Below are 61,113 nucleotides of genomic sequence, written 5' to 3'. Positions count from 1 at the left end.
GGTCTCATTACGGAGAAATAGGTTACTTTTATATATGAAATATAACTTAAGGAGGTCTCATTACGGAGAAATAGGTTACTTTTATATATGAAATATAACTCAAGGACGTCTCATTACGGAGAAATAGGTTACTTTTATATTGAAATATAACTCAAGGAGGTCTCATTACGGAAAAATGGGTTACTTTTATATATGAAATATAGCTCGAGGAGGTCACATTACGGAGAAATAGGGTATTTATGAAATATAACTAAAGGAGGTCGGAGGTCTCAGTATGGAGAAATAGGGTTATATTTCAATAGCGTATATATGAAATATAACTCAAGGAGGTTTCATTACGGAGAAATAGGAATATTATAAAACTCTTAAACAGATTTTCCAGCTTTATGCTCAGATATGGTTTCTATGACTCGGATCAATTTACATCACAATTACTTGGCTCATTTAAAACACGAACACAAGGGCATTCACATCAATGAGGGCCTTTTTTTCTTTCTGTATTATATAAAATTCATTAAACTACCTATACTACGATAATGTATATTTTATGTTATGATAGTGTATATTTTGATGGGTATTCTAAAATTAAATTGAAAGAAGAAATTTTAAAAGTTAATAGCTTATAATTATTTAGATAAATCTCTCATATAAAGGGAAAGTGCAATCTTACTGCGACTATTGTTTGGGTTGATGAGACATGACATCCACCGTCCAATCTTATCAACGGACGGTAGTGGTGACCCATTGTCCCCCCTGTCCCACTCTGAAATATAACTCGACATCTTTTCATAATATTATTAAGGGGGAAATATACAATACCCACACTACTAGAATTGTTTGGGGTGCTGAGAAGGAAAATGGATTGCATGGGATGCTAGGATACGTTATCACTTGATCTTGTCCAGGGATGGTAGTGGATTGTCACCTTGTCAAGGGATGGTAGTGGATTGTCACCTCGTATATCTTTGTTGGATGGTCAGATCTCTGATTCGGATCGGTTTGAAGCGGCGATCAATAATAAAAAAATAAACTAGAGGTTTATGGGTCGGGGGAATTTAAGAGATGATATAAAAAAATATTAAATAAGCTTAAAAAACAAAATATAAAAAAAAATAAAAAAAGTTTTAGGGGACTTGACCGGTACCAATACCTTCTTGGAAGTGGTTTGGTCTTGGCTTATTCCCGATCTAGAACACCATATTTCGAAATACTAGTTAAATCTTATGAGGGAACAACAAATTCGATCCTCGAAAGGATAGAGAGTAGATGGCTAGTTAGGCTCGACATCCTACACAACAATATTAAGTCATGATCAATTATATGAGTTTTTGGGTAGGCTGGACACGACAGTATTACGTCTCTTGAGCCTTTGGTAACCACCTTGTTCGAGATTGCGAAATCCAGAATGGTTCCGAGCGGCGAGATAAGGAGGTGGGATGTGAACTATTAAAGGGAGGATCAGCCTGGGTCAAGTGTCTATAAAATGAACAGCAGATGCCCCTCATTTGAGACCATCCTTCAGAAGTCTGAACACGTTATAAGAGTGTGCATTGACAATAGAATAAGCACAGAGGATTTTCTTGCACCGTCTTCACACCACCCAAGCAGTCAGATGTCAATGAGTTTAAGCCGGGCTTGAGCTTGCAAATGGACCGGTCAGGTATGTTCTCCATTCAAGGCTTCCAAAGCTGGGCTTGGGCCCAGCTATCCGTCCAATAGGCCAGGTCATTCTCTAGAGGCTAGGTACTTTTTATGTGGACCTGGCTCATTCCCAACATTTTTTACCTATGTCAAGCTCAGGCCCAAGCCCAGATCGATACCACGCAGGCTGGGCTTGGGCAGGCCCATCCAGCCTGCTTGCCCTCCGAAAGGGGTTGCAGCCTGTGCTCAATTTTTTTTGCTATTTAAAAGGGCATGTTCAGAGCTGACTAGGTATGGCTGGCAATAATTATTTGTTGCATAACAATTACATCTTATTGTGAGTAAACGTATTCGGGGTTTACTAGTAGTGTTTTTAAAACAAGTGTCCATAAATTTCTTTATTTTGGGTAAATTAGTAGGGAAAATGCATTTTACATGTTATTCATGAATAGAAATAAAACATATTACAAATCATTATTTTACAACCCTATAATAACGCATTTGTGCCATATCATGAAGTAAAGGAAGAAAAATAAAATCAAGAAGCCTAGATTGCCAAATTGTGGCATCTGAAAATTTAGGCGCCTCTTTAATAAGTAAAAAGTGTTCATAATTAACATAGGTTAATGCGTTAAATAATAATTGCAAATAGAATTTAATGCATTGAGTCCATCCAAACTGCCCTTAATGTGGGTTTTTTTTTAAAAAAATTAATCCACAAATTCTTCCAAGTTTTTAAATTTTAGTTTTCCATGTAGTTTTGGAAAGTACTATGCTCTCCACAAACTGCGAAAAAAAAGACAAGACTTAACATCAAACTGGATTCTTTATGAGAGAGACTCCAAGCAACACCTTAGATCTTGAAGATGACAAAAATGGGAAGAAAGATGAAAAGCATTTGATGGGTCATGGGGACGCAGTTGATGGATTGCATCTCCCAACGCATCAAATATTCACCAGAGTGCACTTGCAACAAAAACATGGTGCCTTGGACAGTTAAACATATTCAAAACAACAAGAATGGTGCTTTATAAAGTTAAAATGGCAATGCAAAAAAGATTGAAAAAATACTTTTCTAAATCTCAATTATTTTTTTTAGATTCATGATCACCATGGTCCAAATTACCGACCCCTTAAATGTTTGAACCTAACATACATCTCTAAGATAGATTTTAGAGAGGTGACATACATAAATAGATGAGTCAACTGAACTGGCTTCTCTCTGTCAAATGATAGATAACACCCCAAGTAACATCTCAGATGAGACAGCAACATGAAGAAAAAAAGTCCCAACTCATTGGATAGAGTGGCCAGAACAATGCTGGGGTTATAAAAATTCTTCAACTTGACCCACCATATTTTTGTGGTTTCTATGACGCCTAGGGTTTATAATAACAAAATAAAGCCTCACCTCAAATATTCATGGAAACCACTTTTGATAATGGAAATCTCCATGATGGATCTAAATCAATTTCCAACAATTACAACAAAATTTAAAACTAAAAAAATGGTACAGATCTTGTGGATCTATGAATACTCATTTTTAGGGTGAAATGGACGGTCTAGGTACTTTGTTACATTATATACTATTTTTAGAACTTAAAATCGCAATTTCTCTAAACAACCATAATGTTCAAGCCAAGTTTATTATCAATGCAAAGGTTTTTCAATGCCTGAATGTAATTACGATGAGTTATGAGGTGAGGCTTTTCTTATTTTGATAGGGCTGCAGTCCTACCAAACCATTTTCCTCTGTAAAATTCACCTTCCCATAAAGCATACGTCAAAACCAAGTGCTAGAAACAAATTGAATGTTCAAGCAAAACACAAGACACCCAACATAAAAAACCAATAAAACCAATTAAAATGGCAAAAAATAAAAAACTTTCTCACAAGAGGACTAATTTTATCCTAGCGACTCACGCCCTGCCCCGTTTTATCCCACGTTATCCCACGTACAAATCTATGCCTTCATTCTTATATTTGTTTGTTTTGAAAAATATTTCTTCTTCACAGGAATCCCATCTTATGAATCTTTTGTTGTCATCCATATATAGCTCACACTATGGGAGTGTGCTCCCCCACGGCAAGCCACACTCCTCATTCTCTCTTTGTTTCTTTATGGTGCAGTGTGGCCATTACGCACACAGCCACAGTTGCTAGCCTAAGACACCAAGCCACCAATCATAAGATTGGGGGCTCAAGACTAGGAGGTCAGGGTGACGAAGGTGCCACAACATGACATCTTGCGATTTCTACTGTAGATAAAAAAACACTCCATCTCCACTAAACTTCTCAAAAGAAGAAAAAAAAGATTCTAGTCTTTGAAATCGAAACATGCAGTCTCTACTTCCACTAGTCCTTTGCTAATTTGATAGGTTTTTGCTTGAGAGGCTCCGAGGCTATATGGCTCAAAGTCCGGCTCCTTGTGCTGACCATGCGACGCTCGATGTTGTCCAAGACGAGGGCCCTGACATGGGCCAAAGGTCTCAATGGCTTCGAGCAATGATCCTCGGAGCCAGTGATGGTCTAGTCTCAACAGCTTCACTCATGATCGGTATTGGAGCGGCGGTCGAGGAACACCGAGCCATGTTGCTCTCAGGCCTCGCAGGAGCTGTCGCGGGAGCATGTAGCATGGCGGTTGGAGAATTTGTGTCTGTGTCGACCCAACGAGATATAGAAATGGTGGCCTCCACATCCAAGCTCAAAGTAGTTAACCTCCAAACAGTCCACAACCTTCTTCAGGTCTTGAAATCGATCCCTGAGGACCAAGAGAAACACACAATTGACTTGGAGTCGCCAACAACTAGTGTTTTGGGGTGCTCCACTGACTCATTAAAGGGCACCGCAAAATTGGGGCCTTTAGCAGACAAGTCCCCGATACGAGAAGTTCCCAACGGAAAAATTCGTGTATCAGGGATGTCACCAATGAGATCTCCGATGATGAGGGCAATTGCCGAAAGCTCGATAAAAAGAATAGTTACTAGGGATTCACCCGAGAGAGAAGATCGAGTGAGGGCATTGCCTAACCCTTTTCAAGCTGCCAGTGCCTCCGCATTGGCCTTTCTGTGCGGATCAATTGCACCATTGGTCTCAAGTGTGTTCGTAGTTGGCTATGAGGCCAGGATCATGGTGCTTGCAGTGGTGAGCTCCATGGCACTAGTAGTGTTGGGAGGCGTTGGAGCTAGGCTTGGGGGCTCAAATGTGAGAGTTTCTGCCTTCAGGGCTCTTTTGGGTGGATGGCTGGCGATGCTTGTGACCTTTGGTATACTCAAGCCTTTTGAAAGAAAAGATAGGGAATAAGGTCTTAGTTTTATTATTTTTATTTTTTGCATTAAAAAATCTCTCTCCTCTTTCGCCATTTTCCTTCCCCTCTGCCTTCCCATGCGTTTTGACTAGAGAAAATGCAAGCCTAAGAGGAGCGGCTGATTGTTCAAAAGGGAGATGTGTAATAAGTACCACCCACTTTTTAATTTTCCACTCATTAGACGTCAAATTGGATGACTTAAAATGAATCATGAAGTTCAAGATTTTTTTTTTTTCGAACTTTGAGTCTATTCTATAACACTCTTACAATCACCCATTTGAAAATTTAAAGGACAAGAATGATTGTAACCTCCATATACAAAAAATAAATAATCTCTTTGTAGACAATCTCTATCTATATCTCTATGTTTTGATCCTTACATGTTTTTCATTCATCATTTCAAATTTGATGTAGACAATCTCTATCTATATTCCTATGTTTTGATCCTGGCATGTTTTTTATTCATCAATTCAAATTTGATGTGCATATATGTTTCGAACTTATGTAGGCATACTTTCCTTTTTTACAATAAGGATGCTTTCCTTCCATCAAGGGGGAGAGAGAGACCATACTTGACGTTAAAGGGCAAAAGAGCCAAGGCAAAATATTGCCTACTATGTCAGTCAGGTCCAAAATGTACAACACCAGCATATATTGCTGAGATAAAAGGTCTAGAGTTTTTTCTTACTTATAATCAGTACAAAGAAAGGCTCACCACATCCACCTTCAACATCATTTCACATTCACTTGTGCATGGTTTTCCAAGATGTAGCCTCTCTCATCCAGTTAGGATCAGGGCAGCCTACCAGACAACAAACAATCCTTAGCTGAAGTTATGGGAAAAATGAACTGGCAATTCATCCGGGACAAGCATTGATGCTATAGTGTGTGGGCACGTGCGTGAGAAAAAAGAGAGAGCGAGAGAGAGAGAGAGAGAGACTTTCTTAGTAGCAGTGACGGTGACGGTGACGGTGACGGTGACGGTGACGGTGGAGGTAGTGTGTGTGTGTAAGAGAGACTTGGCAGTAACATGAAACAGGGAACCAATTAAAGGATCATGGTCCACCAACACAACCAAACCAGAAACACAAAGAAAAGCTCACAACACGTTGATGTTTCTCCTAGGCAAGAAGGGCATTTAAATGTGCTCCCTAGGAAGAAAGTGAGCAAGAAAAGAAAGCAGAGACCAAAAAAACAAAATCCTAGTGTAGACCAAAAAAAAAACAGGAAGTGAACATAAAAGAAAGAAGCGATCTTTTATCTAATAAGCGTCAATGAAACAGGAAGTGAACATAAAAGAAAATTACCCGAAAAATGCCACCCTACTTTAAACAAAGCATCCACCCTGCACCCATGATCAGAGGATCAAGAGGCCCACCCTACTTTAAACAAAGCATCCACCCTGCACCCATGAACACATAATATCAAGAGGCCAGTCACTCATTTCCACCTCCATCCCCTTCCATTGCTTCCTTCACATCGATGGTAAAGTTATACTCTTGGTCACATCCAAGATAAGAGTCGCACATAAAATACAGTGTATACTCCTTCTTCCCCACCTCAGAAGGCGCCGGGAACTCAAGCTTCACCTTGGATTTCCTCTGCAAAGAAACCCTCTTAATGGCAAGCAACTGATTGAGCTTAAAATCCCCAACCACCAACCACCAACCTTCCTCCTTGGCCTTCGGGTATCTTGGGGCATCAACGGGCCCCACCTCCGACCTCCCCTCAAGGTCTCTCTCTAAAGTAACTTGAAGAATAACATTCTCTCCTGCTCCAGCAACCTCTCCTTCCAAAACTTCATAGGACATGTCTATGTTAGGAAACCGATTGCAATACTTGGCGATGTCTAAGAGTTGGGAATCCGACATTTGCAAGAGATCACGCCTCTCATCATCCTCCATTTCAAGGAGGTCAAATATGGTCTCGATGCTCTTGCCTGGGTTTTCTTTGCACTTTTTAGCAAGCTCCCTTGTGAAGTGGGGGAGTTGCAAGAGCACTGAGTCCTTGTCCCACATGCTTTGGGTCACCATTTGACTAAGCTCCATGGCCGAAAGAGCTAGTACCAGCCACCCATTGCTCGATATGACATCGACCATGGCTTGGAGGAGCCTGTTGGCTGATAGTAAAACCTCACGCTGGTCCGCTGCCAAGTTCCCTACCACCGTGTGCCTTGAAAAGTGGGCCTGTCATTAATAATTCAGTAAGGTTATTTATGATATTTTACTGTGCCTAATGAAATGATGGGTAGAGATGGAGAGAGTGGGAATGAAATGATGGGTAGAGATGAAGAGAGTGCAGTATGGTTATTTATGATATTTTACTGTGCCTAATGAAATGATGGGTAGAGATGAAGAGAGTGGGAGAGAAAGTGGGACCCAAGAGTACAAGACATGTGCCCCATGTCCATCACCCTCCATTTCATGCGATGGCCATGAGTGAATCGTCAAACCCAATGTGCCAGGACTTGCCTTGGCCAGGGGACCCACCCTAGACCAGCACAGGGCCAAAAAGCCCTTGAAAAAAAAAGTTTTTTAAAAAAATTAAGAAAAAACAACAAAAATATAAGCTAAATTCAAACCTGAAACAACTTCAAAAAGTTAAAACAAGTTTTAAAAAGTACAGAAAATTTGTATTTAAAGAACCCGATTTCCAGCTAGGGACAATTTAAAAAAATCTAAATAACAGACAAATATAAAATAGTGATTATGGCAAATTATACTCACCAATCTTTGCCAAATTTCCAAATCATGTAAGTAAAATTTCTACAACATATGTTGATTTCATACTGTTTTTTTTGGTTTTATGACAAGTTTTAAATGCTCCGAGTTGTACACAATCTTGGGGTACTAGGCCAAGTCCAAGTCGACTCGGCCGAGTCCTAGCACACTGGTCAAACAAATAGTACACCATTCCTTTAGCCATTTAAGTTGGAAGCCACCCATGATTTTCATAATCCACTCATTCAGTTGAAAACAGTGGATGGCCATATTGAAAATTCCAAAGGTTAGCATCATCACCATATTTTGAGACAAAAAACAGGTGACTTACTAAAAATGTCAGTGCTCAAAGTAAACCCCCTCATATCCCAAGGGCATTTAAGAGGGGCATTTTAGTTGCTGCATACCTGTAACAAAGCATTTGCCTTCAAATGAGGGTCAGTGTACCGTGGCTTCTCAACTGAGAACCTTTGATGGTTGATGAGCTTCCTTATCATTTCCTCCTCGCCTGGTCGTATTGGAAGATCAGCATACTCAGAAGCTGAAGCCAATATTTCAATAAGCCCCTTAAGCTTCGTCTTCGCTGTGAGCAAAGAACTGAATCTCTCTATGGTGGTGTAGCTTATATAGTAGTAAGAAGCTATCATGCCGAGGTTCAATGGGGAGAGGTCCATGTCCTCCTCTATTGCCACACACTTGCTCGCTTCCAAGTTTGAAAGAGTATTCTCTACAAGTTCTGAAAGGTGGTCTGAGAGGTGCCTGTGGCTCACCCCTTGAAGGTTATAATAATTTGGGTTCTGAGAGAGCCTCCTATACATGAAGGTCCAAGTGAGATAATCAACTGCATCTTGCTTGCTCTCGATGATCCCAACCACCACCTCGGCATTAAGATTATCGTGCAGAAAGTGCTGCAAATGGCTCTCCACAGGAAACGACTCATAAACAAACTTCTTATAATATTCCTTTCGTGGAGCATGGCATAAGATCACGCACTTGCCGGAGTTATCTTGGAGTGGCCTACTGGCATGACCCATCATTTGTAAGAGGTCAGTGATGGGGTAATCAGTGTGCGCATTTTCTCGGCCATCATAGTATTGGGTTCCCATAACCACAACCAAATGGGCCAATAATGGGGTCCCCCAACACATGGAGCTGCTTGATACACAAACTTGGATGCAACCTGCACTGAAGAGGTGCGATACCACGTCTTGGTCTATGCTACTCAACCCCTCATGTATATAACCTACCCCATGTCTGAGGGCAGCACTTAAGGCCGGCTCGCTAACCCTAGAAATGAAGGGCTCCAAGACTTCTTCAGGTTGGAGCAAGAAGGATGACTTCTCTCCACTCTCTGCATTAGCATACGTGACCAAGTCAAGGGCGGTTAGCCTGGCATGCTTCCTTGTGGGAACGTAAACAAGAGCGGGCTTCCCCACCTTTGCATGTTGAACTACGGCAGTGTATGTGGGCTTTGTCATGGCTTGCATTCGAGCTTCAAAATTGGCTATGTCTATCCCTTGAATGTGGATCTCAAGGGGCACAGGGCGAACACCAGGTGGGAAGTTAAAAAGGCCATGAGAGGTGGCTCCAATCCATTCTCCAAGATCCTTCGCATTTGCTAGAGAGGTAGAGAGAGCTACTATTCGAATCTTATTCTCAACTTGGCTCGAAATATACCTCATTCTTGAGACGATAACCTCCAAAACTGGTCCCCCTTGACCACCGATCAGGTGGAGCTCGTCAACTATAAAGAGGCTCACCTGTTGAACATGCTTCCGCTGTTTCCATCTACGAGAAAGGGCATCCCATTTCTCAGGTGTGCCGATAATTACTTGGGCTTTTTCCAAGAGCTTGAGATCGGTTGCCGTCTCCCCAGTGAGCTCGACCACTCTCAATCCCAAGCCTTTTCCAAACTTTTGCTCCCAATCCCTATATCTTTCCTTGGCAAGAGCTTCAATTGGGGCTATATAAACAACTCTCATAATGCTATCAGGGCCTTTCTGATGGTTCCTCAACAGAGCAAATTCTGCACATATGGTCTTCCCACTACCTGTGGGTGCTGCAACCAAAACATTGTCATCTGAGTTGTAAAGAACAGTGAACACTTGAGTTTGGATGGGGTTAAAATGCTTGAAATCTTGATAAAGAGCTTCACAAGAGGGGTTTCTCAATGCAGTCACAGGAAGAGGTTGCAGGTCCAAAAGCTCGGTTGGTGGGGGGTATTTTTCCGGTAAAATAAGGTGCCTGAAAGAAACAGGCAATACAGTCTGAGAACCCAACCACTTATCTGAGACAACACGAATAAAGTACTGCGGAGGAAGGGGCTCATAGATTGGGACTGTGAAATTCAACGTGTGGTCTTCATCAATGTATTGCATCTTTTGCATGAAGTACTCATGGTGGAGTATGTATTCTCCATCATTGTCCTCAACAATTACCCAAAAGGGTTCGACATAGCCATGGACCTTCTCGTCCCATTGGAAATCAGGGGTTATTGTGAGTTCAACCCTCAGAACAGTGCGTGTAATGGGCTGGACATTGGCTGCTAAGTTTAGCTTTGGGAACTGATGTATGAATTTGTGAAGAGTTTTGCCCATCTTTGGAAATCGAATAAGCTCCCCAATCTCTTGAGAAGAGAGGTCATAGTACCGCTCCCAGGCTAGATCCTTCTTCTCAATCTTCATCAGGATGTCATTTGGTATACCCTTAAACTGCCTTAGGGGTGTCTGGACACTCCACATGCGCTTTCCAACCATCTTGCACAAGTTCAGAGCCTTCTCAGCCAGTTGGGCCCATCCCCTTTTTAGCACAATCTCAAAAAGTGCACGTAATAGCCGCCCTGCGCTCTGCATGAGACAACAATCCACAATCAGAAAAGCTGAATTATTTCAATCTCTTCATCTTATTACAAATAAAAATAAAGACCAAAGCAATGGAAAACCATGAAAGTGCCATGTTCTAAATATATCACTAAAACTGCAACGAATTCTGAAATGGAAAAAAGCCCTTGCTAGTTTGGATGAACTCAAAACATTTTCTGATCCTCCAAAGCTCAATACCACAAACTTCAAAATAATGACTCAGATTTACAGCATAGATGGAATGCTTTTAACACTCTTGAAATTTTATTACATTAGCATTGAGTTTTGCGAGGCACACTCACCATTTTTCTTCAAGTCAAATATAGAAAAGAAAATTCCATTATACAGAGATTTCCATTATTCAGCAGCAGGCTGGGGATCATTTCTTTCTATGAAGTGCAAGGCCCTTGGGTCTATCAGCCATCCTAGATCTTGGATTTGGTATTATAAAAAATTTTAGACTTTCCAAGAACTGGAGGCAGTTTTCTATTTTCTAAGAATCAAAACCATTTATAGTTAACTTCCCTTCAAAAAAAAAGAATCAAAAGCATTTTTGTGTTTACATTTTGAAACTGGATGCGGTTGCATAGTTCACACATGAATCCAAATTCATAGTCTAATTGTTATATAGAAACGAACTAAACGGAATCCATAATCTAAAGCCTTCCCAAAATACCTGAGTAATATACACCATATCAGAAGCCAGAGAAAGTCCTTCGAGCTTTAGCTGCGAAATATATGCCTGGAGCAGAACATTGATCTTTGCACAGGGTTCTTCCAAACTCTCCTTTACAGGTATAGGCACACGATCCAGGAGCTTTGCAAGCTCCATCTTCTCATCTTGCCTCACAGTAACATATTTAAATTCTTCACTTAGGGAAAACAACCGACAGAGTTCAATGTCACCCATTGTTGGCTTCAAATGTTCATTATATGTAGATATTGTTCCATGAGATATATAATAGTAACTAGCAATACGACCCAAATCTGTCACCTGAAAGTACCCACTCTTCCTATCATATTTGACCAAATTATTTTTGTCAAGGATAGTTGCAGCAGAATGAACCTGGAGAAACAAGATAAAGAAGTCAATAAATTAAGTAAGACATGATACTGACCTTCATCACATTCTATAAGTTCTACAAAAATGTCAAAACCTAATAAGGATGCTAACAAGATCCAAGACAGAGCAGCCCACAGGTAAAAGGCCCAGCAAAAGAGAAAGGAACATTATACTGAAGAGCCAAAATATTGTAATCAAACAAACAAACCATAGGAAAAATCCCGAAGCATACAAGAGATAAAAGAAATATTCAATTAACTGCCAACACTTACAACAACTTTAGATGTACTCTTGCCAACAATAATAGCCACCCACATCAGGAAAGAACATGAATGCTATATCTCACTTCTTGCATAGTAGGCACATGATTCTAAGCTTCTAACAAACAAGAGATGAGTCAAATATCTTTTTCTATAGCCGATCTGTCAGACTTATCTTTTGATGGACCAAAATAAATAAAACCCGGTTACTACAAATTACCATAAATAAAATATAATTAATGTAAGGTCGCAAATTCTTCAATTTCATGCTTTCTTATACAAAAAGGACACCTGAACTAACATAATATTGCCAAACAAGGTGGTGCTTTGGCTAGACTCACAATACTTTTAAAAGAGGGTAAGAAAAACTTGCCAAGGAAGAGCAAATTTGAATCAATACACTTCAGTGAAATTTTCTAGTTGATGATTAAAAAAGGAAGAAAAGGAAAAACTTTATCTCTAACATCTTTCCAACGGTAAGGACAACTCCTCAGCTCCACCACCATTATAGTAGCTCCACCACCATTATAGTTCTAACTCGTGCTGTTTACCTCTCTTCAGCTTTTCTATCTGTGTTACTACGCCATGCATGGTTCTAGATAAGTCTACCTGGATGCGAATATCAAATTTGATTTCAAGAGTCATAAATGGACTAAAATGCTTCTTGTCCGCACAATTCATTGAGATGTTATACAACAGTGCTTGTCTACCAGTGTTATGTACAGCCAACACACACCAGCCTACAATATATTTTAGGGAAAATTTCGTATAGAATGCTAATTTCCTTGTATTATTTCACGGTAGACCCTTCTTCTATTTTTCTCTCAAGTGACATAAGCAAACCCCTAAAGATTTCACCATACCCCCCTCATCACTTATCTCCCTCTTTTATTAACTTTTGATCATAAAAATTAGCCCCACCAAATCTTTTTATACCATTTTAACCCAAAAACTCTTTTAATAGGTGGAAAGGAAAAATGAGGGTTACAAAAAATTTGGGATGAAATAGTATAAAAAGATTTGTTGGGGCTAATTTTTATTGTCAAAAGTCAATAAAAGAGGGAGATAAGAGATGAGGGGGTACGGTGAAATCCATAGAGATTTTCCTTATGCCGTTTGAAAGAAAAACTGAAAGAAGATCTACCATGACATAATACGAAGAATTAGGGTTCTATACAAAATTTTCCCTATATTTTATTGCTTATACAAAAATAGTGAAGTATTGCAATGGAATTTGACCCCAAATGACAGGACTAGAAAGAGCTCCACATTTTGGGCTATACAGGCTTGAGTTCAAGTGTTCAACTCAACATCCCCTTACATTATCACTTGCATTCCACCAGTAGTTTTTATGCAGCACAGTAAGTTTCAAACTTTAGCATAAGAATGAATATTAAATAGCAAGAATTGCCCAGAAGTCAACATCAAGAAAAAGGAATGCAACAACGTGATGGCACAAGAAACGTAATCAATATAACAATAAAAACATAAATTAGGAAAAAAAAATATTGCATTGGTTTTAACAGAAAGAAGATATGAACACACAGATGTTAGTAAATAGATGAAAATGATCAAACTTCAAAAGAATAAACAAGGATTAGTTGTTACCAAGTCAGCCCGTCGCTCCTCCAAGGTTTTATCTTTTTCTATTGCATCAGTCGTCAAGCCATAAAGAACTGGATTCCGAAGCATACGGATATACAAATATGTATACCCAAGCCAAGTGCACGCCTCCCTTGCATTCTGAACAGTCCCAAGAACAATCTCAGCATTCAGCTGATCAGCCAGCTTGGACACAAACTGACTCTCAATGGGCAATTGCTCGTTCATTAGAGAGAGATAATATTGCAGCTCACTGTGCCCAGTCAAGATTATCCCCTCTCCATAAGTATCATACTGGGGCCTTCCAGCTCGACCAAGCATTTGCATAACATCCAATGGGCTCAGCTCAGTCCATATTCCTTTCTCAGGGTTATAAATTTGGGTACCCTTTATAATCACTGTATGAGCAGGCAAATTCACCCCCCATGCAAGAGTAGCAGTTGAAACCAAAACTTGAATATGGCTATCAGAGAATAGTTCCTCAACAAGTGTACGATCAGCCCTGGTCATACCGGCATGATGAATGGCAAACCCATAGGGCAAAAGGTCTTTGAGTTCAGTGCTCTTAACATTTTCAGCTTCACTCTGAAGAATCTCACGACTTACACTATCTTCCTTTAGGAAACGACCCAATGTGTCGTTCGCTAATGCTGTATCTCTTATGGCTCGAGCAGTTTTCGCTGTTTCTTTCCTTGAATGGACAAAAACCAGAACCTGGTGCTTCCCAGCAATAGCCTCAACCTTCTTGTAACATATATCATTCATCAACTGGAACCTTTGGAGGGGCTTCTTCACTGTAATACCAATATATTGTTGGGCAAGGGGGCAAGGCCTATAGCTATTGTCAAAGTGAAATAGCCCTTTATCCTTATCAACCCGTAAAAACAAAGCTACATCCTGGTAATTAGGAAGAGTTGCAGAGAGACCCACAAGCCGTATGTGCTCCTTTGTGGTCTCGATTTGTCTAACAGTTCTGGAAACAATGCTTTCGAGCACAGGCCCCCTGTTATCATGGAGAAGGTGAATCTCATCAACTATAAGCAGTTTAACGAGTTGGGTGTACGTACGGTCGCCTGATTTCCTTGTTATAATATCCCACTTCTCTGGGGTCGTAACAATTATTTGTGTCTCTTCGATTTGTTGGCGAGAGAGTGTCTGGTCACCTGTAAGCTCCTTAACTGAGACCCCATAGGCCTGTAACCTTTTCGACAAGTTTCCAACCACCTCTGCAACCAAAGCTTTCATTGGAGCCACATAGACAATCTTGTAACTGCTGTTGTCAAAAGACCCATCAGCATTGCGGTGCAAACCAAGTTGTTGAAGTATAGTGAGCATGGCGACATTGGTCTTTCCAGCCCCTGTAGGGGCACACAAGAGGATATTCTCAGGGGTAAAAAGGGCAGTTTCATAGACCCGGCTTTGCACCCGATTGAGTTGCTTCATTTCACTGAAAGCTGGTTGAGCCCATTCCGGTAAAACTGCTATCTTTATCAATTCTTCACCCGGAGCCATGGGTTTTGGCTTCAAGGCTGGTACATGCACCTCCTCATAACCTTTTTTTGGGGTACGATAAGAACCAGGGGGGAGCTCACATTTCTTGTTTGCCATTAGAAGCCCACCTTTTTGAAATGCAAGGATTTCTAAATCGAGCAAGTGCCTTTGCCCTTTCAACCAGCTATTCTCCACTGGAAAGCCATCTCTCTCAAGCCTTCTCTCTCTATCACCATCATCTTTCAACCTTCGAGCTTCATCCCTAATGCTCTTCTCAAGATTCTTTTGCCGCTCCTTAGCGGTTGCCCTAGTAGCATGGAGCTGCTCCAATATTGCAACTAGTCCAGGGCCCCCATCCATCATCTCCTCCTCAATTGATTTCCTCTGTTTTTGGTCCTCTGCCCTAGCCAAACGGGTGCACCAAACCACTTTAAGCCTATTCCTCAACAACAACTTTATAAGATCGAATTTGTCATAATCCAATAGCATAACAAGCCTATTCTCGACGTCTCTATCATCGCCTTCAGCCAATATTTTCAAGACCTCTTCAGCGAGCTTCTGGCTGTGCTGGGGATCGATATCTGTATAAGCTTGGGTGATCTTCCTTTGAAGCCAGTAAGCATCAATATCCTGAACATTCAAGCCTTCATCTGCTTCCTCTACATCATCATCATCTAAGCCACCCATTTGCATAGCTGAGGTATCCTTAGCATTTTCCCCATCATCTTCCTCATCGTTATCAGTTTCCTCCTGAACTTGATCCAAATCACTTTCTTCTTCTTCTTCATCCTCTTCAAATTCAACAGCCACCCCAATATCATCGTCCAAAGCCTCTCCATCTCCACTTGAACCAAGCCCAGTTTCAACCCCATCATGATAATCAGTGATCAATTTCCCCACTGAAACCAAATTCGTAAAAAGTTGGGGCGTTATGGGGTTCAAAAGCTTTTCAATCTCCTTCTTCTTATCTGGGTCTTTGATTTTCTCATTCTTGAGGACTGATAAGACCTCATCAGCTGCTCCTCTAAGAATATCTTGGGGTTGGCCCCCAAATTGTTGCTGAATTAAGCTAAGTAAGATCTCATAAGCAGCTCTTGTATCCTTGGTTTTGGGTTGGTAGACTCCATCCTCCGATATAGAGAGAACGCTCTCTTCTTCAAGTCTCCTTCTTTTGGGGTCTCTTCTCTGAGTCTCTGGAACCAGAGGGGGCTCCCGATCCTTCTTTTTCTTTGACTTCTTGAGCTTCTCTTCGAGCTCAGGTGGCTTTCCTCGAGCTGCTCTATCACCAAAAGTTTTCGGGTCAATCTTTCCATAAAGAGACTCCGGTTCACCAGTCGGTTCATGAGTGTCTCTTGGCCTGTTATCCGTTGTTAAAACCAGGCTTGAATTTGCTCTGTACTCATATTGCTTGAACCTAGCATGGGCTTCAGCTCCTCCCCCCAGATGAGCCATTGTAGGATAGGAAAAACCCTAATCCCAGTTCTACAAAGGAAATAAATGATCCAGATGAGGAAAAGTTAAACCAAGAAGAAAAAAAAAGCAACCCTAACCCCCCAGCCTTAGTTCAAACAAAATGCTGGAATTGCAGAGAAGAGGAAAATGACATTACAGAAGTAGAAGAAGGAAAACAGGAGGCTAAAAACCCTAACCCTAGCTCTCAAATAAAGGAATCGTATTACAAGGAAAGATGAAGGAAAAGTGAAATCAAACGATTGAGTTCATCACCTGAGCTTGAGTTAGAAATAGAATCCCTGCGAATATAAGGAACACACGTGATTTGGACCAGTTTTAGAGATGGAAGAAACAGGCTGCACATTTAGAGAGAGAAAATATGAAAAATGGAACTTATACAAAGAGAGAGGAAGAAGGAGAAGCAGCAGTTTTGAGACAAAGAAAAATAATAAATTTAGTGAGAGAAGAAATTGAGAGAAAGACTTACAAATTAGGGTTTTCAGTGAGAGAAGTTTTGCCTTCTCTTTCCCACCTTTGGGACTGGTTCGTTTTCCTGCTCCTCAAGCGCAGGTGATACGTACATAGAATCAGTGAAATATTGACTAAAATGCGGCTATAATTTCCGGCCGATGAGGTTACAAACCGAATCAGAAATATGGAAAAACTACAAATAACCCCATGCTTAGTCTTTCCATGGGTTACGCAAAATATAGTTTTTTAGCAAATACCCCTTCAACTAAAAAAAAAAAAAAAATAGTCTACACTACCATTCCCACTTCTCTCTTTCCCGCAAAAAGGCCATAGATGATTATCAATTTTCCCATCTAATTTGCATATCAAACTGATATTGAATAACACTTTACCTCTTTTAATCAAATTATCTAATGTTAATGTTTTGTTAAGGGCGGCTAACCAAAGAAATGCTTGCACCTTGTGAGGAACATGCCATTTCCAAATTATAGCCACTTGACGTAAAGACCATCGCCATATGTTATGAAAGAAAATACTATAGCAGGATTTCACCGAGAATAGGCCATCACTCTCGAATTCCCATATGAGCTCATCCGAAGACCCCTCGGATATATAGACCGGCTCCAAAATCTGCAATAACTGTAACAACTGATGAAAAATGAGACTAGACAGTCTCTCATAAGGAAAAGGAATATTCCATGCCACACTGGAACCTCTGGATTCAATCAGCTCCCCAACCTTGGCATCAAGGTAGAGCACCTTTACAAACAACTTAGGACAATAGACCTTCAGGAACATCTCCCAACCATCTGTGATGCCAAAGAGAAATAGAAAAGCTATTTCCAATCAACCACCGGAAATGAGCTGCTATCATAAGTCGGCATCTAGAAATGGGCTTCCACAAGAAAGAACCCTCATTAGAACGGCTGCCTCCAATCCACAGACCATTCCTATCCCTGTCATATTTAGAAGTTAGAACCTCACACTACAGTTGATCAGTACAATAGAAACTGCGCCACCACCATTTGGCAAGTAAACCTTCAATCATAAATTTCAGTTTTTGGATACCCAAACTACCTTCATTCCTAGGGATACAAACTCTGTCCCATCTCAACAAATGGTACTTAGGCTCCTGACCGAAAGATCCCCACAAAAAGTTGCACATCATTCTTTTAATTTTGTTGATAACCGAAGCCGGCATAAGAAGAAGTGACATGAGATAAATGGGTAAATTCGTTAAACAGGAGAGAAGCAAAGCAATCCTACCACCTAGAGAAAGGGTTTTCAATTTCCATAGATCCAATTTAACTTACACTCTTTGAACCACATAATCCCATATTGAAATTGGGGGCCTAGAATCAGAGATAGCGATACCCAAGAAGGAAAAAGGGAAGGACCAAATTGAACATCGTAGATGATAGGCCAAAGAATGGCAAAGGTCAGGGTGACAGTTGACTCCAATTAAAGAAGTCTTTTGGAAATTAACCTTGAACCTAGAGCTAACTCCCAACAATCTAGAAAGCAAGCAATATTAGCAATTTGGACTAAAGAAGCGTCACAAAAAATTAAGGCATCATCTGCATATTGGAGGTGAGAGACTCTCGGGCCCGAATCAGCAATCGAAAAGCCAAAGAACCTAACACGAGCTTCCACATTCTGTAATAATAGACTGAAACACTCAGCATAAATAGAGATCAGAAAGGGAGATAGAGGATCCCCTTAACAAAGACCCCTAGTGGCTCTGAAGAAGCTAGAAAGGCTGCCTTTAACAAGAACTGAGAAATGGGTGGAGGATAGGCAACCATAAATCCAATTCCTGCATTTTTCCCCAAAGCCCATGTTTTTGTGAATGCACTCTTGAGCCACCAAAATACTATCAGTTATTTGGCGGTTTTGAATGAAGGCAGATTGATTGGGGGAAATAATGCTTGGGAGAACAATCTTCAGCCTTTCAGTTAAAACCTTTGCCACAATCTTATAAAGACTAGAAAGCAAATTGATGGGTCTAATATCGAACAATTCGGCACTCACAGATCTCTTTGGAATAAGGGCAATGTAAGTGGTATTAACCCCTTTGAAAATAGCTCCCCTTGACATAAACTCCTTAACCATCTCCAGGAGTTCAAACTTAACCAAACTCCAAAATTTATGAATGAAGTACAAGGGGAAAGCATCCGGCCCTGGGGCCTTATCTCCTGGTAAGACAAAGACAGCCCTTTTGAGCCCTTACATGGAGATATCACACTCCAAAGAAGGGCGCAATTCTACATAAAGAGATTTAAAAGGCAATCTAGACAAGTTAGGAATGAATCTTACCTCAGCAGAGAAGGCCTTCTTGAAATGGTCAACAATAGCTTCTCCCCACACTTCACTATTGTCGGTATCAACAATCGGGATGCTCAGTCCAGAGATATCGTTTTGCTTTCTTCTCGTGCTAGCAATAGCCGAGCTACTCTGGAGACTCTCAAACTTGTCCAACTAAGCTCACCTTTGATGGTTACTCATTGGGTAACCCGGAGCCAACATGAATAGGGGTATCATACGAGACAAGGATGGGTAAACTCTTGTTTCCTTCTCCAAGTCTATCAGCACTATTGATTCCACGTAGAGGAGGCTGTTGTACCCCTTGAAGGCCTAAGGAACATCAATCCCACTTGGACTCGCACATGCCTTTGACGAGATTTTCTGCACCTATGCTTATCTCATGGGACATATTTGGCACTAGGCCAAGGCCACAACCCACGCACCTAGGTTGCGGGCTAAATATTATTTAAAAACAAATGATTAGAAAGTATTGTGTTTGATTTTTTGAAAGGTGACGTTCATATAAGGTGGGAACTTTATAATATTGAAGTAAGGTGCACCTCAAAACTATGCCAAAAAGATGCAGCTTTAATGTTGAAAAGCTTTATAATAAGACAAAAATCTACTTTCACCTTAATTATTTATTTAGAGCTTCAAAAAATAAAAAATTGAGCAGATCTATAAATAACTAGATGGTCCAGATAATATATTCAAAGATGCACTATTTTCACAACTTGGAATTTTTTTTTTTTTTCACAATATCCGTAATCTCAAGTTTAAGATGATCAATTTGATGGTGTTTCAGCATCAAAACAATATTTTGTAATGGATTTTGGAGGTGCTCTCTATTGCCTTTATTGTTTTGGATTTTGGAGGTACTTTCTCTATTGCCTCTATGCTTTTGCGTTTTAGAGGTAGTTGTCCCGGTTAGTCCTGAACCCTTTCCATAGGCCTATCAGGGCTGAGCCAAGCTAAGCCAAATAAAATAAAATAAAATAAAAGATAGAAACAAAGAAAAGTGAAGGGGGCTACGGCCCGGGCGTGAACTTACACTTGAACCACATTTTGTTCATTTATAAGTAGAACTTGAATAATATGGATCTAATATTTAATATAGTTATTTCTACGTAAGTATCGTAATAAATTGATGAAAATTATCATTTATTTATCTCTGTTTGATTTGAAAATTATAGTAAATTATAGGTTTTGGCAAATTTGAATCGAGTTGGGATATTTATTTTTTTGAGTTTTTTATTATTTAAATTTTCTCTCTCTACATTATTGTTGTCAAATATAATAGAATGATTTATTGGATGAGGATTCCATTTAATAGTCAATCAAGCAGCTTAGACTCCAAATGTTCCCACGTCAGAAAAGATCTCTATTGTGTATAGAAAGAGAGGAGATACGTGACATCGTAGTTAGAGAGAGAGTTTGTGATCTCTATTGCGTATAGAGAGAGAGAAAAGAGACACATGGTAGTTAGAAAACAACGGGAAGTTTTCTATGATTTTCCTACATCATACAAGTTCTATCCTCCTTTTATTCAACCGTCTATTCTGAATGAGGGTTAAGATTGTCCCAATCACAATGTCATGTCTCTGCACTATTTTATTTTTAATTTTTTTTTTGTAAATTATTTTGATACCAAATTTTGGATGTCCATTTTTCTATTAAACTCACATTAGTGAAAAATATATAAAAATATTTTCAATAAAATAACATGATCAAAATACCCCTGAAAACTTCAAGGGGTCTTTTGATCATTATATTTTATCGAAAAATTATTTTTAATATTTTTTTATAGGTGACTCTCAATGAGAAGATGACACATACTAAATTTCATATTCATACAATTTGTATAAAAAAAAACTAAAAATAAAATACTTTGAGACATCGGATCTAATATCAAATGGCGAGCGACTCTCTTTATCAAACTTGGATGGCTGGATGGTAAGGGGAGGATAGAACTTCTATGCTGTAGGGGAAACATAGAAACCTTTCCCAAAAAACAATAGATGTAGTTACATAGATGAGTTAGTAACTAAAAAGGCATAATTAGAAAAAGAGCATAATTAGAAATAAATGACGCATATGTATATATCTCTATGAACTAATAGATGGGATCAAGTTGGAATATGAATGACGAGTAAATAGCCCTACGAACCTAAATAGCCCTACGAACCAATAGATCGGATCGAGTTGGAAAATGAAAAGATTTGTACAAATTATACGTTCTTTGTTCGACTCTTAGAGGTGTTTTAGAAACGTCTGCAAACGAGTAAATAGATCAGATCGAGTAGCTCTATTAACGAATGGATCGGATCGAGTTGGAGAATGTGTGGGACACCTGTGACTCAATTAAGGAAGGATGTTGACAATCTCTCGACTCTTAGAGGTGTTTTAGAAACGTTTGCAAACGAGTAAATAGATCAGATCGAGTAGCTCTATTAACGAATGGATCGAATCGAGTTGGAGAATGTGTGGGACACCTGTGACTCAATTAAGGAAGGATGTTGACAATCTCTCGACTCTTAGAGGTGTTTTAGAAACGTTTGCAAACGAGTAAATAGATCAGATCGAGTAGCTCTATTAACGAATGGATCGGATCGAGTTGGAGAATGTGTGGGACACCTGTGACTCAATTAAAGAAGGATGTTGACAATCTCTAATATGCGCTAGGTCGGATGCAAGTCCTCACAATTTCTTCCGTTGCTACAGGTTTACCCATCCTATATGTCAGGGCCAATAAAGAAGGGGAATTGTTGCTATACTTCCCTTACAAGATCTATGATTCCCTTACTATCCAAGTGTCCAATTTTGATCAAGCTTCACCGTTTGATCCTAGATCCGACATTTGAAAGTATTTTATTTTTAGTTTTTTTTGTACAAATTGTATGAATATGAAATTTGGTACGTGCCATATTTTCATTGGGGTGCACCTATAAAAAAATATTAAAAATATTTTTTTCATAAAATATAATAACCAAAATACCCCTTAAATCTTTTAGGGGTATTTTGGTCATTTTATTTTATTAAAAATATTTGTTTTTTATTTTCGCTAGTGCGAGTTCAGTAGAGGATTGGATGTACAAAATTTGGTGTCAAAATAGTTTATAAAAAAAATAAAAAAATAAAATAGTGCAGAGACGTGACATTGTGATTGGGACAATCTTACTTGTCCATTCAGAATGAATGGGTTGGTTAACTGGAAGTATATAAGTTTTATATTGTAGAAGAAGCATAAAAAGTTTGCCCACAAAGAAAATAACAATTGTTTCATGCCAGCTTGATCGCATTTGCATAATATGCAATCTACAGGTGTAAAGCATCCATATTAGAGATGGATGCAAATAAGTGGTCTATATAAAAACAATTGTAACTACTGTCCAAACATTTTCTTAACATAATTGTTATTTTTATTTTTAAAATTTATTTGTTTATTCATATTTATGAACTCAATATTAAAGAATCAAATTATATTTAAAATATATATTTACTGCCAAACCCATATTTTTACATATGCGGGGCGACCTTTATCTATCAGGCGTATGTGACCATATCCATCTCTTAAAGATAAGAGGCAAATATCTCTCCGTATATTTTCAAGAGATAAGAAATTCATCCGAGAGATAAATTCAAGTATGGTAATATATGCGTATGTGACCATATCCATCTCTTAAAGATAGGAGGCAAATATTCGCCCCACATCTCTCCTTATATTTTCAAGATAAGAGATTAATCGGAGAGATAAATTCAAGTTAGGTAATATATTTAAAGGACATGCAGAAGCCAACTAGTAGTCAGCAGTAAACATATAGGAAATAACCATGAAAGTAAGAATTAAAAGAGGGAAGATATTAGACATTTTTAATTTTGAGACCTTAAAAGTTTGAGTAAAATACAAAATGTTTCACTTATAAATCGAAATTACATTGAAAGTTAGTCAACCCATTTTTTAAAATTTTTTTTAAGAATTACACATCAGCCAACCCAAACTTTGATTTTCTTCTTTAGTTTTTTTTTTTTTTTAGTTTTTTTTTTTTTAGTTTTTTAGTGAGTAGGGCCATGCCTTGAAGCTTGGGGAAAAAATAAAGAAATAAAAAGGATTCTATATAATGAGACTATTTACTTTGGGTATAGGGCGGCTATAATTACTTACAACCACCTAATGTGAAATCTAATAGCTTGGGTGTGTCACAAAGTTCGAGAAAATTCTTTTGAATTTTGTGCTTGGTCAATAAAATAAATGCAACTACCCAATTTCACATATATTGGTCAAGATTAATTATGACCGTTTTGTACCAAAGATAAATAGTCGCATTATATATTTTCTCAAAGTAAAAAGTAAAAAAAAATGAAAATTCGGGTTGATCAAGGGACAATTTTGACAAAAATAAAAAAACTGTGGGTTGATCAACCTTCTTTGTAATTTTCACATATAAATAAAGCATTTTGTATTTTATCTAAATTTTAAGATCGGTACATAAATCACTCTTAAATTTTATTAAGAAAAAAATGTAAAACCCCGTATTTAATTTTGGAGTCTTCTAAAGAGGAGAGAGAGAGAATGTTTGAGAGTCTGAAGGTTCCAATCTTCATCCCACATCGAAAAAGAGGCCCCCTCCCTCCCTCTAAACCCACCTCTCTACCCAAAACATACATAAGAAGGGTTGCTAATCTCTCAAAACCTAAAACGCTTCCCAGTATCTCTCTGCCTTTTGGGTTCGGGTTCGGGTTCGGGTTTCTGGGCAGTAGGCTTTCTCTTACATGACTTATTTCATCATGTTTGAATACAAAAATCTTGGGGTGCTCTTTTTCACTCGAATAAAGAGTTTTGTTTACCCATCCATATGTATCAGGGCGAATAAAGAAAAGAACAATTGTTTAATGCGGGTTGGACCGTATTTATACAATGTAGGTATAAAGCATCTATCTTAAAGTTATATGTAAATTTGTGGTTCATTTAAAAACAATTGTAACTAATAATCCAAAGTTTTTTAATATAATTATTATTTTTACTTTTCAAAAAAAATTATTTTTTCATATTCATGATCTCCTCCATATTAAAGATGATATATCTTCTAAAAATTAAGATCAAATTATATTTAAAATATATATTTACTACCAGGCTGGTATTTCTACATGTGTGTCTTGTCTCTTAGGTGCATGCTATTCATATTCTACGTGTGCGTCCTATCTCTTCGGTACATGCTATTCATATATATCTCTTAAAAAGTCTCTTATTTATGAGACAAATATTTACCTCACATTAACCTCTCTCCTTATATTTTTAAGAGATAGATATGGATAGCATACGACTTAGTAGATAAATTCAAGATAGGCAATATATTTAAAGCAGACGCAGAGTAAATAATCATCGAAGTAATAATTAAACGGTATGGTTTTCAAAAAGTTACAACCTTAGACTCTGCGTAAATAATCATCAAAGTAATAGTTAAAGGGTAAGGGTATGGTTTATAGAAGGTTGTAACTTTAGACAATTTAATTAAGATGCACTTTCAAATTTTATCATGACATATAATTTTGTTATAAATTTTGTTTAGGATTATCTTAAAATATATTTCATCTCTAATTATAAAATTTGAAACTCTAAAATAGTTAAAATCAAATAGATCTATAAAAATATGAAAATCTTGAAAATGAACTGTCTAGATAATGTATTGCAATATGCACTATTTCTATGACTCAAAATCTTTATTTATTTATTTATATATATTCATACATTTCGATGTTGAGATGATCAATTAGAGGGTTTTTCAACATTAAAAGAACGTTTTCAAATGGATTTTCAAGGTGCATATGTAATTCTACATTTTAAATTTGCAACCTTATATAAAAATTTTTCATAATTAAAATAGGAAGAGATAAAGCATTTAAATTTTCTTAAGAAAGTAAGAAATTTAAAATTTCCCAAGATAAAATTCGTAACAGCTGGACACGCTATTTAGTTCAGGAGTCTTCAACTAAACTTAATCCCACATCGAAAAGGATTCCCCTCTCTCTCTCTCTCTACCCAAAACATATATAAGAACTGTACCTAACCTATCAAATAACTCTTTCCAACCTCCTGCTTCCCTGCATCTCTCTCTACCCAAAACATATACAAGAACTGTACCTAACCTCTCAAATAACTCTTTCCAACCTCCTGCTTCCCAACATCTCTATGCCTTTTACCTTCTCAAGGTACGTTTTCCCTCTCTTGATTTAGGGAAGAGAGAATTTTTTTTTGATTAGTTAATGGTAGAATTTATCTGCCATTGTTTTAGGTTTTGGTATCCTAATCTCTGGTGTATATTCTCAATACATCATCATTATCGTGGTTCTTACAACTAAGAAGTCGTTAATGCTAGAATTTATCTGCTATCTTTTGAGGGTTTGGTACCTTAATCTCGGTGTATCTTCTCAATATTACCGTGGTTCTTGCAACCATTAGTTGTTAATTGTAGAATTTTGTGCAGATGGATTCAAGTAAATGGAATTTTGAAGAGAATAAGGCTTTTGAGGGAGTTATAGCCACGTTTCCTGAGGAATTTGAGGAAGCTATGGCCATGTTTCCTGACGATTTACCTGATAGATGGACAAAAAAGATAGCTGAAACAATTGAGGGAAAAAATCAATCGGAGGTTTGTGATCACTTTCGTGCACTGTGTGAAGATTTGCAAGCCATCAATGCCGGCATGGTCGAGCTCCCGGCATACAAGGACGATGCAAATCTGCCGGAAAAGAAAGTTCGCGGTCGTAAGCGTGGTATTAAAAATGGTCCGAAGCCGATCGTGCCCAAGCCCAAGATTGAGAGGAAGAAAGGTACACCATGGACAGCACACGAGCACATGTAAGCTCTCTCTCTCTCTCTGAGCACATGTTAGGACCTTCTCTCTCTTGATGTTTGTGCAGAAATCGGGTAAATATTTTTATTAAAGAAATATAAACAGTATAATTGTAAGAGAATAGATGATCGATAAAGCGGTAGAAATAGAGTTTTGTTAATCTAGGGAGAAAAATTTTTTATAATAAAATAAAGAAAGCTTTTTATGTTCCCCCAAGTTCTTCCATGTTCCCCCTACCATCCAGCTCTCCCTTTTTTATGAAGAGAGTCATTCATCGTTTGATCTTAAATCCGACATCTCAAAGTATTTTATTTTTAGTTTTTTTAATATAATTTTTTTTAATATGAAATTTTGTACATGCCATCTTCTCATTGGGACGCACCTATAAAAAATCTTAACACTAACTTTTCGATAAAAATAATAACCAAAATACGGTATTTTGGTCATTTTATTTTATAAATTTTTTTTTATATATATTTTTCGTTAGTGCAAGTTTAATATAAGAATGGATGTCCAAAATTTGGTGTCAAAACAGTTTATAGAAAAAAAATTGACGTGACATTGTAATTGGGATAATCTTAACCCTCCATTAAAAATCGGACTGTTGGATAAGTGAGAACATAAAATTTCTATATTGTAGGGGAACATAGAAAGCCTTTCCATAAAATAAATATGAACAGTAGTATTAGTGTATGAGAGAGAGGTTTTTCTACAAAGAATAGGGAAGATAATTCAATGAACTTTTCAAGTGAGAGGAGTTGTAGATACGTAAATTGGGAGCCTCTCTTTCACCATGTATCGGTGCATATTTTGTATGGGTCCATATTTGGTTGGCGTGGAGATATTTTGAATTCTTTCGTGCAGTTAGATGTGGAAATATTTGTGTTGAGAGGAATATGGTTATTGCGGAGACATTTTAAATTTTTTCATGTGGTTAGATGTGAAAATATTTGTGTTGAGAAGAATACGATAAAGTACTAAAAAAAAACAACCTAACGGAGCCGATAAAAATTGAGAAGGTGAAAAGGGATTTGGAGTTCTTGGAATAGAGAGAAACCTTATGGGATTTGAAGGTTTTGGAATAGAAAAAAACCTTATGGGATTAGGAGCTCTTAGAAGTAGGGGTGAGAATTGTCCCGATTCGGATCCCAAATCTGGAATTCGGACCTTATTTGGATTTAGGTATGGACCCCAAATTTAGATATGAAATTGAGATTCGGACCGAAAAGTCAGGTCTGAATTAAAATTTGGATCGGATCAAGGTGCAGGTGGATTCGATATGGATCCAACTCAAATCCATATCTAAATCCAACCAGATTTTTTTAAATGGGATATTTTTATTTTATATAAATAATTTTTTTAAATAGTATATATAGTAATTCGGATCCAGATCTAGATTTGAATCCAATGTATACTAAAATGGTATTTGGAGCCCTTAGTAGAGAAAATGGGATTTGGAACTCTTAGAACTAGAGAGAGGGGGACTTGAAGAGGAAGAAATTGGAGCTCTTAGAAAATGGCCACACCATCAAACTGGGTCTTTGGGTTTTTGGGAGTTTCTCTGTCTAAAAAATGGCCCATGCCATCAACCTGGTTTGATCCCTAAAAGCCCATTTTCAAAGAGGATCTAATTCTAAAAAATGGAGGTGAAAATCATAGTGGGGGAACCTAAATACCCAGCATGTCCTTTAATGGTGGATTCTGGCTAGGTAACCAAGAGATTAGATGGTGATGAGAGAGATATCGTGCAGATTTTAGTGGGAATTATTGAATGCATTGGATCTTAGGTGATTATAAGAGGACCCAAAGAGCGAAATGCTTCAATCTAGTGAGGATAATGAAGCTTTTGGCTCCCCTGTTGGAGGAGGTTGGAGAAATGGAGAAGCCATTACCAGATGAGGCTATTGCCTCTTTCTGTCAAGCTCAAGGAGGAGGATACAGAGAGATTTTTCGGTCTTAAAAATTCCAGTAGTGTAGAGAGAGAAAGAGAGGGAGGAAAGGTGTTATAGTTTTAATTTGTTTTTTACTACGGTAAATAGAAGAAAAAATATTGTTAGGGTCTCTAGTGCACTAAAAGTATTATATGTATGACGTCTACAAAATTCATTTGGGGGTATCTATAATTTTTCCTTCAAGGCTGACCTGGTTGGCCGCACAGGGTGGCATGAGTTAGTCGAGTCAAATCCGGCCAAACCCAATCAAAAAATAAAAAATAAATATTTAACTATTAAATTAAATATATATATATATTATTTAAATGTTATAACTAAAAAATATATAATTATATTTATAAAAATATTAATTAAGGGAGAGTAGAGAGAGAGAAAGTGAGAGAGAACGAGGAGAAACAGAATAAAAAAGTAAAACGCTGAGTGGAGTTAAATTCTAACTGCAAACTCTAATATGTGAATGAACAGGGCTATGAAGAGTTGATATTTTGTGAAATCAAATTTTAGAATTTATACAAAGAAAGCGCTCGATTTTTATTGTAAACTTGTATAACCAACCAGATGGCCGAGCTCTCTAGCTTGGTATTATGGAGGGTGAGGCTCTAAACAATCAAATTAAGACGCACCTCAAAAATTTACTAGATTGTTTCGATATCGAAAAGTCTTCAAATCAATCATCTCAATATCGATATTCATGGACATGGTAAAAAATGGATTTCAAATCTTGGAAATATTACATCTTGTAATACATTTTTGGACCATCAATTTTCAAATGTTAATAGATCTACTCGATCTATACTACTATTAAAGCTTTAAATTTTATAATTAGAGATAAAAATAAATTTCTAGATGTCACGCTCCAAGATTTCTAACATTCCCGAAGTGCGACAGACTATTCGTATATTAGGAAAAATTCAAATTCCTATTAATATATATTGTAACAAAACAAATTTTTTTTTCTATTAATTAAAATTTGTAAAAAGTTTGCTCACAATTGGTATTAAACATGAAGGCTAGGTATACATCTGTTGATAGAACAAAAATTTACAATGGTGAAGTTAAACAAAACTTACAAAAGATATTTTAGTTATAACATGACTGCATCTTCTTCACAAGCTGGTCCTGATGTGCATTTAACTATGAGACTGCAATTATCGTGAAAAATATTTACCATAGTTTGGTGATGAATTCACTGGAAGCAATTAATAACAATCACTTCCATTGAAATATCTCTAAGTTGCCATTTAAATATTTTGTGCAATAATTTCTAAAAGCTAACAGTTTTGAAGGACATTCTCGAAATTTAACATGATAACAGTCTAGTATCAATAGACGAACTTTTATGAAAATCTAAAATTAAATACGGAATTATCACAATTTATGGAATTTCCAATTTGTAAACAATCATTTCATAGGCAATACTTCAATCAAGTACAAAAATATCAGTTTTTCAAATAATGAGGCAGACATTTGCATATGAATTTTACAATGTCTAAATATTCAAAAACAGTAGAAGGAAATCTCATAATTTTACTAAAAGCGGAAATATCACATTTATTTCTAATAATTTACAGTATTTAAAATTCTGAACAATAGACAAGAAAATTAAATTTATTTCTAAGAAGTTACAACGTTTAAAATACCTAACAATAGATAAAATATCACAATTTTACTATAAAAAAAATGGATTATTTTTCAAGACAATGACGTCACTTACACACAAAACTTATAAAATAAAGATCTTGGACGGAAATATCACTATTTATTAAAAACAGGCTATTTTTTCAGGAAGATGATGTCACTTACATTTAATCACTCACGAAATTGATGCTTTTGGTGTATGTTGGTTGGGGCACTAAAGGGCCGCCCGTTTACAGTAGATCTTATGGAATCAGTATGCACAAGAGCTCAGTGACAAAAGTTTTGAAAGCATTGGCAATCCTAATCATCATAGTAGATCAGCTTATCAAACAAAGGTCCCATATTTTGTAAGCTCATTGCTATAGACTATGAAAGACAGCTGCCTGTTGCACTTTAATGAACAAACAGAACTATGAAAGGTTTCCTTTCCACATCCAGCAAAATGTTTAGAGGCCGTGAAAGGCACACAGAAACAAGGGCATACCTCGGTGATGAGTTGTATTTTGAGAAAGCCTACAGCGAATCCGTACTACACTTAACATAGATAGTTCCCACCTATATATAGAGAGCAGCTTACTGAGAGAAACATGGATTCGAATAAGGTAAAGATGAGAGAAAAGAGAGAGACTTTACTAATGGCCTCATGGGTTACCACGTTGAGGGAGAGAATGTTTAAATAAGACGGGGTTGCCACTTTAGAATTAAAAGATTTCCGGCATTGAAAAACCTTCATAGTTTCTTAACTATATCGAGGGTTTTGTTTTTTCATGAAAATTCGGAACATGCATCAATTAGAGGGGTTGATGAACTCTAATTTTTCCATTTTCGTTGATAAATTGTGACATTGTTTTATTTTTCATAAAAATTAGGAACATGCATTATTTACAGGGTTTGAGGGGTTGAAGAATGATGTGCTCTAATTTATCCCTTTTCTTTGTTAAATTGTAACAGGTTTTTTTTGTTGGGACTAAAAAAGTACCCAGGAGGGGACTGGAGGAGCATAAGTAGGCATTGTGTAAAGACCCGGACACCGAGCCAAGTGGCAAGCCATGCTCAAAAGTACTATGATCGCCAAAATAGGAAAGAAAAGGTCAAGAGTAGGTCTAGCATCCACGACATGGAGTTAACAGAGAGTGATATCAATGAGCTCGAGCAATCTATGGCAGACCCTTGCGCAGCGGGCCAGTGCCCTGATGAAGTGGAGCGACCAAAGTTGCCCCCCTCTGCGACAATGTTGCCAAGGTTGGAAGAGGAAGCTGGACGGATGCAAATGCTGCCACCCTCCTCGGCCTCGGCCTCGGCCTCGGCCTCGGCCACGGGCATCGAGTGGCAATCACCACAAGTACAATTGCCCCAGTCTACTATAATGCCCGTGGGGCAATCATCCCAAATGAACACGATACAATTAGCCCCACTGCCCCACTCAACTCTAATGTGCCCCCAGTACGAGGTGACCCCCGGATGGATGCAAATGCCGGGGGGACACTCTAATCGAATGTGCCCTCACTACGAACAGACCGCCGGATGGATGCAGTCATCCCAAGTTAACACACCACAATTGCCCCCACTGCCCCACTCTACTCTAATGTTGCCGTTGCCCTTGCCGTTGCCCCACTACCAAGAGAATGCCAGGCAGTCATCCCAACTGAACACACCACAATTGCCCCCACTGCCCCACTCTACTCTAACCTTCCCCTTCCCCATGCCCATGCCCATGCCCATGCCCTTGCCCTTGCCCCACTACCAAGAGAATGCCGCGCCCTTGCCCCACTACCAAGAGAATGCCGCACCGACACAAATGCCGATACCTACTGCTCCACCACAATTGCCCCATTACAATGGGGCATCTTTTAATTATGGGGACTTCTGGTGAAATTTGGGAGCACACATTTTTTTTTTTTTTTTTTTTTTTTAATTATGGGGACTTATATGGCATGACGAAATTTGGGAGATAATTTTTACACCCATTTTTTATTTTCTAAGATCGTATGTACGTACAACTGAGACCATTCAACAGAGAGGCTATTTTTAGTAAATCTATTGTTACATAAAAATCCAAGGCTAGAGTTTTAAATGCTTAACATAATATAATATAATATATATATATATATATATAATATGTAAATTTAAGATAGAGATATATGGCATTCAAAGAGAGTATATGGAGATCGAGAGTTTAGGGTAGACTATGTGTTGAGGAGGGCCATACAAAGTGGTAGCAACCTGCTTCTTAATGTAATTCAAACTCTATCTCCTCCTATAATAGATTCCTTTATTGGTTATTTATTTGAGAATGTATAATAGAAAAAGAGTATGACCTATAGAAAAAGAGTATGACCTATGGAGAGAGAGTTTAGTGTAGACTATGTGTTGAGGAAGGCCCTACAATGTATGTGGGAGCAACTTGCTTTTAATGTAATTCAAAATCTATCTCCTCCTATAATAAATACCTTTATTGGTTATTTATTTGAGAATGTATAAGAGAAAATTTATTAGAGAATGATCTAATGCAACGGTTATATCATAGTATAATGCAATCCCACTTTTAAAAAATCATGTTTGTTGTATTTGTATGACCCAAAATTTCAATTTGAACCCTAGATATGGTTCCAACAACGAATCTAGACCATTCATTTCGTGAATTTTAATATCTTACCCTTTACAAACTCAAAATCATTTTTTTCGTCTCTAACATTGTTCAACTAATGATAATAAAGTCATCTAATTTTTTTTTAAAATAATCCTTCTAAGGCCTAGATTTAAACATCTTATTAAAATGGACAGCCTATGGTAAAAAATGCTTTCGAGGTTGAGTTTTCAAATTTGTCTTTTTTAGTGATTGTTTATTAGAATGAAAAGAATGCATATTTTGAAATTTGGATCAAGCAAATGGTCTTAACATGGTTTTTGAAAATTATTGCATTATACTATGACACAACCTTTGCATAAAATCAATTAGTAAATGGGAACTATACTTCTATTAAATGCTTTACCAAAATTAAGAGTAAATACTTTAAATGCAAGTAAAGCAAAATTCCCTCCTTTTATGAAGATTATTAACATCATTGGAAACTGAATCTTTAATCCACGTCCGATGGAGAATTTAGTTGAAGCTATAGTAAATTAAAATATAATATATAAAATTATAATGTAAGGAAAAATATATAATGAGATCATTTACCTTTGGTAAAAGGTGGTCACAATTAATCTTGACCATTAGATGTGAAATTGGTTGGCTGTGTTTATTTCTTGACCAAGCTCAAAGTTCAAAATAAATTTTTTTGAACTTTGTGACACACTCAAGCTATCAGATTTCACATTGAATGGTCATAAGTAATTGTGACACCAAAAGTAAATGGGCTCATTGTATACAATCTCATAATGTAATATATTCTAGTGGAATTTTAAAATAGAAACAAAAATCACTGATATGGTTTGAATATACTTAACATAATGTTAGGTTGCCCTAAAATTGGAAAAGGAAATGGACATAACTATTTAAATACTAAAAGTATAAGTAGAAAAAGGAAAACTTAATTTGTAAGCATCTTAAAATCCATTATAAACTAGAAATTGCTCATAAATTAATTTTACATGATATAAATTTAACGAAATGGTAATGTGGTATTTTTTTATATAATTTTTTTAAATTAATTAAAAATAAATTGGTCATGAGTGTAAGTGGAAACAAATAAAATATAAAAATTTAAGAAGTTAAAATATTTTAAAGCTGGTACTTTTTTTATGGTAAGTACAAAATATTTTTAATAAATAGTAATAAAAATCATTACATCTAAAACCAATAAAAGCTATTATAAGTAACTTTTTAGAAGCATAAGGGTTCATAAAAACTCTGAATTTATTTAAGAAATTGATAAATCGAAGATGCTATGTTTTCATATTTTCTGCTTTTTTTTCAAGCGAAAATTTTGTATAGAACTTTAATTTCTCATATTATTTCATGGTAAATCCTCCTTCTGTTTTCTTTCAAGCGACATAAGGAAACCCGTAAGGATTCCACCGCATCTCCTTATCTCTTATCTTCCTCTTTTATTGACTTTTGACCATAAAAATTAGCTCCAACAAATCTTTTTATACCATTTTATCTCAAAAACTTTTTTAATGTGTTCCCCTTTTCTAAAAGCCATCATTCCAAACCTCTATAGAGAGAGAAGGCTTCATGGAGGTGAGATGTTATTGGGAGGAGAGAGAGACATGTTTGGAGAAACATGGGAGGAGAGAGAGAGTAAGAAAGACGTAGGAAGAAAGAGAAAGAAAGAAGTTTAGGATATATAAGTGAAGAGAGAAATGATTGGGTTTAGAAATAGCATGTTATTCTCACTTTTGTTTAGGTTAAAAAATAAGTTTAAAGTGGTCAATGGGTTAGAAGATATCTTTTGAAATCTTGAGTTTATCAAAAAATAAAACTTAAAAATAAGGGATATGGAGATATTTTCCTTAAAAAAAGAACAATTGTTTCATGCCGGCTTGATTGCATTTGCACAATATGTAGTCCAAAGATATAAAGCATCCATCTTAAAAATAAATGCAAATAGGTGGTCTATTTAAGAACAATTGTAACTACTTGTCCAAACATTTGCTTAACATAAGTATTATTTTTATTTTTTAAAATTTATTGATTTTTTCATATTTATGATTTTAGAAGATCAAATTATACTTAAAATATATATTTATTGCCAAACCCTTCTTTCTATCAGGCGTATGTGATCCGTATCTATCTCTTAAAAAGCCTCTTATCTATGAGGCAAATATTTGCCCCACGTTAACCTCTCTCTCTTTATATTTTCAAGAGATAGAGATGGATCGCATACGCAAAGAAATAAATTCAAGTTGGGCAATATATTTAAAGGACACGCAGAAGCCAACTAGGAGTCGCCAGTAAATATATATATAGGAAATAACGATGAAAGTAAGAATTAAAAGGGAGAAGAGATTAGACATATTTAACTTTGAGACCCTAAAATTTTGGGTAAAATACAAAATGCTTCACTTACAAGTGAAAATTACAAAGAAAGCCAATCAACTTTTATTTTTTATTTTTTTTAGAATAGCTCTTCAGTCAAACCGAATTTTGATTATTTTTTTTTGTTTTTTAGTGAGTAGGACCGTGCCTTGAAGCTCAGGAAAAAAATAAAGAAATAAAAATGAATCTATATAATGAGACCATTTACTTTTGGTATAGGGAGGTCATAATTACCTTACAACCATCCGATGTGAAATCTAATAGCTCGGGTGTGTCAGAAAGTTCGAGAAAATTCTTTTGAACTTTAAGCTTGGTCAATAAAATAAATGTAACTACTTAATTTTACATCCAATGGTCAATATTAATTGTGACCACTTTATACCAAAGATAAATGATCTCATTATATACTTTCCTAAAGTAAAAAGAAATCAAAATTCAAGTTGACCAAGGAACAATTTTGAAAAAAATAAAAAACCGTGGGTTGGCCGACTTTTTTTGTAATTTCTACATATAAGTGGAGCATTTTGTATTTTACTTAAAATTTTAAGTCCTGAACATAAATCACTCTTAAATTTTATTAAAAAAAAAATGTAAAACCCCCAGCATTGTATTTAATTTTGGAGTCTTCTAAAGAGGAGAGAGAATGTTTGACAGGGCATAATATGAAGGTTCCAATCTTCATCGCACATCGAAAAAGAGTCCCCCTCCCTCTCTCTAAACCCATCTCTCTACCCAAAACATACATAAGAAGGGTAGCTAGTCTCTCAAAACCTGTAACAACTCGACTCAACCTCCTGCTTCCCAGTATTTCTCTGCCTTTTGGCTTCGGGTTGTTAAGGTACATCTTCTCTCTCTCTTAGTTGTTCAAGAGTAGCGAATTTTGGAGGTTCTCTCTCTCTCTCTCTCTCTCTCCTGCTTTTGGGTTTTACAGGCAGTCTAATCTCCATGTGCATGGTTTTAAGTTTTGAAAGATCTTTCTTTCTTCTGTTTTTAAGTTTAAGAAGATCTCGCCCTTCTGCTTTACATTTACCTGAATGGGCACTAGGCTTTCTTTTAGATGGCTTATTTCCTCATGTTCGAATACGGGGTGCTTTTTTTTTACTTTGACTTCTTTTTTTTTTCCTTTCTCAGTATTTGGAGTTAGGGCTGGCCCAGGGCCTGTTGCCAACTCCAGCCCTAACATAGAGCCGGCCCAGGCCACATTTTGTTAAATTATACATAAAACTTGAATAATATTGATCCAATATTTAATATAGTTATTTCTATCTAAGTATTGTGACAAATTGACGAAAATTATCATTTATTTATGTCCATTTGCTTTGAAAACTATAGTAAATTATGTGTTTTTTGCTAATTTGAAGCAAGTTGGATATTTATTTTCTTGAGTGTTTTATTATTTAAATTTTCTATCTCTGCATTATTGTTGTCAAATATAATAGAATGTGATTTATTCCATGAGGATTTAATTACATATTCAATCAACCAGCTTAGACTCCAAAAGGTACCCACGTCAGAAAAGATCTCTATTGTGTATAGAGAGAGAAAGGAGATAGGTGACATTGTACGAGCTATCAAGAGTATGTGATCTCTATTGTGTACAGAGAAGAGACAGAGAGAGTAGTTAGAAAATAATAGGCGTAGTTACATAGAGATGAGTTAGCCATAAAAAGGGACTGCAATCGAGTAAATAGCTCAACGAACAAATAGATTGTATCGCGTTGGAAAATAGAAATCTGGGAAATAGAAAAACAAAGTTACAAATTATTTGTTTGCAGATAGATCGGATCAAGTTGGAAAATAAGTTATACGTTATTTGTTCGTTTGTCAGAGAGGTCTGAAATATCTGAGTAAATAGCTCTGCCGACATGGAAAATAAGTTATTTGTTCGTTTGTCATAAAGGTGTTTTAGAAATGTATACAAACTAGTAAATAGATCTAGATCGGATCGAGTTGGAAAATGGAAAGATTTGTGCAAATTATGTATTACTTTGTAAAAAATCATCACAAACGATATCGTTATGTATGAATATATCAGATACCTTTAACAAATTAACGAAAGTATGAATATGTCAGTGACTCAATTAACGAAGAATAACGACACTGCTACTATCTCTAATATGCGTAAGGTTAGATACGTCCCAGAATTTGTTCCGGTTATCGGTTTTTTTATCCAATCCGTATATATCAGGGCGATTAAAGAGTTTTGTTTATCCGTCCATATATATTAGGGCGAATAAAGAAAACAACAATTGTGCCCCCCTTTGTATAATATGTAGGTATAAAGCATCCATTTTAAACATGGATGCAAATAGGTGGTCCATCTAGAAACAATTGTAACTAACCGTCCAAATATTTTTTTAATATAATTATTATTATTTTTAAAAAAAAATTATTTATTTATTCTTATTCATGATCTCCATGTTAAAGATGATATATTTTCTAAATATTGGGATCAAATTATATTTAAAATATACATTTATTGCCAAGCCTATTTCTACATGTGAATAAAAGAGTAAATATGGGAAATAAAGGTATGGTTTCTAGAAGGTTGCAACCTTAAACAATCCAATTAAGGTGCACCTCCAAATTTTATCATAACATGTAAAATTTTTATAAACATATGAAAATCTTGAAAATAAATTGTTTAGATAATGTGATGCAAGATGCACTATTTCTGGGACTCAAAATCGTTTTTTTATTATTATATTCATACATCTCAATGTCGAGATGATCAATTAGAGGGTTTTTCAACATTAAAACAAGGTTTTCAAATGGATTTTCAAGGTGCATATGTAATTCTACATTTTAAAATAGCAACCTTATATAAACTTTTTCCATAATTAAAAAAAGGGAAGAGATAAGGCATTCTTAAGAAGATAAGACATTTAAATTTTCCTAAGATAAAATGCGTAACCCCTGGACACGCTATCTAGTTAGTTGAGTCTTCAACTAATCTTAATCCCACAGCGAAAAGGATTAACCCATCTTTCTCTCTACCCAAAACATATATAAGAACTGTACCTAACCTCTCAAATAACTCTTTCCAACCTCCTGCTTCCCAACATCTCTCTGCCATTTACCTTCTCAAGGTACGTTTTCTCTCTCTTGATTTAGGGAAGAGAGAACTTTTTTTTGAGTAGTTAAATGGTAGAATTTATCTGCTATCGTTTTAGGTTTTGGTACCCTAATCTCTGGTGTATCTTCTCAATACATCATCATTATCGTGGTTCTTACAACTAAGTAGTTGTTAATGCTAGAATTTATCTGCTATCTTTTGAGGGTTTGGTACCTTAATCTCGGTGTATCTTCTCAATATTATCGTGGTTCTTGCAACCATTAGTTGTTAATTGTAGAATTTTGTGCAGATGGATTCAAGTAAATGGAATTTTGAAGAGAATAAGGCTTTTGAGGGAGTTATAGCCACGTTTCCTGAGGATTTTGAGGAAGCTATGGCCATGTTTCCTGACGATTTACCTGATAGATGGAAAACAAAGACAGCTGAAATAATTGAGGGAAAAAATCAATCGGAGGTTTGTAATCACTTTCGTGCACCGTATGAAGACTTGCAAGCCATCTATACCGGCAAGGTCGAGCTCCCGGCATACAAGGACGATTTACATTTGCCAAAAAAGAAAGTTCGCGGTCGTAAGCCTGGTAGTAAAAACCGTCCGAAGCCGATCGTGCTCGAGCCCAAGATCGAGAGGAAGAAAATTAGACAATGGACCGAAAACGAGCACAGGTAAGCTCTCTCTCTCTCTCTTGATGTTTGTGTAGAGATCGGGTAAATATTTTTATAAAAGAAATATAAACAGTATAATTGTAAGGGAAGAGATGATTCATAAAGAGATAGAAATGGAGTTTTGTTAATCTAGGGAGAAAATCTTTTCATAATAAAATAAATGTGAACAGTAGTATTAGTGTATGAGAGAGAGGTTTTTCTATAAAGAGTAGGGAAGAGAATTCAAAGAACTTTTCAAGAGAGAGGAGTTGTAGATACGTAAATTGGGAGCCACTCTCTCACCATGTATCGGCGCACAGGTGCATATTTGGTTAGCGTGGAGATATTTGCTTACTTGGTTGGCGTGGAGATATTTTGAGCTCTTCCGTGGTGTGTTGTGGTGTGGTGTGGTGTTAGATTAGATGTGGGAATATTTGTGATGGGAGGAGTATGGTTAGTGTGGAGATATTTTGATTTTTTTCATGCGGTTAGATGTGAGAATATTTGTGTTGAGAGGAATACGATAAAGTAAAAGAAACGACTTAAACATAGCGAAAAACGGAGCCAGTGAAAAGTGAGGAGGCGAAAAGGGATTTGGAGTTTTTGGAATAGAGAGAAACCTTATGGGATTTGAAAGTCTTAGAATAGAGAGAAACCTTATGGGATTTGGAGCTCTTAGAAGTAGGGGTTACAATTGACCCGATTCGGATACCAAACCCGGAAGTCGGACCCTATTTGGATCTAGGTATGGACCCCAAATTTGGATATGAAATCGAGATCCAGACCCAAAAGTCAGGTCCGAATTAAAATTTGGATTGGATCAGGGTGCAGGTGGATCCGATATGGATCCAACCCAGATCCATATCTGAATCCAACTAGATTTTTTTGAATAGGATACAATCAACTTGGGTTTTTGGTTGTTTCTCTCTCTAGAAAATGGTCCACACCGTCAACCTGGTTTGATCCCTACAAGCCCATTTTCAAAGAGGATCTAATTCTAAAAAATAGAGGTAAAAATCATAGAGGGGGATCCCAAAGACCCAGCATGTCCTTTAATAGTGGATTCTTGCTTGGTAACCCAGAGATCAGATGGTGATGACAGAGATATAGTGCACATTTTAGTGGACATTTTAGTGGGAATTATTGAATGCATTGGATCTTATGGTGATTATAGGAGGACCCAAAGAGTGTAATGCTTCAATCTAATGAGGATGATGAAGCTTTTGGCTCCCCTGTTGGAGGAGGTTGGAGAAATGGAGAAGCCATTATCAGAGGAGGCTATTGCCTTTTCTACAAGCTCAAGAAGGCGGATACAGTGAGATTTTTTGGTCTTAAAAATTCCAGAGCGGAGAGATAGAGAGAGAAAGAGCGAGTGTCATTAGAGAGAGAGTGTGTGCAAAAAGATGGCGGGTAGAGAGAAAATAAAAAAGTAAGGCCCTTTAGATTTTTCCAGTAGTGTAGAGAGAGAAAGAGAGGGTGGGCAAAGAGGGGGGGAAGTGCATTATAGTCTTAATTGGGTTTTTACTGAGGTAAATACAAGAAAATATTGTTAGGTTTATAGTACATTAAAAGTATTAGAGGTAGGATATCTACAAAATTCATTTGGGGGTATCCATAATTTTTCCTTCAAGGCTGACCTGATTAGTTGCTTAGGGGTGGAATGAGTTAGTCAGGTCGAGTTCGGCTGAACCTAATCCAATAATAAAAGTTATATATTTAAATATGAAATTAAATATATATATCTATATATTATTTAAATATTATAACTAAAACTATATAATTATATTTATTAGAATATTAATTTAGGGCCAGTAGAGAGAGAGATATAGAGAGCAGGGAGAAAGAGAATAAAAAAGTAAAGGGGTGAGTGGAGTTAAATTCTAACTATGAACTCTAATATGTGAATGAATGGGGCACCGATATTTTGTGAAAACAAATTTTAGAATTTATACAAAAAAAGTGCTTGATTTTTATTGTAAACTTGTATAACCAACTAGATAGCCAAATTCTCTAGCTTGGTATTATGGAGAAGTTTATATAAAGGTGAGGCTCTAAACAATCAAATTAAGGCGCACTTCAAAAATTCACTAGAAGATGTTGTTTTGATATTGAAAAATCTTCATATCGATCATCTCGACATCAATATTTATGGACATGACAAAAAATGGATTTCAAATATTGGAAATAGTGTATCTCGTAATGCATTTTTTGGACCATCAATTTTCAAATGTTAATAGATATGCTCGATCTATACTACTATGGAAGCTTTAAATTTTATAATTATATATAAAAATAAATTTCCCGATCATCACACATATTTCCGGCATTAAAAAATCTTCATAGTTTATTAATCAAATTGAGGATTTTGTTTTTTTCATGAAAATTCGGAAAATGCATTATTTAGAGGGGTTGATGAACTCTAATTTTTCCCTTTTCTTTGATAAATTGTAACATTGTTTTTTTCATGAAAATTCGGAACATGCATTATTCAGAGGGGTTGATGTACTCTAATTTTTCCATGCATTATTTAGAGGGGTTGATGAAATCTAATTTGTCCCTTTTGTTTGATGAATTGTAACATTATTTTTTTCGTGAAAATTCGGAACATGCATCATATAGAGGGGTTGAAGAATGATGAACTCTTTCTTTGTCAAATTGTAACAGGCTTTTTCTTGCGGGACTAAAAAAGTACCCTGGAAGCGACTGGAGGAGCATAAGCAGGCACTGTGTCAAGACCCGGACACCGAGCCAAGTGGCAAGCCATGCTCAAAAGTACTATGAGCGCCAAAATTCCAGGAAAGAAAAGGTCAAGAGTAGGTATAGCATCCATGACATGGAGTTGTCTGAGAGTGAGCTCAATGAGCTCGAGCAATCTGGGGCCGTCCCGGGCGCAGCGGGCCGGTGCCCTGACCAAGTGGAGCAACCAAACTTGCCCCCCTCTACTACAATGCTGCCCAGCTTCGAATCACCCAAGTTCGAAGAGAATGCCGGACAGGTGCAATTGCCGGCACTCACCTCGACCGTCATATCGGCCATGGTGGAGCAATTAATACAGGCAGTCCCTGGCGCAGCGGGCCTGTGCCCTGATCAAGTGGAGCAACCAAACTTGCACCCCTCTACTACAATGCTGCCCTGGTTCGAATTGCCCAGGTTCGAAGAGAATGTTGAACGGATGCAGGCAGTCCCTGGCGCAGCGGGCCTGTGCCCTGATCAAGTGGAGCAACCAAACTTGCACCCCTCTACTACAATGCTGCCCTGGTTCGAATTGCCCAGGTTCGAAGAGAATGTTGAACGGATGCAGGCAGTCCCTGGCGCAGCGGGCCTGTGCCCTGATCCAGTGGAGCAACCAAACTTGCACCCCTCTACTACAATGCTGCCCTGGTTCGAATTGCCCAGGTTCGAAGAGAATGTTGAACGGATGCCCATGCCCATGCCCATGCCCGCACCCACTTCGGCCATCATGGGGCAATTGCCAATAGGGCATGCCGGAATGCCCGCGCTCGCCTCGTACATTGGGGGGCAATTGCCTTCACCACTTATCCAAAGCCACCGGCTTCAAAGGGATTACAGTGGGCCACCTCGTTTTTTGCCATCTTTTAGTTATGGAGACTTACATGAAATGATGAAATTTGGGAGCTAATTTTTACACCCATTTTTTTTTTTTTTCTTCTAAAACCACATGTACGTATGGACCTTTAATAAAGTTTAAGGTAATTCAAAATCTATCTCCTCCTATAATAAAGATTAAGGTAGACTGTGTTGAGGACGGCCCTACAAAGTGTGAGCAACTTGCCTCTTAATGTAATTCAAAATCTAACTCCTCCAATAATAAATACCTTTATTGGTTATTTATTTGAGGGAAAAGGTTCTCGTACGCGTATGTGTGTATCACTACAGTAAATGTTCAACGGTCTAGATCGAATCTGGGTCGATCTGACGGTCACGGTTGTCCAATCGTATTTTAATTTTAATTTTTTTATATAAATTCAAATCACTCGAAATTTTAAGTATGTGGTATTCTCATCAAGGCGCACCTAATAAAAATATTAAAAAATAATTTACAAAAAAACAATTGACCAAAATGCTCCTGAAACTTTTCGGGAGTATTTTGGTCAATATTTTTCACGTAAAATATTTTTTTTATATTTTTCATAGATTCGTCTATTTTTGAAGAACACATATCTAAAATTTTAAATAATTTTGATTTGTAAAATAAAATTAAAATTTAAATACTATCAGACATCCATGATCGTCTGATTCGCCCAAATTCAATCTGGGCCATTCGGCGTTTACTGTAGCAGTACGCGAATCAACGTTCCTTAGCATCTTCCTTATTTGAGAATGTATAATAGAAAATCTAATGGGGAATGATCTAATGCAATGATTGTATCATAGTATAATACAACCACACTTCTAGAAAACCATGTTTGAGGTATTTTTATGACCCAAAATTTTGTAAACACCCTCTATTCTTCTCAATAATCAATCTCAAAAAAAAAAGAGTTCGATTTGAACCCTAGATATGGTCAAAATAAGACCCCATCCAACAACGAATCTAGACCATTTATTTAAAATTTTTTAATATCTTAGCCTTTACAAACTCAAAATCATTTTTTTCATCTTTAACATTGTTCAACTAATGATAATAAAGCCATCAAAAAAATTTAGAAAGGAAAACAAATACTTCTAAGGCCTAGATCTAAACATCTTATTAAAACGGAAAGTCTATGTTAATTGACTAAAAAAATTATTTTCGAGGTTAGGTTTTCAAATTTTTCTTTTTTTTTTGCGATTGTTAATTAGAGTTGTGTTTTCAAATTTTACTTTTTTGGTGATTGTTCATTAGAATGAAAAGAGCGCATATTTTAAAATTTGGATCAAACAAATGGTCAAACATATTCTCTTCTCAAATATACAGAGCATTTTCATTTTCGCTCTTCTAAAAACCCAGACAGGCTTAAGCACCATCCATGGCAACCCCTGCTCAAGTGGCATCCATGGCAAGCCCTAGGATGCGTCTTGAAGCCTCCTAATCAGCGCACCCAAAGACTTCTTCTTAGGGCTCTGCTTGGCCGCCCTCACCCCAAAGTTCCCAAACAATCTCTCTGCCTTTGAATCGTTCATCTTCTCCAAAGGCTTTGCTTGGCCGCCCTCACCCCAAAGCTCCCAAACAATCTCTCCACCCTTGAATCTCTCATCTTCTTTAAAATTGCTGCTACTTCCTATAATCCAAAGCCCCCATAATTATTCTCTCTAATCACTGGATTCAATAAATTATTGGAATGGTATTCAGCAAAAAGATTCACCATCTACCTTGCCTCGGCACCTCAGAGCCCTGTACCTTCGCAAAACCCTCAAGAGCCCCAAAATTGCTTCAATATAAAACTGCATTTCCATTGAAACGGTCCACTGTCACTGGCGAGCAACGCGACGATCCCCTCCGATATTTGCGAGAGTGCACCCTTCAAGATCCTAATGAGTATTTCAAGTGGGAGCACTTGGCCCGTAGTCAAAACTGGGGATCAATATGCCCCGTTTTAGAGCTCAATTTTGTAAGCGAGAAGCTCGAGTGGCAGGTTCTACATCATGTATAAGCAAATTTTTTTACTGATGCCAAGGATACAAGAAAAGTTTTTGATTGGCAAGACAATTTTGGAAGGGTAGGATGCACACTAATAAAAAAAAAGATGATAATATTTCTTAATACTTGACATCTAAACTAACTAAGGTTTCAAAAAATATCTTCCAACCACGTGCCCACTTTAAACCTATTCTTAAACTTAAACAAATGTGAAAAGGATGTTTTTTCTAAACCCAATCCTTTCTCTCTTCATTTATATACCCCAAACTTCTCTCTTTCTCTCTTGTTGCATGCTTCACTCTCTCTCTCCTGATAAACATCTCTTTCTCTTCCATTGTTTATCCAAGCACCTCTTTCTCTTCCCTTGTTTATCCAAACACCTTTCTCTCTCCTCCTGGTAAGATCTCACTACCAAGTATCTCTCTCCCTTATTACCACCACCAAATATCTCTCTCCCTTCTCACCACCATGTATCTCTCTCCCTTCTTGTGTTTATCCAAACACCTCTCTCTTTCCTCCCGATAACTTTTTACCACCCAACATCTCTCTCCTCTTGTATTTATCTAAACACATCTTTCTCTTCCTCCAGTAATCTCTTACCACCAAGTATCTCTCTCTTCTCCCGTTTATCCATATACATCTCTCTCTCCTCTCAATAACATCTCTCCTCCCATGTTTATCCAAACACTTTCCTCCCTCTTTTCCTATTTATCCAAATACCTCTCTCTCTCCTCTCGATAACTTCTCACCACCAAATACATCTTATCCAAACACCTCTATCTCTCCTCCTGGTAACCTCTCACCACCAAATACATCTCTTCTACCTATGTTTATCCAAACACATCTCTTTTTCTACGTATACATATTGTATATTTGGGAGGAGAGAGATGGGATGAGAGAGAGGGAGAGGAGAGAGAGTGAAGGTTAGAGATGGAAAAGACAGAGAAAGAGAAGGGGTGTGGGAAGAGAGAAATAGAGAACTTCGGCAGGATGGTTTCTAGAAAAGGCATAACTTTTTAGATTTGTTTTACCTAAAAAAACATATTTAAACCTTGGATCTATTGTGAAATGAAACCTAAAAATAAGGGGGTTATCGAGATATTTTCTCAATTTTTAAAACTTCAAAAATAGTGTTGATCAAGCAAATCTATGAACGCTTGAAAACCTTAAAAATTAACGGTATAAAAATGCATTATAATATGCACTATTTCTAATATTTGAAATCCATGTTTTTCTCATGTCTCTACATCTTGAGGTGGAGATGATCAATTTGGGATTAGTAAATTTTTTAAATTGATTGTTTAAAGCCTTGGCCATGTATAAACATAAACTATTTCATATTTTATACTCAATAAGAAAACTTCCAAATTGCATTCTTGTTGCGTGAAAAACTAATTCCTTATGATCGAACGGAAATCATCTAATTTTAAATCTAATTATTAAAACCTCAAAATTCAATTTTTTTGTCTTTTACATATGGGATTGTATACAATGAGACCATTTATTTTTGGTATAGAGATGTCACAATTACATACAATCATTCGATGTAAAATCTGATAGCTGAAGTGTATCACGAAGTTTGAAAAAATTTCTTTTGAGCTTTGTGTTTGTTCAATGAAATAAATGTAGCTACTCAATTTCACCTTTAATGATCTAAGATTAATTGTGACTACATTATACCAAAAGGCAATGGTTTCATTAAATACTTTCTCTTTAAATATAAGGGATTATCTACAAAGATACCATTTACTCTTTAGACAATTAGGTCACAATTATTCACACTAATTAGATGTCAAATTGGATGGCTTGGGATGATTTATGAAGTCCGAAAAAAAAAATTAAAAACTTTTTATTTATCAATGATACTCTCACAACTATCTATTTTGGGGTGATTTATGAAGTCCGAGAAAAAAAATTTTAAAACTTTTTATCTAATCAATGATACTCTCACAACTATCTATTTTTAAATCTAAGAGGTAAAAATGATTGTAGAACTTGACTTTTTTATAAATCCGTACTAAATTTAATGCTGATCCTCGCGTAAATGAAATAGGGTCAAGTAAAATCATTTCTCTAATTTTAAAGTGGTTCCCAAGCATTCTGCCCAAGGGAATAGGTGTACATTATACGTCCCCACAGTAGCATGGCATCCATGCCTTAAGTTAAAACGTCAAAAGGCCAGTTCGCGGCTGTTCCGCGATCCGCTTGAAAATTAAGGACCACCGAAACTTCGCTATAAAACTTCGCGAAAACGAATCCGACGAAAATCTGCATTATCGTCGCCACGGCCATGGCACTGGTTCCAGTGCCGAACCTTAATTCCCTGAACCAGAGCTCCTTCACCAGTCTCCCTTTAAATTGCCTCAGAATAACCCAAAAAATTCGACCTACTAAACTCAAGCACGCGGTTTCTCCCTGCAAAGCTTCATGGCAAGAGGTCTGCAACTTCTTCTCAGCTTTAATGGCGGTTTTCTTGGCTCAATCTTTAGATATTTATCAGGAATTTTTTTTGGATTGCTTTCCCTATCAAGATTTTGAGCGGTTTTGTCCTCCATTTTCGATTATTTATCAAGAAATTTATGTAGATTGCAGGGCTTCTGGTTTTCTCTGCAATTCCTTTTACGGCCGTTAAGGCCATTGCTAATAGCTCCATTGGAGCTCAGCTTCAAGAGAGAATGCGGGCTACCAAAAAGGAATCTCTGGCTAGATCCTCAGAGGCAAAGACCCTAGCAAAAAAAGCCAGAGAAAAGAGGTACTTGTGAACAATTGATATCTGGAATTTTAGCCTTGTTCATAAAACCATGTATTTTCACCATTTTTTTAGCTTTTAAGTAGTTAGTGGAAAAAACCAGCTCATAATTATTTCCTCTCTGAAGTTGCACTTTTTCTTCCAAATTTTACTGCATTTTGATCAACATTGCATGAATATATTATCTCTTATGTAACATGGACACCCATGGCCATGGTTTGTGTGGTTGGTGACAAACCATGGTTGCGACACTCTTATCCTCTAGTTTATGTGATTGGTGATAAACCATGGTTGCGACACTCTTATCCTCTAGTTTATGTGATTGGTGACAAACCATGGTTGCGACACTCTTATCTTCTACTTTAGAAACCTAGACACTTCGTATTAACATTTATTCTTGAAACCTCTCTATGCATGTGTGCTCACTGTCAACTAAAACCCCACATTAACATTTATTCTTGAAACCTCTCTATGCATGTGTACTCACTGTCAACTAAAACCCCACATCTCAGTTTTCTTAAAGGGTATACTGTGTCTAAAAGGCCAATTTTGTGATTAGTGTTTGGTTTTGTATATATGTGAAGTAGATTCTTCGCATTTGGTAAATGTTTGTTTAAATATTGACTAGTTCATAATAATCAATGCCGTGTCCTTTGACCAACTTAGAGGAACAGAACTACTGGGACTAGTTTAATTATTTACGGATGTAAGCTTGTAGAGGTCAAGGTCCTGTAAAAAAAACCCCAAAAACAAGGTTCGAAAACTCAGTTCGAACTTGGGAATCTGGCTGTGCCCGCCGAGTTGGTCGGGCGTGTCTGAGTGGCCCGACATTAGTGTAAGGGCTAAAAGACAAAAAAGATAAAAAAATGTTTAAAAGTAAAAAGAAAGTCAACTATAAACAACATTGAAGTCTAAATAAGATGAAAAATATATTTAAAAACAGAGGATTGAGAAATAACTTACTTATATATTTAAAAACAGAGGATTGAGAAATAACTTACTTATAGCTGGAAACGGTTTAGAAATATCCCAAAAAAAGGGAAAAATATAAAAATAGGGCATATGACAAGAAAAACTCACAAATCATCTTCAAAAACACCAAATTGTACATAAAATATTTATACATTATTTTACATACAAATATAATTATTTTGAATTTTTATATGCCAACCTAGTGTACCTGAAAACTCAGCTTGGCAAGGGGCCAAGACCGAGTAACTTGGCCAAGTTTAATGCTGCCAAAAACAGTAAACAGTTAATTAAGGCCAAAATCTGAAAAAATCAGTGAAATTGGATAGCCCAAAGAAGAAAAAACTGTTCAAAGTTGACAACAGTCAAATAATTGGCAGTATATCAGATGTGGGGAGTCCATATCTTTCCCATAAAGTTTATCATGTTTTTGAAAATTCCAATTCTTTTCATCCATTGATATGTGAGTTATGGAAAGAGATTTATCAGGCAAATTTTATCTGAAGAATTTCAAGAGAGATGGCTTTGATTATCATTCCCATTGGCCAATATCAGATAGGAAACTAGTCGAAATTGTGCCCAAAGAAAAAGAAACTACTTCACCTGAAACTTGGACTAAATTTTCTCATCAACCAAAACTTGAGGGCATGACAGCTTTTAGGGGGTGCTACATCTATTATATATCATTTCAGTTTCAGATTTTCTCGTACTTTTCCACAATTGTAACCTTCAACATTGTCTCATGGACATGCTGTTGAAACTTGAAAGTTTACATTTTTCTTTGCTTACCTTGATTGCATGGTGAAGCAAGTAGTTTATTCTTGTTGTTCTTTCAACTTTATCCGATTCAAATCAGTCTTTGAAAACATGTCAAGCTAATGTGTAACCCATGCCATGATTTAATTCTCAAATAGTTTGCTAAACTATTCCCTGTATTTGTTCAAGGCAGTTGGGAATTCACTTTATTACTGTTTGGTGCAGAATTTAGCCATGCAATTTGGATAGCTACTGCAATTAAATGAGTTCGGCCACCATATGTAGCAGCTCTTAGAAATAGTTGGAAGCCTAAAAGAAACAATTATAACCCTCATTTAGAAAGATTGACGATTGAGTTTTGACTTGTTTCTTGTAGGCTGTAGCTTTTCTTGCGAATAAACTAATGGAAAAGTATACAATGAGACTATTTATTTTTGGTACAAGGTAGTCACAATTAGTCTTGACCAAATGATGTGAATCTAGATGGCTGCATTTATTACATTGACCAAGCTCAAACTTCAAAAGAAATTTTCTCGAATTTTGTGACACACCCAAGCTATTGGATTTCACATCGGATGGTTATAAGTAATTGTTGCCTCCTTGTATAAAAGGTAAATGATCTCATTGTATACAATCCTTAAAATAAAAGGAACTTGTTTTATCTCTTTTTTGTACCCATGGATGAAATTTTGGTTTGTATGTTAGGTTGCCCAATAGCACCTATTCTTTGTGTGGTATGTGGGTCTAACAGGAGCAACCTATGCATATTTCTTGTTCATCCTTGAGATATCTTGGATTGACCATGCAAATGTTGCAAGTTACATAAGCAAGTATGTAATAGAAAAGTCATCAATAGGTTATTGCTTTTTTCTTATTTTATATTTTCAATATTTGTACAACCCAACCCTGTTTGAAACTATTATTATTATGTTGCAATTAGTTCAGTTGAAATAAAGCAAATGTCCTTTGGATGGAAGCCATTATTACCCCAAACTTGTACATTATGATAAATTTAGTTATTGACCTATTAAACATTTCATCTCATTCGTAGAAGACCTCATGTTTTCTGATTTATATTTTTGGCATGATGGTCTATTGCACTATAGCTCATGGTATGGGAAGGAGCGTCCACGGTGGCTTGGTCCAGTCCCTTATGACTATCCTGCCTACCTCAGTGGAGAGTTACCCGGTGATTATGGCTTTGATATTGCTGGTTTGAGCAAAGATCCCCTGGACTTCGAGAAATATTTCACGTATGTAAAGCTGTTTCCTTCTTCTCTTCATCTTTGAGGAAGTACTTCTCTTTCACTATAGAATAGAGCATATCTTAGAATTAACTGTGCCATGGAATCAGCTTTCCAATCTTTACCAAGGAAATGGCACTTATTTTCTGAATGTGTAATCAACTGCTGCTACAGTTTTGTGAACATGTAAACATATGGCAATTACAATTAGTTATATCTCATCATCTTCCTAAGGTTTGAGCATGATGATTTAAATAAACTGGAGTATGGGATCAAAGAATCCTTCCATGTGTATGCACAATGTTCGTGAGAGTTATCCTCCAAAGATGATGTCAAGAATGCCACATTATAATCTTTGGCCGCCTGATTATACAGGCGCCACTAAGAATATAAACAAATCCATTCTTTTGTCACCTTAAATTAATTTTCCTATATGATAACAACACTCGAGGAATCTGCATAATATAGCAGCTATGATGCCTTCTTTCCATTGACATTTCTGTGCAGTTCAGGCTTGGAATATCAAAATTTTAAGTTAACTATTAGATTTGAACAGACGGGACATTTTCTATTGTGTTGAGGGTTATGAGACCATAACCTTCGATGAATTCTTATAGAAATGGGATGTTCCTGAACTTGTAGCTTCTGCAAAAAAGCTTTCCATGTCTCCAAGCCACAGATAGCCTTAGGGCTTGCTCTTCCACAATATGTAGAGAGAGACCAACTATAAATCTAGGTGAAATATGGTCATTCTATGTAACATGATTAGCTTGTCATGATTTAGATGGATCGAGCAATATTTTTACCCGTTGTTTTTGAGGTGAACCCCATGTGTCTATAGTCATAGAGGAATATGGTTTTTAGTGATTGAATTACTATATTTAAGGTATAATTCAAGTACTTATTTTTATTGAGATCTTAATTATTGGGTTTTGTTAATTAGCCTTTAACATCTAGCTTCATGGCATCAGTTTGCGCCACTTAATTCCTGCTTCAATAAATTACCTTTCAATGAGTTAATTTCCAATATCTTTATTCCAATTATTGTAGATAAGGTTAAGTGATACATAATATTACCCTTCCATATGATGTTTTAGGAATTCAGGTTAGCTGTTGCATAAATTTTGTATACACAATGGGATTGTATACAATGAAACCATTTTCTCTCATGCACAAAGGTCACAAACAACCCAAGTTGTCATATGTGAAATTGGATGGGTGGGTACGGCATTTCTCCACACATGATCTGATGAAAATTATCTAACTTAAGCATGGCAAAGGTACAGTTGCAGCTGTCCGGTTTCATATCTGATGGTTAGGTGTCATTTTGCACTTTTGTACCAAAGGTCAACGGTCTTATAGTGTACTTTCCTATATAAAAATGAGTGGCTTAAGAAACCAGATTCATGTCTTTTTTCCAATTCGCTTATGTGCAGCTTCGAGATACTACATGCTCGCTGGGCTATGCTTGCATCTCTAGGTGTTCTGATTCCTGAGCTGCTCCATCAATTTGGCATCGTGCGCTTTGTAGAGCCAGTTTGGTGGCGAGTTGGCTATGCCAAACTTCAGGTAATCTCTCTCTCTCTCTCTCTCTCTCTCTCTCTCTGCCAGTTCTTTCTTTTATGGGAATATATAGCATCTGCACTAATTAATCTTCTAGTTTCTTGGCAAATAAAACATCTAAATTAGTTGATCTTCTAGTCTTCTTGGCAAATAAACATCTTAATTATTTGATCTCCTTGTCTTCTTGGCAAATGAGCATCTACACTAGTTAGTTTCCTAGCCTTATTGTCAAATAAGTTATTAGTTCTTTCATTGTGCTGTAGAAATTATCTACTGTATGAGAAGAGGAAAGGGGGGGAGGGGGGAGATCCAACTGCTTGATGTGATTATGGCTTTTACCTGGTTTCACCACACACACACACAGACAACAGCTTGATTTTGTTCGTGTCTTTTATCTGGTTTCATTAGGGTGATACTCTGGACTATCTTGGCATACCGGGATTTCACATAGCTGGAGGCCAAGGAGTTGCCATTATCGCAATATGCCAAGTTCTTCTCATGGTAAATTACTTTTTAGTTAGAAGTAAAAGTTTTGCAGAAGTTCACAAAATTCATATTCAAGAATTAAATATTTCAGAAATATACCTTAATTTTTGACAAATTAGAAAAAAAAATCCTCAACTTTCATAAACCTCGTGCACACCCATTTTCCTCAGTTTTGGCATTTAAACTACTCCGAGTTATCACGTTAAAATGTCGTATAAAATGGGGTAATCATTACAATACTTAAAGTACCGTAATGCTAGGGCTTCATAATAATACAACTACTGTGAAGGTTATTTTGGTCAAAAAAATACCAAAAAAAGGGTGTGGATGAGGTTTATGAAAGTTGAAGATTTTCTTTCCAACTAGGCGAAAATAAAGATATATTTCTGATAAGTTCCCTTCTCTTTTTTAAGCTCAGATTCATAAAAAACCTAGGAAAAGTATAGCAGTCTCTTTTTTTTTTAAGAGAAAAACTTAGAGTCTTTTATGCCAATCTTTATAGATTTTGATCTTCTTAGTTGTAACCAAGGTTTAAATACTTGGCTTGGGCTTGGGATTCGGCATCTGCCCGAGCCGAGTGACGGCACGACCGAGTGGACTAGTAGTGTATAGGCATGACAATGCCTTAAAAAAAGCAAAACATAAAAAATAAAAATCTCAAAAAAGAGAAAAAGAGAAAAAGAGAAAAAGGAAAATAGTAAATATATTTGAGGGAGAGACAGGGATAGAGAGAAACACAGAGAGATGAAAGTAGGGGTGCATGTCCAGTCCCCTTCTAGAGGGAGAGAGGGAGAGAGGGAAAATGAGGGGGCCCTTTTCCCTCCCCTTTTTAGAGAGAGATGACAACAGGGGGTGGATTTCTGCCCCCCTTTTAGAGAGAGATTAGGGGTATGAGGGGGAGTGGTAACTGACCCCCTCTTTGTTAACGGTACCTGGGCGAGTAATATAGTGACTCACCCAAGTACTGTAGAACTCAAGCAATTTGATACCCTGCCTTTGTATGGTACTTGTTTGAACAATGTACATGTTCAAGGCCCCCAATTATGTCCGAGTTATGTTGAGGTCAAAATTAAGTCGACTTGGCCAAGTTTTGTATACCATGCTTAAGAGTTAAGATTTAATTTGTGAGTTTGAACAACGGATTTAAATTAGTAATAAAATCTTGCTTGGTTCGTCCATTCATAATGGTTCTCCAAGAATCACATCTAAGTTCATCAAAAATGATCTTGATTTCGGTTTTGGTAGTTATTAAAAACCTAAGATTTTCTACTTTTTTTTTTTTGCTAATAGGTGGAAATTTAGAGCCTTGAACAATAATTATGATTAGTTTTCTAATACATATATTCATAAAGATGGGTCCTTTTCTTTTGATCGTTGGAAAATTCATAGCACTCGAACCATAATTAGTATCTACAGTCGTTAAGGTTTTTATTTTCTATTTAAACAGGTTGGTCCAGAGTACGCAAGATATTGTGGAATAGAAGCACTGGAGCCCCTTGGAATTTTTTTACCTGGAGATATAAACTACCCAGGAGGTGTTCTATTTGATCCATTAGGGCTTTCTAAGGACCCTGATTCATTCGAGGAGTTGAAGGTTAAAGAGATGAAAAATGGGCGCCTGGCCATGGTGGCCTGGCTAGGGTTTTATTTTCAGGCTGCTGTTACAGGTAAGGGGCCTGTTCAAAATTTGATTGATCACCTAGCACAACCAGGACAGAACAACATTTTGAACAGCATCAAAGTTCTTGTACCACAGTGAGAGAGAGATTGTAAAATATCTGTAATTAATTCAATGTGTAGATAGGAATTTGTGTAAAACTTATCTGTAGTAATTTGTTGAAAATTTGTAGGAAAATAAATACAACAAAGCTATGATTAATAACAGTCTAGCAATGTTTCACTAAATACTTGTGATTATTCATTCATTCAATGTCTAAATGGGAATTTGTCAAGGGGTTAGCTTTATACACCCAGGCCGGTTTAAGCTCCAAGAGACTAGGGCCATGCTAACCCAGGCCTTTCATTCAGTGTTTAAAACCCAGCGGTTGAGATTAGGAATTATCAATCCAGATTGACCTGTTTCCTTGTCAGAACTCCAATTGTACCTGTTCCACAGGTTACATTTTACTGTTATTTTTAAAAAATATGTTTTTAAATTTTGATTCAATTCTCACACAAGAATTGATCCGATTTGCCAATCTCCATTGGCAATTCACTACTCAAGACCAGACTTCCAAAAGGCCAGTTCAACCATCCAATCCATTTTTCAAGCACTATTATTGTCACACTTATTCCATTACTGAACTTCCAAAGCCTAAACCATGATCCTAGTTAGAAGCGGACCATCTCACTTTTCAATTCATCATTTGTCTCAGGGATGATACTTTCTATTTGGAACTGGCGATTAAAACTGGCACCTCGGGTTCAGACCTAGCCAAGCCATCTACACTTAATTGAGTTCCCAGATCTGGAGGAACCGTGAACTGGCTGATTCAACCAAATTTCATCTGATACTGTAGTAAAAGTCCCGAGTTTCAGTCGATTCTTGGAGGACGTGATTGAGTTCTAGCCAATTTTCGAACTTGCATGACTCCACTCATGTTTTGCCCTTTGTCTTTGGTATTGTTTGTATGGACTTCTTATCACTTTCAATAAAATTAATTCTAATGATTAATATTCACTCAAGAAAAAGAATTAATAATGAACAATTTATTGTTGGGAAAATAACTCTTTATCCCTTATTTTTAACTTCCATATCTCATGAGTCCCATGAAAATATTACTTGTAACCAAAAGGTCTTCATATTTTCGATCTTACAACCTTTTGGACACTTTTGATTATAAATTTTTAATCCAAATAAATACTAAAATGAATCCTATTCAAACTCCATCTCTCTCTCTTTCTAAAATTTCATCTCTCTATTCGCTTCTCGATGAGTTTACCAGCCAAGGGGTTTAGTTTGAGCTTGAACACGAGCATACCTTCTTATGTGTGAGAGATAGATGGAGTTTTAGAAAGAGAGATGTAGTTTTAAAAAGAGAGATGGAGTTTTGAGAGAGAGAGACGATGATGTGGGAGAGAGATGGAGTTTGGGTTTTAAGGAGATGGATGTGGGAGAAAGATGGAGTTTGGGTTTTAAGGAGATGGAGTTTTGTGAGAGACGATGATGTGAGAGAAATATGGAGTTTTAGATAGAGAGATAGAATCATTTCATAAGTTATTGAGGTCACTAATATATGGTCAAAAGGGTTTAAGGGGTTAGAAGATAGAAAATATGGAGTCATTTTGCTTACCAGTAATATTTTCAATTCTTGGGTCGGAGGAGATATAGAAGTTAAAAATAAAAGATAATATGATATTTTCCCATTATTGTTTGATTTTCAAAATTAAAAAGAAAAGTGTTCGATGAATCCACGAGTGCAAGACCCCGCGGACTCTTCGACATCCATCTTTACGTAAAAAGATGTCATATCAAATATGAAAAGCACAAAAAACATCTCAAAAAATAAGCAATTTTAAAGTTCAAAATTTTTGTTTTTTCATATTTATGATCAGCTTGGCTGTAGATGATGAATCCAGTGTTTGCAAAATCGAACCGGAGCGGTTAACCGGACATGGGTTTGTAGGCAATTTAACCGGTCGAACCGGAGCGGTTAACCGGACATGGGTTTGTAAGCAATTTAACCGGCCTAACCGGTAAACTGGTTGATTCAACTGCTCTAACCGAGCAAGTCCTAGGCATTAAAAAAAGTGTTGAAAAAAAAATACAAAAAAAATCTCCTAAAATATGAAAAACATATAAAAAATGATTAAAATAAAACACATTCAAATTAAGTTGAAAATTAATGAAAAAAGTGGATTTTATTTTTTCAAGCGCTATTTTAAAAATTTTCTAAAAAAGATGGGAAAATATAAAAGTGAGTATTAATGACTAAAGCAATTTTTAATCTTTACCATAATGTAAAGAATATTTAAAAATGCATTACAATCAAATTCCTTACTTTCGAGAATTTATATATTTTTTTGAATTTTTTTTTAAAATACCGGTTGATCACCCTAACCGCCGAAAACCGGAACCGGCCGGCGTTAGCAAACGGGGCGATTTTGCGAACAATGGATGAATCCCTCAAATTTTATATAAAAATGTTCTTGATAAAGTTTTAATCAATTTTATATATAAGCTTATATTTTTAAAATGAAAAATTTATACAGAGAATTTCACCTTATACCCTCGAAGCGTATAGAAGAGTATACAAAGCTCGAAAATCTTCAAATCAATAGATGTACATCATAAAGAAAAATCAAGTCCTAAAAATTGTTTTTCTAGTATCATGCTATATGGATTGTCTTATTTAAAAAAATTTAAGTGCCTATAAATCTACTCAATTGCACTGTTTTTAAATTTTTAAATTTTATAGTTAAAATTGAATATGAATTTTTAAGCCGGTTCAAAGTACATATTTTGGCAAAATTTAAGAGGTGAGCCTTAGCTGTATCATATGAGGTGGTCACCTTGTACAAAGGCCACTCTTTTAAAAAACGTTATTTTTACTTAGTAATATGCTGGAAGTGGTTTGGTTTTACTTCCAAACAGTTAAAATGGACAAAAAAATTTCGAAAAAGTTGGGAATTAAACAATATTATAGAAGATATAGAACATGTACTGAACAACTAAGAATGGCATCATGCAAAGTGTATTGAACTTTAAAAATAGTTTGTCTACTTTTGTTATATTTAGATGTCATCCTACCTACTCTCCTATTTAAAGCCCAACCCTAAACAAATAGAAAAAAGTTTATACAAGGTTGCAACCCTAAACAAATAGAAATAAGGATGCAGCACAAATATCTATCAAAGAAGGTTGTTTTAACAATGAAAAACCCTCTAATTGATCATCTCGACATAGAAATGTCTGAATATTACAAAAAAAAAAATTTAAGTCTCGAAAATAATGCATCTTGCAACACATAATTATTTTTTACCTCTCACTGGACCCCTTTGTAACAATAATAATAGATTTTTCACCCCTTACTGGGTCCCCCCTTAGTGTAATTATTCTATTATCACACGCCAAGAGTCAAGTAATTGGTGAACCTTTTAAAGATAGTATGATTTGTTCTTTTCTTTCCTATCTCTCAGCCCCTTAATGTAATTTTTCTATTGTCACATAATCCATTAAATTATTGTCACATAATCCATTAATGTGTTTAATGTAGATTTTCAAGTACCCAATCGGCCCCTTAATGTAATTATCCTTTCCACGTACTCAAACGGCCCCTTATCATGTTCCCCGTACTCAAACGGCCCCTTATCACGTAATAAATTTCCCCATACTCAAACGGCCCCTAGCTCAAACAGCCCCTCGCCCTTCATGTAATTAAGTAATAGATAATAGATTTTGCCCCTTAATGTAATTAAGTAATAGATTTTCCCGTACTCAAACGGCCTCTTGCCCCTTAACGTAATTAAGTAATAGATTTTCCCGTACTCAAACGGCCTCTTGCCCTTTAACGTAATTAAGTAATAGATAATTGATTTTGCCCCTTAATGTAATTAAGTAATAGATTTCCCGTACTCAAACGACCCCTTGCCGCTTAATGTAATTAAATAATAAATTTTGCCCCTTAATGTAATTATATTTCCACGTACCCCTTAATGTATTTATATTTCCACGTACCCCTTAATGTATTCTGTTCTATTGTCACCTAATAGATGTCCCACGTACCCAAACGTACCCTTAGTGATTAGTGACCCAAACGTACCCTTAATTGTTAGTGAAATTATGAGGTGTGTTGTAATGTTTAGAGCCTCGTATTTATATAAAATTTTTCCATAAAAATATGATTAATGGCAAAGTAATAAAGGACGATTATTTTCAAAATGCAGAAAAAAGAACCCCACATAATTTTCACTTTGACCAAGAATATAATCTCTGAAAACAAAAATACCAATAAAAAAATAATAGAAAAAATTTTAGGAAACCAATAAAATAAATAAATTTTCCAAGCACTCAGGATGAAAAGGACCATTTAAATTTAGTCCTCATAGATCATTCAGATCTCTTATGGTCAACAAAACTGAATCTTCATCGTGCAATTTATAAAAGAAAGCAACTCATTAATCGCTAAACAAAAACATAATAAAATAAGTAGATAAGGAAAAAATCTACAAATTAATGGAAAATACAACCATATAGAATTTCTTAAATAGGAAAAATACATGAAAAAAAGTGACACGAGCATTCAGAATGAGTAGGAGGTTTTGTATCAGTCAGGAAACATCAGAAATGTTCAGATCTTCATCACAATGCTCGATTACTTCTCTCCATGAAGAAGATTAAAATGCATAAATATTTGAGAAAAACAGGAATAAGAGGAAAGATCTCATGAATATATATGAAGTTATAAATCACAAAAGAAAATAAGCAAAGAAAAATCTGAAAATGTGAAAATAGAGAAAGGGGAGCAGATCGAAAAGTTTCCAGAAAAGGGATAAATTTTACAGAGGAAGAGGAAAAGATAGCCATCAGATAAACAGGAAATGATCAGCTCAGACTTTTTGAAGTCTCAGACGACCGTCGTGAGATAATTTCCAAATTTCATCACGCGGCGCAACCTTCTCTCCGCCATGAAAACCCTAAAAACAGCTCATGGTTATGGCTTCTCATGAAAACCTAAAAATTAGGTCAGGGTTTTGAAAATCTTCACCGCCATAGAAAAACCAGCGGTATCTGATATAGCTTTTTGCAGAAAATTAAACTCAGATTAGGATTTTGGATTAGATCATGGAGATGGCCACACATGAAACATAAATTAGGATCAGGGTTTCGAAAGTGCTCACGCTGCAAAACATAAGGGTTATGGTGTGGACGCCGTGTGAGCAATGGTTTATATAAGATGTTTTCAAGGTTTAGGGTTTTATGAGCACCCCTCTCTAGTATTCTGAAAAAATAATGCCAACAGTTTTGATGATCGCGCGGGATCATTTCTACGTTTGCTCCCTCGGGTATGTCTTCTCTCGGTGCGGCTTGGGCAACGCACAACGATACAACAGCGTTTTGTGACCTACGCTGGCACCATGCCGGGCCGGGCCGGGCCTATGTACACCATCCTGGGCCCTGGCCCGGCCTTGCTCTCCTACACAACCCTAGCCATATGAGAGCTGCGCCGGGTAAAGGAAAATTAAAAAAAAACAAAGCAAACAAGTCAAAGAAATAAAGATCGGACCAGGCATCAAAACAAGTTGGACCTCTCTTGGCCTAGCCTAGACCAGCCCTTTTGTGGCCCAAGCCCTAATGTTTTAGGGCCAAGGAGCCAGGCCTACTGCCACTCTTATTTTGGACCATATCAAACGGTGTTGGAAATTCTTACAATGGCCTGAAGATCTGTTTCAGTTTAAGACTCCAAGATTGGTGCATATCAGGTAGACATAAAACGCCTAAAAATTTGTAAAAATTAATGGTTCACATAATATGTTATAAGATTCATTTTTTTATGATTTCAATTTTTGTTTTTTTCATACTCATATATCTAGAGGTCGAAATGAGCTTTACAACATTAAAACAATCTTTGTTTTTAATTATGGACTATATAGAATAAAATTCATACCCAATATAAACTTTTTATTTTCTTTATGCATTTTTAGGTGTTTTGGGTCAAGGAAGCGGACCATGGACTGTGTGATCCAAACTAATGGTCATGACATATAAATATCATCTCCTGTAAATCAATAAATTAAGGGTAATGGATAGCTGTATGTCTCCGTTTAAAGCACAAACTTTTTCAAAAAAGCTTTTATATTTTAAAATCTATTAATAACTTCGAGTTTTTTAAAATATCTTTAAAACATCATATTTTTTAATCAAATCGATATAAATCCATACTTAGTTTTTCAAAAAAACTTCGTCCGTATGGCTTTATTTTTTCATTAACTCAAGGATCCGGTTTCTATGCCGCCAAACCCGCATATGTAGAAATTTAGGCCTCTTAATAAATTTATTTTTGAGATTGATTTAATACTTAATTTTTAAGGACATCTAATCTCTAACATGGTGATCATGAATATAAAAATAAATAAATAAAATTTAAAAACTAAAAATAATTATTCTAGTAAAAAAATAGTTGGACAGTTAGTTTTCATTGTTGTTAAATGGAACACCTACTTGCATCCATCTTTAATATGGATGCTTTACACTTTCTTGACCATGCATTAGAAATGTGGTCAAGCCTACAGGAATCAATTTTCCTTAACTTAATATTATTGACTCTTGGTTTAAAAATAAGCACATTAATCGTGGGAGTAATTAAATACATTGGTCTAACATAATAGTATTATTGAATTTTGGTTTAAAAATAAGTACATTAATAGTGGAAGTAATTAAGTATCTTGGTCGAATAAAAAAACCCTTAAAAAAATTAACCAATAAGTTCCTATGAAAAAATACAAGCAATATATTCTCAAAAATAATATCATAAAATAAGTTCTTAAGATATTAAAACAATCGTATATCATAAAATAATAGGTAAAATTAGAAGAAGAGTAACCCAATGAAAAACTTTTTCTTTTCTTAAAATCCAATGGGTTCTTATAAAGAGCAATAGCGAGATTCAATGATGCTAAAGATTTAAGCAGCTAGGAATTCACTGTGAGATTCGAATTTGTTTTAGCATTTTATTGCTTTCTTCATGCATAGAGAAGTCTGATTAATTTAATCTTTTATTTTTCTTAATTCCATTGGTGTATACAACATAGGAAATGCATACAATGAAACTATTTACTTTTAATACAAAAATGTCACAATCATTAATGACCATTGGATGTGAAATCGGGTGGTGGATGTATCACTAATTGTGCACAAAGTCCAAAATGAAATTTTTGAAATGTTGTGACACACTTCAATCTATTGAATTTCACATCAATAGCTAAAAAAGTTTGTGATCTCCTTGTAACAATAATAAATGGTCTTATAGTATACAATGCCTACATAATTTGAATAAACTAGTATTTTACATATTTGGGTATTTGTGTTTTACTGTAGTTAACTACAATCCTATTATTGAAGGTATTGTTGTTGTTTTTTTGTGTTTTTAACAATAATCCTATACCTTGGTTTACAGTTCTTGCTATTTATTAATGTAGTTCATTGTTGTTTCACTTTATGCTTCCAATAAATCTATGATATATTTTGTATTTGACAATAGAGTAAACATTGTTGTATTTATTTAAAGATTCGATAATAAATTGTCAAGTATTCCTCTAATGATTCTAGGTAAGGCTATAAAATCATTGTTCAACGATTTTAATGTATCTATACAATAACTGCAAATCATAATTCTATATCACGCCGTCTCTATATATCTGACATTTTACTCTATTTTTGTAAGCCAAATCTGAAACTTTCATAATTCTACAACTTATATTATTTTTTAAGATTTGTATTTTATACTAAAT

General features: G+C 36.2%; 7 protein-coding genes and 1 non-coding gene across 14 annotated transcripts; 4 read left to right on the top strand and 4 right to left on the bottom strand.

Moving 5' to 3' along the window:
* Positions 1-3,906: 3,906 nt before the first annotated feature.
* LOC18439705 (vacuolar iron transporter homolog 2) lies at positions 3,907-5,257 on the top strand. Its single transcript, XM_020670753.2, has one exon. It carries the CDS (start codon positions 4,048-4,050, stop codon positions 4,942-4,944), a length of 897 nt encoding a protein of 298 aa, XP_020526412.1. The 5' UTR covers positions 3,907-4,047; the 3' UTR covers positions 4,945-5,257.
* On the bottom strand, positions 5,240-17,868 carry LOC18439704 (DExH-box ATP-dependent RNA helicase DExH12). 5 transcript variants are annotated; one of them, XR_966859.3, is made up of 7 exons: positions 16,885-17,868; positions 16,671-16,753; positions 13,461-16,427; positions 11,206-11,595; positions 8,076-10,514; positions 6,256-7,134; positions 5,240-5,750 (listed from the first exon to the last, which is right to left on the bottom strand). XR_966859.3 is itself a non-coding variant. In XM_006849862.4 (6 exons), exons 3-6 carry the CDS (start codon positions 16,395-16,397, stop codon positions 6,385-6,387), a joined length of 6,516 nt encoding a protein of 2,171 aa, XP_006849925.1. In that variant the 5' UTR covers positions 16,398-16,427; positions 16,671-16,753; positions 16,885-17,868; the 3' UTR covers positions 6,180-6,384. The 5 variants fall into 5 exon arrangements, 2 of the variants coding, with proteins under 2 accessions (XP_006849925.1, XP_088718853.1); XR_966860.3 differs by having other exon boundaries at positions 16,671-16,696; positions 16,885-17,173; XR_002281927.2 differs by lacking the exon at positions 16,671-16,753 and having other exon boundaries at positions 16,885-17,128.
* Positions 17,156-18,980, bottom strand: LOC148782671 (uncharacterized). Its single transcript, XM_088862577.1, has 5 exons — positions 18,639-18,980; positions 18,355-18,524; positions 17,814-17,824; positions 17,421-17,677; positions 17,156-17,221 (listed from the first exon to the last, which is right to left on the bottom strand). Exons 1-5 carry the CDS (start codon positions 18,978-18,980, stop codon positions 17,156-17,158), a joined length of 846 nt encoding a protein of 281 aa, XP_088718703.1.
* A 6,274-nt stretch (positions 18,981-25,254) lies between these two features.
* On the top strand, positions 25,255-31,649 carry LOC148782670 (uncharacterized). The gene is made up of 3 exons (XM_088862726.1): positions 25,255-25,379; positions 25,655-26,028; positions 30,565-31,649. Exons 2-3 carry the CDS (start codon positions 25,655-25,657, stop codon positions 31,484-31,486), a joined length of 1,296 nt encoding a protein of 431 aa, XP_088718852.1. The 5' UTR covers positions 25,255-25,379; the 3' UTR covers positions 31,487-31,649.
* A 6,313-nt stretch (positions 31,650-37,962) lies between these two features.
* Positions 37,963-42,036, top strand: LOC105421086 (uncharacterized). The gene is made up of 2 exons (XM_088862561.1): positions 37,963-38,336; positions 40,980-42,036. The coding sequence occupies exons 1-2, from the start codon at positions 37,963-37,965 to the stop codon at positions 41,953-41,955; spliced, it is 1,350 nt and encodes a 449-aa protein (XP_088718687.1). The 3' UTR covers positions 41,956-42,036.
* A 1,187-nt stretch (positions 42,037-43,223) lies between these two features.
* LOC148782669 (uncharacterized) lies at positions 43,224-43,834 on the bottom strand (the record flags this gene model as incomplete). Its single annotated transcript, XM_088862560.1, has 2 exons — positions 43,224-43,558; positions 43,678-43,834. Coding segments are annotated over 2 exons (393 nt in total), but the record flags the coding sequence as incomplete, so codon positions are not given.
* Positions 43,835-46,002: 2,168 nt separating this feature from the next.
* Positions 46,003-54,343, top strand: LOC18439699 (Chlorophyll A-B binding family protein). 3 transcript variants are annotated; one of them, XM_011627105.3, is made up of 7 exons: positions 46,006-46,333; positions 46,482-46,648; positions 49,477-49,623; positions 51,051-51,183; positions 51,586-51,678; positions 53,111-53,330; positions 54,039-54,343. In XM_011627105.3, exons 1-7 carry the CDS (start codon positions 46,187-46,189, stop codon positions 54,095-54,097), a joined length of 966 nt encoding a protein of 321 aa, XP_011625407.1. In that variant the 5' UTR covers positions 46,006-46,186; the 3' UTR covers positions 54,098-54,343. The 3 variants fall into 3 exon arrangements, with proteins under 3 accessions (XP_006849920.1, XP_011625407.1, XP_088718851.1); XM_006849857.4 differs by lacking the exon at positions 54,039-54,343 and having other exon boundaries at positions 46,003-46,333; positions 53,111-53,568; XM_088862725.1 differs by lacking the exons at positions 51,586-51,678; positions 54,039-54,343 and having other exon boundaries at positions 46,034-46,333; positions 53,111-53,568.
* Positions 54,344-57,905: 3,562 nt separating this feature from the next.
* Positions 57,906-57,973, bottom strand: LOC148782668 (small nucleolar RNA Z105). The gene has a single exon (XR_016053158.1). It is a non-coding gene; the product is annotated as a small nucleolar RNA Z105 (small nucleolar RNA).
* Between the last annotated feature and the right edge of the window lie 3,140 nt (positions 57,974-61,113).

Source organism: Amborella trichopoda, chromosome 3 (genome assembly GCF_054954075.1).
Source record: "Amborella trichopoda isolate Santa Cruz 75 chromosome 3, AtrichopodaSantaCruz75HAP2 v2.0, whole genome shotgun sequence".
Classification (NCBI taxonomy): domain Eukaryota; kingdom Viridiplantae; phylum Streptophyta; class Magnoliopsida; order Amborellales; family Amborellaceae; genus Amborella; species Amborella trichopoda.
This window is presented reverse-complemented; position numbering and strand designations above follow the sequence as displayed.

Excerpts from the sequence above, each read along its gene's own strand:
- LOC18439705 (XM_020670753.2), top strand. The coding sequence starts at position 4,048 with ATGGCTCAAAGTCCGGCTCCTTGTGCTGACCATGCGACGCTCGATGTT.
- LOC18439699 (XM_006849857.4), top strand. The coding sequence starts at position 46,187 with ATGGCACTGGTTCCAGTGCCGAACCTTAATTCCCTGAACCAGAGCTCC. Across the intron at positions 51,184-51,585 it reads TTGGCTATGCCAAACTTCAG|GGTGATACTCTGGACTATCT; the intron begins GTAATCTCTCTC and ends TGGTTTCATTAG. Across the intron at positions 51,679-53,110 it reads TATGCCAAGTTCTTCTCATG|GTTGGTCCAGAGTACGCAAG; the intron begins GTAAATTACTTT and ends CTATTTAAACAG.
- LOC18439704 (XM_006849862.4), bottom strand. The coding sequence starts at position 16,397 with ATGGCTCATCTGGGGGGAGGAGCTGAAGCCCATGCTAGGTTCAAGCAA. Across the intron at positions 11,596-13,460 it reads AGGAGCGACGGGCTGACTTG|GTTCATTCTGCTGCAACTAT; the intron begins GTAACAACTAAT and ends TTGTTTCTCCAG. Across the intron at positions 7,135-8,075 it reads AGGCAAATGCTTTGTTACAG|GCCCACTTTTCAAGGCACAC; the intron begins GTATGCAGCAAC and ends TATTAATGACAG.
- LOC148782670 (XM_088862726.1), top strand. The coding sequence starts at position 25,655 with ATGGATTCAAGTAAATGGAATTTTGAAGAGAATAAGGCTTTTGAGGGA. Across the intron at positions 26,029-30,564 it reads TGGACAGCACACGAGCACAT|GTTTTTTTTGTTGGGACTAA; the intron begins GTAAGCTCTCTC and ends AAATTGTAACAG.
- LOC105421086 (XM_088862561.1), top strand. The coding sequence starts at position 37,963 with ATGGATTCAAGTAAATGGAATTTTGAAGAGAATAAGGCTTTTGAGGGA. Across the intron at positions 38,337-40,979 it reads TGGACCGAAAACGAGCACAG|GCTTTTTCTTGCGGGACTAA; the intron begins GTAAGCTCTCTC and ends AAATTGTAACAG.
- LOC148782671 (XM_088862577.1), bottom strand. The coding sequence starts at position 18,980 with ATGGTTAAGGAGTTTATGTCAAGGGGAGCTATTTTCAAAGGGGTTAAT. Across the intron at positions 18,525-18,638 it reads CCACCCATTTCTCAGTTCTT|AATGTGGAAGCTCGTGTTAG; the intron begins GTTAAAGGCAGC and ends CTATTATTACAG. Across the intron at positions 17,222-17,420 it reads AGAGTGATGGCCTATTCTCG|ATGGGAAAATTGATAATCAT; the intron begins GTGAAATCCTGC and ends TATGCAAATTAG.